The following is a 72,089-nucleotide window of genomic DNA, read 5'->3' as shown; positions in this document are numbered from 1 at the left end:
CTCAGATTCAGAAGGCCACATCACAAAAGAGCAGTCTTCCTAGAGGGTGGGGGTGGGACTGGAGGAGGGGTTGCCTGAGTGAGAGAGCAGAGCACTAGTCTCCAGTGCTGTGTTTTTCACATTTTGATATGCTCCTTAGAACTGGTTAATTTTTCTGTCCTTTTCATCACAAGATCGATCTGCAAGAGCACAATTAAGGAGAAAGACCAGCTAGTGGGAGGCTCTGTTAACCAGTGGTAGAAACAACTGTTTGAGTAAGTAGTTCTGAAACTTTGAAGTGAAAAAAAAAAAAAATCACCTGGAGGCCTATTAAAAAGGCAGAGTCTCACTTTCTCCCTCTAGAGAGTCTGACTGTGTAGGCACAGGGCCTGGGAATCTACATTCTCAATGAGATTGTCCAGGCAGTTCTAAATGCGTGTGGACCACACTTGATGAGTTCCTGGAACCACCACCACCTACTGGCAGTGTCCCTGAATTGCAGGCCAAGAGGCCCTTGCCCACGAAAATTTAAATGGCTTCCTCCAGGTTGAGGTAACGATCCCGTCCTACCAAGAGATAGTACTATTTCAGTAATACACTTTTGAGTGATTGAAGAGAGTATGTGTCCCTTCTGACCTCAGGATGCTACCAGCTATTTGCCAGAATGATTTAGGATTATTAGTTTTTTGCTTAGGTCATAAAAAGAAAAAAGAATCAAAGCACTTGAAGATAAATCGATTTCCTTTTGTTTCCCAGCCAAAAATACAGATCCAAATCAAAACCCTTCTCAATGTCTAGAAATGGCTTTGCTTAGTATGATGAGTACTAAGATGGGCTCCAGTGTTCTGGCTCCAGGTTTGCACTAACTAAAGAAATTTTCCAGTCTGCTGGAAAGCACTCTAACTCTTAACACAAGAGGAAAACTCTCCCAAGAAAGTCCAACACTGCAAGAAATTCTAAAAAATAGTCTCTGGTCCCAGATGACTGTCTCTCTCTCTCTCTTTTTTTCTTCTTGAAGTTTGCATTACGATAGAAGCCTTCTTGCTAGGGAGGATGAACACGCTGGTGGCCAGTTGACAGAGCTGATCATTTATTTAAATTCAATGTCTCAGTGAGAAGTATCACTGGCTTAGCAATGCAGTTCCTTGGCAAAGAGCTGGCCAGGAAGCACTGTCAGCAGTTTCTATTACTAATTTAGTCCTGTGTCCTGCATTGCATTTAAAGATCACCGCTGCTCAGCAAAGTCTCTGGTATCATCAGATGCTCAGATGGGAGAAGAACCACTCAGAGGGCTACCAGGACAGTGGGGGCCCTCAGTCGTATTGTATTACAAGGATAGGAGAATCAGCTCTAGCATTTGAAAGTAGGCTGTGACATTATTACATGCAATTAACTAAGGACTCCTTGGGCAGTAGCCCAGCTTGAGATTTTATCTGACAGGGTTGCAGAGAAGGGGAGAGGAGGCGGGAGAGGCCTTATTTTAGCCAGGTTAGGGGAAAAAAATGTCAAAGGTCAGTATGTTGATCGAAGAATGTCCTGTATACTGAGAAATGAAAAGCAGTTCCCATAATACAAAGTCTTCTCCTTCTGCCACCTGAACTATCTGAAGCAATCATTTTCCAACTATTTCCTACAGTAATGTTGGTGCACAGGGTATTTATTCCCTCCTTGTGTATTCTCAGAGAGCTAGAAAGAATGTTAAAGGAAAGGCAGAGTAGGAAGTGAGTTGAGGGCAGCTCTCACCGAAGTCAGATCGCATCTTTAAGGCAGGAAACGTACTCTTCTCTACAGAATAGAAAGAAACATGTTTGGACAACGACTTGGTAAAATCTTTGCATGATAAAACCAATTGCAAAACTCGGAAATAATTCTCAGACACAAATGTACTGGTTAATGTCTTTCCAGATCTTTTTCTTTCCTCTTCTTTGTTTAGGAGGAACATTAACTTTATAAAGAAACTAACACTTATATATGTTACATACAGTGATTTCAGATAAAATGCAGGAATTCATCTGAAATCTGGGATTTATTTTCTTATATGAGCTGCTTTGCATGACAATAGAAATGTAGTGTGTGGCTAGGGAAATGCATTTCTCAAAAAGACAGACCACGGATTGTCCTATAACTTTTGAGGATTTCAATGTTTGTGTACTGAATGTCTTCTATTAACTATGGTGGGATAATTTTAGAAAAAACAAATGGGTGCATGGGTGGCTTAGTTGGTTAGGCATCTGACTCTTGATTTCAACTCAGGTCATGATCTTAGGGTGGTGGGATCGAGCCCCAAATCAGTTCTGCGTTCAGTGGGGAGTCTGCTTGAGATTCTCTCTCTCTCCTTCTCCTTCTGTGCTGTACCTCTCCACCCCCAAGCTTGCATATGCGCTCGCTCTCTCTCTCTCCTCTCTCTCTCTCAAACATCTCTTCAAGGGAGGAATGAGGATGGAATTGTGAATGAAGAGTTATATAGGCATGAGAACAAAATTATGTGGCCTCTTTGGGAGCATAGGATGCCAGTTCCATGCAGTGGTTTAATGGTGCTCAATGAACAAACTTCTCAGAAGCAAGCCCTGAAGGAGACATTCCTATGAGAAACTCTGGGAGAAACTCAAAAGACACTATGTGATCTTTCTGAAAACCTAAACCATAAATAATTTTACTGTACCACATAAGACTTTAGCTATTATTCACTGCCATTTTATTCTATTAATTTTTATGTGCTTATTTGACAGAGAGAGTGAGAGAGCGAGCACAGTAGGCAGACACCGGGCTTGATCGCAGGAGCCTGGGATCATGATCAGAGCCAAAGGCAGATGCTTAACGGACTGAGCCACCCAGGCTCTCCTTGTCTGCATTTTATGTTTAACAGGTATAGGCCACCTCCATGCATTACTTGTCCGCTAGATGATGGTCTTTGGGTCAGGCTGATCCCAGGCACAAATTTCTATCTTTTCTATCTCTTTTTACCCTAAAGGACAGTGTTTTCTCTTTGCTGAATGGATCTGCAGGCTCCGGTCTTTGGCCCTGGTCCTGTGTGTCTTTCCTCCTGCTCCTACTGCTCTGAGCTGAAGCGGGACTCTGCACTCACTAAGGTGGCCAGCACCTTCATTCAGTAGGTCATAGTACCCCGTAGGGCTCAGCGCCCAGCCCATTCTCTGAAGCTGAGAAGGTATTAGGTATTTAGGTATTAGGGCTTCCATCTCTGTCCCTCTCTCTACCTTCCTTTCTTTTTTGAAGTAGGAAGGAGCTCTAATCGGTTTTCTTTTTAAAAAAATTTACATATTTTAGGTCAAATTGTGTTATGGCAACAGACTGGGTAGGGTAGGATTTTCTAGCCTAACAAAGACCCCCTTTTTCAGGAAATGTTATTTGTGTCAGATATTGCTTGAAATCTGTTCCAACACCAAGTTTTTGGTGAAATAAAAGAGAAATGTGTGGCAGAGGGCACAGGGGATGGGGATGGGGTTGGGGGGTAGGGGAGGGCAGGGAGGCACGAGACAGGGCTGTGCTTAGCTTTCCTGAGCAGAGCCATTCCCAGAGCTGGGACAGTCACTCTGTCCTCTGGCCTGACCTTTCCTACGGGGACATGAGAGCTCTAGATTTAGGAACTCTTCTTCCCCACTCTCTAGAGCCCATCATTCTCTGTATTTCACATGGATTTACCTGAATTCTGAATTTTTGAGCTCTCTACTTCCTTCCTTCCTTCCTTTCATGGTCTCTCCCTCCTTCCCATCCAACCTCTCCTTTCCTCCCTCTTCCTGCTTTCCCTTCTCTTCCTCATTTTACGCTGAGCACCTTCTGTACCTTTATTTTGCTTCTCTGTTTCTTAGGGTCCATTTTTTTTTTAAAGATTTTATTTATTTATTTGAGAGCGAGCAAGCACAAGCAGGGGAACAGCAGGCAGAGGGAGAAGCAGGCTGCCTGCTGAGCAGAGAGCCCAATGCGGGACTCGATTCCAGGACCCTGGGATCATGACCTGAGCTGAAGGCAGACGCTTAACTGACTGAGCCATCTAGATGCCCCTCTTAGGGTCCATTCTTCTACAGAGGGGAGATGGAGGATCAGAAGTGTTAAGTGATTTTTCTAGGGTTGCACAGTTAGTGGCTTGGTAAGAACCCCAGTGCATCTTTAGAATTGGGCCTCCCTTTCTGCTGTCTTGTATGTTGATAATTTCTCTCTTGCTTCATGCTGGTGATTCTTCTTAAAGGTAATATGAAGGCCTCTAAAACTAAAGATAAGTGCAGATGATCAGGTTGTACTTTTTTTTTTTTTTTTTAAGTAGACTCCATACCCAGCGTGGAGCCCAGTGTGAGGCTTGAACTCACAACCCTGAGATCAAGACCTGAAGAACTGAGCTGAGGTCAAGAGTCAGACGCTTAACCTACTGAGCCACCCAGGCGCTCCCAGATTGTACTTTTATTTCAGAACACAGGAAGGGGCAAGAGAGGGATGGGCAGTAAGAAATGTGCAGTGACTCTTCACCCCAGGAAGTGCGGATGAGTCAGGTTTGGGCAATAGAAATGTTTTCTCCCACAAGATACAGGAATGTGAGTGAGGTGTGTAGTTGCTAGAATTTGCTTAGGGAAGGCCCTGGAAAACGGTAACCACTGCTATCACCCAAACCTGCTTTCCGATCTCTGCTCCAAACACCTGCTGGGGTGACCTTGAACAAATGACCTCACCACCCTCTTAGGGCATGAGCTGCGTGTACAGTAGTGATCTGTTAAATATCAGTAATAGTGATGATGATGATGATGATGATGGTGAATCTTCCTCCAGGCAGGGAGACCGGATCTTTGCCGTCTCTCTGGATCCCATGTTCTCAGATTTGATTTGATAACTGAAAAGTAACCTTGGACAGACATTGTCGAAACTGAAAAAAGCCTTAGTTAGGGCACCACGTAACCCAAGGATTAACAAAACAGCTGGCCGGAACCAGGTTTTTCTCAGGTGCCTGGGTGGCTCAGTCAGTTGGCCGTCTGTCTGCCTTCGGCTCAGGTCATGATCCTTGGGTCCTGGGATGGAGTCCCACATAGGTCTCCTTGCTCAGCAGGGAATCTGCTTGTCACTCTTCCTCTGCCCCACCCCCCACTCATGTGCACTCTCTCTCTAAAAAAAAAAAAAAAAGAAAGAAAGAAAGAAAGAACGAACGAACCAGGTTTTCTTCATTCTAAGCTGAAAAATGATATGTATATCTGGTAAGTAGAAGGTAGTTTCTCCCCCTCTTTTTCTGGCTCTTTATAGCTTTGCATAGTATTTATCTTTAGAAGTGAATTAAAATAATTTTTTAAAAAGACTAAACCATTTTCGGGGTGCCTGGGTGGCTCAGTGAAGCATCTGCTGTCAGCTTAGGTCATGATCCCAGAGTCCTGGGATCAAGTCCTGCATCAGGCTCCCTGTTCGGCGGGGAGCCTGCTTCTCCCTCTGCTCCTATCCCTCCCCTGCTTGTGAGCTCGCTCTCTCTCTCTGGCAAATAAATAAATAAAATCTTTATAATTTTTTTTTTTAGGTTTTATTTATTTGACAGGGATCACAAGTAGGCAGAGAGGCAGGCAAAGAGAGAGAAGGAAGCAGGCTCCTTGCTGAGTGGAGAGCCCGATGCGGGGCTCGATCATGGGATCGATCCTGGGATCATGACCTGAACCGAAGGCAGAGGCTTTAACCCACTGAGCCACCCAGGCGCCCCTAAATAAAATTAAAAAAAAAAAAAAAAAGGTAAACATTTTCTTGGTTCTTGCCCACACCTCTATAGGCAGAGTTCCAGCAGCCCACAAATTCTCCCCGTTGATTGCTTGCGGGAGCCTTGGTTTCTCTATCCTTTGCTGCTCCATCTCCCTGAGGCCAGGCTCTCTCAGCTTGGGGCAACCTCTGTCTTCTGGCTTCCCTGTCTCCCAGTCCCTCTTGGGTAACTGTTGCTGGGTCATGAGATGCTGCAAAGCCCCGGCCCCTCGTGACCTGAGCCCACTGAAGGCAGAATCCCTTGTGGTATCCCACACTTCCGGAGACTCCTAAACAGTGTGGCCAGTGTCTCCACAATGAGACCGTGTGCTTCGTTTTTCCTTATTCGCTCTAATTCCCTAATAGGGTTCCAATTCTGAGTATTGAGAAAGGAGCCGGGGGGATGCTGCCCATGAGATGGCAAAGCTGGAAGAGAGACATCTTGATACATAGGCAAACCCTGCTCCCTGCTCTCTTCCATGTTGTACATACTCTGTTTTGTTTTTGCTTTTTGTTTGCTTTTGTTATTGTTGTTGTTGTTTTGTTTTATAAAACACAACCTCAGCAGGACTTTTGGTGCCAATTTTCCAATAGTACTTGCTCACCTAATGTCTCTGTGGCACCGTTTGGTAATAATTTCACTATTTCCAATGTTTTCGTTATGATTGTGTTGGTTACGGTCATCCGTGAATAGTAATCACGGCTCACCAGAAGCACAGACCATGGTTAGCGTGTTGTAGGCAACAGAGTATATTTCAAGGTAGGAACAGTGCCTAACAGTTGGACACCATGCTCTTACACACTTGCCTAGACAATAGTATGGTGGAAACATTGCTTTCACATGCATGAGGAAATAAAAAAATTCCTTTCACTTGCTTTATGGTGATAATCTCTTGATGGCAGTGCTCTGGGACAGAATCGCAATATCTCCAAGGTAGGCCTGTACTTGGGTCCCAGGGAGGCTTTGTACTTGGACCAAGCATCCATGTGTGTCTTGGATGACCAGCTCTCCTGGTCTCCTGGGCCTGCAGAGTTTCCCAACATGGGGACTTACAACGCTAAAACCAGGCCAGTCCCGGGCACATGGGAACACTTGGTCACCCTAACGGCTCTCCCAGTATCACCTCCCTAGGGGTTTCTCAGAGGCCCTGGTACATAGTTAGCTCTGCACCCCAGCAATGCATGTAGCTCTGACCTAGAATAGGACTGATGCTTTCTATTGATATTGATTTTAGCCTAGAATAAATAAAACTTGGATGTCTTCATTTTTCCATTTCTGGGGGATCCATTGGACTTGGTACACCAGCCATAAGAGGCAGTCCTCCCCACCTGGTGCATTGGTCAGAAGTCATGGCCAAGTGTGGGGAACTCAGCAATCTTAGGAAATATTTAATAAAGACTGTTAGGACCCTACACAGACCTCAGCCTCCTAAGGACAGATTTGAACCACCTTCTTCCTAACGGAGCAGAAATATTCTTCACCATTTCCATGTTTTCCTTCAAAGCACCCCCCAACCCCCTCCAAGGGGGATTTCACTTCTTTCGTCTTTAGATCAAAATGTGCAATATCATTTTAATTCATACCACCCAGATAGCTGAACCCAGCTGGTAGCTTACAGAGAACAATTGGTTTCTCAGCTTTGCCCTTTAAACCACGTGAAGGTAATTCAGCCTGCTGCTAATCACTGTCTATTTAATTATAACACGTGCGGATGTAAAAGCAAATACGGACACAGGTTTGCAATTCATGCATCATGTTGAAAAGCTGTGCTTGTGGGATTGGGGGATGGAGGAAGTCCCAGAGGTCTTTTAGCTCATTTTCCCATGGCAGGGACTTGGTGCCACGTATATACCACACTTTGTGTGTACCTCTTGTGATCACCCCGCTGTGCACAAAAAGGTAGAAGAGACTGACACTAATATTTATTCTTTATGCACCAGCTACCAGATGTGATCTGGGGAGATAACGTCGATGGTTTCCCTTAGTCTGCTCAGCGGCCCTACAAGGCATTTCCTTGACCCCTATGTGCAGGTGAGTTAACGATGCCAGGAAAAAGAGAGAAAGAAGACACCAAGATTCACAGCGTGGCTTGGCCAAGGCTCTGTTACAGAGCGTGAAGTCTGGAAAAGACACTGCAGGGCATGAATCGGCTGGCCCATCTGATGTCGGAAGAAATGGAAGTTCTGAGAAGCTAGGTTGAGCTTGCTGCCTGCTGACGTAGCCCATGAAGCCAGGCTCCCCCCACCCCAGTCCGTGGCTCTAGTGCAGGAACTCAGATAACTTTCCCTCTGCTTTCCCGCACTGCCTCCTTTGCAGAATCCATTTCGAGGTGACTCTGTGCCTGGAGCTTTGCTTCCCTCCACGGAAGGTAGGGGAGTAAGGGATGGAGAGTTAGGGTCTCCCTCTGCAAGAACCCTTCTGCCATTCCGGTGTTTAGGAATTAACTTCCAAAATCTGGGCGAAATTTGGTCCTTCCCTAGCCACGGTGCAGAGCCGGGATGACTTTGAAACCCGTGGACACACACACAGTCTAAGGAGGAACCCCAGACTGCGTGAGCAGAATTAGATGTCTTGCAAAATTGGACGTAATTCTGATTTTTTGAGAGTGGGGTTGGGCTTGTGAGTCATGCTTTGCTTGCTGGTACACCCCAGACTTCAGCTCGCAACAAGAACTGGAAGGGCCTGTGAATTCTCAGATGCCTAGGTCCAGGCCCCGGAGGTTCTATTCAGGAGGTTGGGGTGCGGCCGAGAATTCCCATTTCTCATTAACCCCTGGGAGGTGTGGGAGTGTAAGGTCCGATTGCCAGCCACAGCCCAGGAGTGCTGCATTAATGCACTTATGGAATGCATCTCGGCCTCCGCATGACATCCAGCTCGGGGGACCCAACGCACCTGAACATGTGAACATGACCATGCTTCTTTACAGTTTCTGTTTTCAGCCAAACATAATTTAAGAAAAATGAACCTAAGGATTTCTACCAGTGAGTCCTTTTGCCAATTTATTTTGCACTGTAGACAAATGTAGGTCCTGTAACTTATGCATACATTGGGTTATATGATGGGTGAAATACCGTCTTCTGAAATACGACAATCGCCAATCTAGTAAGACTACCCACTCACCCCACTCTTCTGTGCAGTCAGTGCCTCTGGTCTTTGGGTTTTTGTTTTAATCCCAACGTGAGTATCTATGGTGTTTCCATTGCGTTTTTCGTGGAATCCTGTGTCCTTCACACCAGGTTCATTTATAGACTTGACTCCTTACTAGTGGCCCTGGTCTTTCTGATCCCCTCCTTGCCTTCATTCCAAGAAGACCAAAAGTCCCAGGCACAATGATATTTACATGAATTCATTCTCTTTATCAGTGGCTGTTTACTGATTAGAAGGTTCTGGCAGCACAAGGGAGAAACACCCCCATTGAAGAATGACTAATCGATCAAAGGAACCAAAGGCTGAAGTGAGGAATCACTTTTTAAACTGCAACTTCTCGCTGACTTCATTTGCAAAAGACCTGCCAGACACTGACAGCACAGAAACCAGGGAGGGCGAGGAAACAGTATGTTGTTTCCCCTACACCTTTGGAGATAATAGTCCATGCTGATCTGTGATTTATTTCCTGTATCGAAAGCTCAGAGGGAGGGAATCCATTCAGTGAAAGAGAAAAAAGGAGAATCCAAAACACATCTTTTTAATTACTGTAATAAAATGTAGACTGCCAGAAAGGCCTCCTGACAACGTGTTGCCATTACATTTGATTAATGAGTTGGGGAATTGTAGGACATTGGCCTGCAAAGCTCACCATAAAAGAGCACACTTCTTTGAGAACTGGAAAGACCCGATTCTCAAGCAGAAAATCACATGATGCTCTGGGGTGAGAAGAGGTCCTCCCACAATGCAGTTACTTGTGTTTACGCCTTCAGCCTCCTGGGCCTGTGTACCCCCTGCCATCCCCTTTCTCTTGCTCCCTTGAGTTTTTCCACTCACTTCCTGCTGGAGTTTGTCTCATTCTGAAAGGGGTGGGGGTGGGGGTTGAGGAGGGGAAGAAATGGGACACAAATGCTTCTTTTATTGTCTGCTATTTTGGGAGGTATTTGAGGCTGTTTGTGACCCTTTTTCCATTTAAATTGTTTTTCCATGCAAATGTTTGTTCTCTACCTAATTTTGGTCAGTTCGTTGCAATGCCCTTTTACAGAACAAGACCAAAAATAGGTGCTAGTGTCACCGAGTGGAAGTTTGCTTCCCAAATGCCCTTAATTGTCCTTCATCCCATTCTCTCTCGTCAGAGAACTGTAGCTGCTGGTGCTGCTGGGAAGGAATCTTTTTCCTGCTTCTGACAGGTTCTTTCCTGAGTGCGTTGACCCCCACACCCTCTAATTATGGTTAAGTGTCCTGGAGTTATGACACCTGAACATAGATGGTCCTTTTACAGCTAGATTTTCTTCTGGCAGTTTAGTCTTTTGACTTGTTATCAACAATTATGTAAAAAGTCTTGTGAACTTTTAATGGCTATGACAAAGTCCATTTACACTACTTTTAACCATTCCTCCACGCTGAATATTTAAGCATTTTTCTTCACGTATGTAATATTTTACTTGTTTCTGCTTTATTTAAGCTGAACATATTCCCAAGTGTGTGTGAGATTATTGGGTATTAATATTTTTATAGCTCTTGAAACAGTTTGTCAAACATAATCCAGTGTGTGAGGGAGGTTCACTGCGATGTTGGTGGAATTTGGTGTTATTCTTCTTTTGTTCCACTCTCTTAGCAGATATGAAGTGGTACCTCTTAGTTTAAAATTTTCATTTCTTTCATAACTAGTAGGGTAGTTTTCTAATTTTCTAATATATCCATTTGTCATTTGCATCTATCATAAAATGGCACTTTATGTTGGTAAGTATTAGTTTGGCGAACACTGAGTTGATTGGACACATTCTAGTGTAGGGTAGGGTAGGGAAGGGAGGGGAGGGAGGGGGAGAAGAAGGGAGAGAGGAAGTAAGGAAGGAAGGAAGGGGTGAAAGCTTGTGTCCTAACAATAGGCATTAGAAGAGCTTAACCTTGTTCAGAGATGGGCCGATCTTACAAAACCTGTCCCAAATTAAAATTAGACTACTGTAGGGGGCAGTCCAAATATACAGGTGTTAGGAACCAAAGCCTTCTGTTTATCCTTTGCTTCTTCGTTATGAATGTGTTTAGTGTTACCATATGCTCTTCTCCCTTTGAGATGGGCATTTTGCCATGTGTATAATGCTTTGAGACTATTAATTACTCTGTATGAAATAAGTTATTATTACTGTGAATCTCTTCTCTGATGATTCCAGTTCTGCAGGAGGAGTAGGTCTTTGTTCTGTTGGTTTTAGAATAGGTTGCTTTTTATTTTGAGACTTAGGTTCAGAGACAGGACCTGCAGATATGGCGAGCTTTCATGATAACCCAGCTCTTGGGGGTCTGGATAATTTGGGGAAGACATTTGTCATTGGTGACACTCTTGGAAGACTTGGACATGTTACATGGCTTTTGCTCTGCTTAGAGACATTCAGTATTTCCAACATATATTTTATGGCTAATGCTAATGAGGACCTATAGATTCTGAGATGTGAACAGTCCTTTGCTCTAAGTAGGACAAGCAGCAGGTGGGTTTTCCCCCCCTATTCATTTGTTCAGTCATTCATTAGTTCATGTATGAATCCAGCTCATGTTTATTGAAGAACTACAGTGTCAGGCATCCTGCTAGGAATTCTGATTCAGAATTGTTTAGGGAGGGAAACACAGCCATGCTTTCTTTTGATCTCCTGCTGCTAATTCTCTGGTGTCTGTCAGGTAGTGGTTCAGAAGGTACCAAACTAACTTCGGCTAATCCAACATACAACCTCACCCCACCCCTCTAGACTGTGCAGGCTGTTAAGATCCTGGAACAAAGAAAGAGGTTGGAGAAAGATACATGACTTCAAGATCTGAACATGGAGAAAATGGGCACCTTATCAGAAATGGGATCCAGGCAGAGAAGAACGAGAAAGAATTATTGGTCAAAACTTGGTGCTTCATATTATTGTGAAAATTACAGAGGATGGCAAATATAAAGCACTTAATGACCTGATCTGTGCTTTCTGAGGGTCTGTGACTACTAGGTTGATTAGATTGCAAGAGAACAAGAGAGGCTGAGAGACTAAGCAGAGGCTATGGGAGTGTTCAGAGTGATGGTAAGAGGTTAGATTACACTGTGGAGATGCAGAGAGAGGTGGAAAAAGTACAGCTATATTTTAGAAGCTAAAGTGACTGTAGTTGATGAATGATTGATTGTGAAAAAGAGGACAAAGGGAAGAATCAAGGACGGCTTCTGGGTCCTGGCTTAAACACATGGGTGCTGTGGTTTATTACATCATGAAGGACAGGAATGGAGGGTATGTTGGGTGGGGGACAAGTTTGAGTCTGTTTGAATGTGGGGAAAGAGGAAATTCTGGGACCACCATTTGGAGAAATCTTGTCTATAGGTTTCTCTGGACATGGCGGAGAAAATAAATTGGTTACTTGAATATGGGTCATCTTCCACAAAACTGGTTGGGTAGATGGATTCAATTGGCAAAGATTGTTTCTGCCACTATCTCTAGGTGGCGCTGTTTCCCCTTTAACGCTACTCTGAGTAAGCACAGGCTATACTTTGCTTATGATAACCTCATTGTACAACGAGGTAAGGCTGAAGACTGCATGAACATCATCATTCCAAGGTAGGGGAATAACTAGGTGTCTGCGATGCATAGAGGCAATCCGCTCTGCTTCTTGTCCAATTGCCCCAGTTGGAAAAAGGGCTCCAGAACCCAAGAGTTGATGAACTGGAGAACAGATGGTAGAACATATCCCTCTGGGGAGAAGTAAGGAAGGTATGACTGGGTTGAAGGGAACCAGAGGGATCATGTTCAGTGTTTGGGGAGTGTGGGGAACTAAAAGCTATTAAAGAAAATTCATTATTTCATCCTGCAGAAAGATGTGCCCCTGAAGGTGTGGAAGATGGGAAGACCTTGGGATAGAGAAGAAAGCTTGTGTTTTGTTGAGACTCTGGCCACGCAGGGTAAGTAGATGTGAAGAACCAGGCATGACTTGTGGTTTTTGAGCCTTTCTTTAAATAGAGGAGGAGCTGGAACATGGGTCCATCCACTGTGGTAGAAGTGAATGTCCTTGGTCAGTGGGAGACTTTTTGAGGAAAGAGTCCCCAAGGGAGAGTTGTTAAAGGTTCATCTCAGGAATTAGGAAAACCCACGGAAGACTGCATTGACTAATGTGGTGATTTCAGTGAGAAGGAGAAAGAGGGCTGGGATTTTATCGCTGTACACATAAAGCCTTATTTTCTCTTCTTCAACTTGAACTACAAAGTGATACACAGTCTTTCCTTCAAGCTCTGCTTCTTGAGGTGTGTTTATACATGATATGAAGGAAATACTGGTAGGTATTTGGGGTTTTTTTTTGTTTCTATTTTTCAAGCAGGAAATGATTCTTTCTACTAAGAGGGACTTTGGGTAGACATCCTTCACTGAAGGATGCTTGTCTGTCTTTACTCATGTGGACGGCTCAGAGGAGAGAAGCAGGGAGCTGCAGGGTTCCTGGGCACAGTGTGCATCCTGCAGACAGTGCTGAATAAGTAACGCCTCCAGCAGAAATCGGAGAGTCAGTGACCATAAGCTGGGCAAAGAGAAGCAAAGACCAAGACTAAGTTTCAAAGTTCATGAAACAATAGGGATTTCTTTAGAAAAATTGCGCTTCTCAGAAGAGAGGCAGACAGAACAGCATAGACACTGTTCCCTTGGGTCGGGGGTGGGGGATCTGAACACAGCAGTGTGATTTACAACTGTATTCTTTTTCTTACAGAGACTTATATTATGGAAATTTTCAGTCATCCATAAATAGAGACACACTAGTATACTCATTATTCAATTTCAGCAATTACCAACTCATGGCCAATTTTTTTCATCTGTATCCTCCTTTTCCCCCCATATTATTTTTGAAGCATAGCCCAGACATTGTATTATTTTATCTATAAAGATTTTTAAAAAGATTTTATTTAATTATTTGAGAGAGAGAGGGAGAGAGAGTTCATGCAGGAGGAGTGGCAGGCAGAGGGAAGGAGAGGGAGAAGCAGGCTCCCCACCGAGCAAGGAGCCCAGGACCCTGGGGTCATGACCTGAGCCAAAGGCAGACACTTCACCTACCAAGCCCCCCAAGTGCCCCTTTATTTGTACATATTTGAATGCAGGTGTATCAAATAGCTCATCAGCATTCAAACTTCTAATTGTTAGTAAATGTCATAATTTTTTTTAAGCATATATCTAAAAAAGATATATCCACTATGATTGGTTTATTGTCCTTTGGTCTTTTAAAGACTATTGGTTCCTTCCACTTTCATTTTTATTTATTCCTTGCAACAAGTATGTGGAAGACAGCTATATTCTTTAAGTTGTTAGGATGTGAGCATCTCTGTGGCAGACACTGGTCACCAACCAAGTTTCCTTTTCCTTTTCCTTTCAGGCACGCAGCTAAACCAAATTTCCCAGCATTCTTGCAGTTACATAGGATCTAGTGACTGAGTTGGGGCCAGTAGAGTGTTGGGGGAGCAGATGGGTGCTGCTCATGCCTGCGCAGTTAAGACCTCCCATGTGCTGTCACCAAGCTCTTTCTCTTTCCATGCATTAAAGACGGTGGAACGACAAGATACAAGGAGCTTACATATCTGAACCAGTACTTGGAGGATAACACCTGCCTGCCCAGCAGGTGTTTTGCTGAGTTTGCTTGTAACATCAGCTAACATTTCCTCAACAAATAAAATTTTATATGAGTCTCACTGTAGAGTGGGTCTTGAGTATATATTATTACAAACATTGTGGGAGCTTTCAAAAAAGCTTTGCCCCAGGACAATTAAATCTAAATCACAGAGAAGGGTTCAGGATATTTAAATAGGATACTTAAACAGAGCACAATGTGTAGTTCTAACATACTTCTGGGGTTGAGAATTACTGTTAGTGATTGTGGGTTCTGTTATACTTAGGGACTCTTTTTCTCATTTTCCTAAATGAGGGATGAATGAGCTGAAAAACCCCTCTAGATCTTGTTCACTTTAACTCACTGAGACACCCAGGCACCCCTAGATCTTGTTCTCTTTGTTACATATAGTTACTAGGCAGGATACACACTGCCTGGTTATAGTCAAGGTTCTGGAATGTCATGTGGCAAAATCAGGCATACAGCTTCTCACCCCCACTTGTCTACCATTTTAATGGCATTTGTTTTTTCTGGGACACACTGGTATAACCAGTCTTGAAGCTCTCCATTGTGATCCTATGTTTGCATGTACATTTCTGCTGGGAGATAAGAACCTCCTGTAGAAGAAGAGCTCTGTGTCCTATCCCTGTGTCTGTTGACAAAAATAGTGGCAATCATATGATAGGATTTTACTACATCCCATTGATGGATGAATGAGTTAATCACAAAGAGATTATGGAAGCAAGTCCAGAGAGGAGTCATTCTTTGAGAAAGGAGAAATAGGTATGACAAGAAATGAGAAAATAGTTGACTCAAAGCAAGTAGAGCAAGAAGGCTTCTGGTAAATTAGGTTTGAAGAAGCATACACAGAAGAGAAGGAGAGAGATCCACAGCATCCTTAGAATCATGAGTTATGCATAGAAGCAGATAAAAAGGCAAATGTCCACAGCATAAAATGGTGGACTTGGAAGGGACCACAACATTGATCTAGTCCAGTGAGTCCCAGATGTGTGGACCTCTGGGGGTCCCTGAGACCTTCAGGGAGTCTTCAAAGTCAAACTTACCATAATACAACATATCATTTGCCTTTTTCATCACATTGACTTTGCATCAAAGGTACAAAAACAATGGTGGGTAAAACCACAGCTGCTTTAACACAGATCAGGGCAGTGGCACTAACCCGTACCTGTAGTCCTTGCATTTTTCACCATCGCACACCCACCATAAAAAATAATTAAAAAAAATACAGTTTAAAGAATGTTCTTGATGATACAGTGAAAATTATTTTATTAAAATTTGGCCCTCGAGTAAGTGGCTTTCTACTATTCTCTCTGACCAAACAGGAAGTAGTCAAGAAAACATTCCTGCTGCATGCTGAAGTATGAAGTTTGCCTCTAGGAAAAGTACTTGTGTGGTTGTTTGAGTTGCAAGCTGAACTAGCCACTTTTTTTTTTTTTTTCCATCCCTTACCATTTTTATTTGAAAGAATGGTAGGCAAATTATGGTTATACAGGCTTGGGAGGCTGGTAGACATTTTCTTGAAGATAAAAGAAGTAAGCCTACTAGCTGAAGAAAAACTCCTGAAAGTATTTGTGTCCAGTGATAGAACGTTAGCTGTCAATCAAAAATTAGAATTTAGGATAACAAGTGTTTACCACTATGTTTAATAGCATCCTATAATATAAGGATTTCCTGGCGATGATACTAATGGACATGATTTTTTTGATGTTATACAAAGTAATGTGTCCACACTTGTAGAATCTGAAAAAAGCCAGTGAACTAATATTTCCAAGTGACCAATGAGTGCTTTTATAAAGTCATATGCGATTCAAAGTGACATCCAGAGAGCAAGATGGCCCACGGATGTCCATGTAACAGGATGCAAAAATTTTGTTGTAGGGTTTCTGGGTTACACCTTCAAGGAACTACAACCTATGAAGTTTGGTAGAGCATCATGGATGACTCTTGGCAATTCTCTGCAAAGGCTATTAATGTATCCCTCCTTTTTCCAACTACAGATTTCTGTGAGGCTGAATCTTCTTCATATACTCCAATCTAAACAACATATCACAATAGATCGAATACAAAAACAGATGTGAGACTCTTGTCTCCCATCAGGCCAGACATTAAAGAGATTTGTAAAATTAAAGGCATTTCTCACTAATTTTTAAATTTGTTTTAGAAGATGGTTATTTTCCAAAAAAATATTTTATAGGTTAACATGTCATAGGATCTACTCGACCTAATTTAAAAAATTCCCTGCTTTTAATCCTAGTATGTTAAATATTGATGGATGTAGTCTACTTACACAAAGATTTTGGGCTCCCCCATAATTCTTAGGAGTTTAAAGGGGCCCTGAGATGATAAAGGGCTGGGAGTTCCGGTAGTCCATCACTTTGTCATTCTGATGGGGGAAAGGAGGTGAGAACCACAGAGAAAGATGGAACATTAGTAATTGCTGGGATAAGTTGCCAAGATATAAAAGATAGTGTGGAAGAAAGTGCTTTCAGACAAGAAAACAACCAAACAAACAATTCTTTGTTGGGAGTGCTTCTCTTGAATGTTTTTATGACCTGGAAATGCAGTTGTCATCAGGGGAAATTCTCAGCTTGAATAATATATGGCGTGATGCAACTTACCAGAAACAAGTGCTTTACTTTGTTATTCTCAACTTAAAAAACTTTCCATATGCATCTCCATCACTTGTCTTTTTGGGAACACACAGAAGAAAACAAGAGCAACAACAAAAAAAGAGTCATAGCCATAGGCAAATATGTGACTTATAGTAATTAGAGCTGGTTAACTGTGGGGCAGAAGTCCAGTGTCCTGGTTCTCAGCCCAGGTGACTTTAGGAAACAAGAGAGACAGGAGACCCTCAGTAGCAATGTTCTGCTGAGACAGATGTGATGGAGAAGCGCAGGATGCTTTAAAAAACGTGTCCTGCAGACCATGTTACTGTCAGACTCTAGAAGGCTCAGCCAATCAGAACTTTCTAAGGACCAGTGACGTTGAACTTCAAGTTGTGTACCATTGTTAGAGACGCTTGGGAAGAGAAGCAGAAGGGGTCCACATCCGGGGAAGTGGCAGAGAAGAGGGTGATGTGGATCTGGGGTAGAGAGTGCGGTTGTACAGTACACTATTCACCCGGAGTCACCGCGCATTTTATAGATGTTATTTTTAAGCAGTCTGTACACCCAGTATGGGGCTTGAACTTACAACCCCAGGATCAAGAGTCAAATGCTCTACTGAGTGAGCCACCTGGTGCCCCATCACTAAACATTTTAAATGAGAGAGATCAAGGTCTCAGAACCTGGACTTGGGCTAGAGAGGCCCCAGAACTGGACTCCCCTAGCCACATACCTCCCCACAGGACAAAGCATCTGCAGGGCCAAGGGGGCATTCTCTCACTTAGCCCATGCTGCTTGCTTGTAGGCCATACTCTGGGTTCTAAGTTCCTGGCATTTTCTACACAAATAGCCCCCATCCTGTATCCTGGCTGGGCCTGTCCTGAGAGGGTGATGCTCTGTCGGAGGGATGGCGATTTGAAGGGAGGGTGGGGGAGTTGGACATTTGGTCTGCAGTGCCTCCACTCCAGCACTTGAGGTCCCTTGTGATATGGATGGAACCAAGAGCCATGGATGTTTATCCTCATCTGACATTATTCCTGCACAAAACTCTGAGGAGTCTAAGACTTGTAAGTCAAATTGACCTTCTCTAGTTCATCACCTTGTCGTTGTCAAGGTAGGGAGACAACATACTTTGTTAATGATGAGATTCAATTTGGACCCTTGTCTGGGGCCCCACGGGTGTTAGGGGCAGGTCTGTCCAAAACCATGTTTGCAGACCTACTAGCTGACCTTTAGTCTTGGTGAGTCATGGTCTCTGTCTCCAATCATTTCGTATCCAGAAACTCAAACTGCAGGATTACGACCTTTGCTCACATGGTGAATTCTTAGCAAAATAATCATGTTTGTATCTGGGCATTATTTCAGAATTTGGGTATTCATTAGAGTTATCAAGGGGTCAAAGAACTTGTCCCTGAGGAGGAATCAACTAGGCCAGTGGGCCATTTCCAAGCTAGTGGGTGTAGAGTAGATGTCCTCTCAGGAGTATCCAGCATGCTTTCCTTCATTGTTGCTGAAATCTTCCCCATACATCAGGCCAGACAGATGGCTGCCCCAGAGCAGGGCCACTGACTTATCTGTAGCTCGCCCCCGTGAGCGAGGCCTGCTGACTCAGAGACTATCAGACCCAGTGGAGTGGCGCATGGAACCAGAGATCCTCAATCATGACACCGTCTGGGTGCCCGCCATACCTTGGAGACATGCCTGTTGACTCACCCTCCCAACAGCAGATGGCTCAATTAACAATCAGAGCTGTGGCTACCTCGGGGAGTTAAAGATAGGACGTTCTAAATTTTTGCGAGTCGCTCGTAAAGGTAGCTGCCATTATAGAGTGTCACCTATGTGCCACTAGGTACTTCATGGTCACTCCTGTCTTAACTTAAATTCACAGAGCGCTGTTCTAAGCATTTCCAAATGTTCATTCATACAGTCCTGGTAACGAGCTTGCGTGGTAGGCATGGTGCTGAATTCCATTTTATAATCGATGAAACGGAGGCATAGAGTGGGTAGGTATCATGTCCAGGGTAATAAACTAGTCGGTGGGAAACTGGGGGCACAAACTGCTGGCAGCCTGCTTCTAGGGACTAACATACCAAATCCACCCCGGGAGCCCTTCAGGGCAGACACCATTATCCTTGCATTTCAGGAGGTGGGGACACGAAGCCAAACCCTTTAGGCTCCCCAGCTTCCCTGGGCGAGTGAGTTGGCTACGGCTGTGCAGCAGGTAAAAGGTACCAGGCTTGAATCCTGCCCACTGAAGCGGCTGGACTGTGAGTGCCCCCTTCCCCTTTCCTGAGCGTTCTGGATGAGCAGGAGTTGGCCGCCTATTGGAAGATTTTGACCCTTGTCCAGGTCAGGCCTGTGTGCCATTTCCATTTTGGGCTAAGGGCCTACAGATGGACTGGGAGAGGCCCCGTGATCACTTCTGAAACGACTGAGATCCGGGAGGGGGAGAGACAGGCATTGCAGGGATTTCACTCAGCCTCGCTGCCTCATGGCTTGGAGACTTTGGTTCCTGAGCATGCCACTGATGTATGTCTCCGCCGTAACCAGGATGGTTGAAATGCAATGCTTCACCGTCCAGTGGAGAGAGCACTGGTGTTTGGACACCGGCAGGACTCGGGTTTCCTTGACCTCCCGGGGACTCCTGGTTTCCACCTGTGCAAAATGGGGATGATGCTGTCCCTGCTGGGTTGAAGTGAGGACAGGCACAGAGCAGGCAGCCCGTACAAACGCTGGTGTCCTCTCTCTTCTTTCAGAGCCTCGCATGAGCTCTGCAAGGACCTGTAGCCAACTCCCTGTGAAGGGGATCTGGCAAGTGAGAGGAGTATCATGCCAATTTCTCTATCCCCTGGACTCCGGAAAGCAAAGCGAAGATCTCCCTGGCCAGCATTGCGGCCTGCTGAGTTCACTGACGTAATGGCTCAGGCAAGAAGGCCCGGCTCTGCCTGGCCCTGAGCCTGGGCTGTTGAGCCAAAATGGAGGAGCCAGGAGGTCTGGCCCGGGGAGGTCTGGCCAGCCTTTCTCTTCAGGCCAGGGACTGCCCCTCCATTTTCCCAGGGTGGCTGGGGGGCTTTTGCAGAAGTGGAATGGGGAAATTGGTGCCAAATTTCTCTCATTCTATCCCGTGGGCTGTGTTTTGTGTTGTCGGATGAAGACAGATGAGTGGTGAAGCCATTCCTGAGGAGCAAATCAGAATTGACAGTTTGCCCCTGGGCCAGGACCACAAAGGGTCAGGCAGCCAGAATGTAGCTGTTTTTTGGTATTCTTTAGGGGACAGTAAGGAGCCCAGGTCTAGAAGTACTTCTGAAGCATTTCCTTAGCTCTCTAGCCTGGCTGGGAGGTAAGAGAGGGAGCCGGAGCATATGCTCCATATTGATTTGCATTTGCACACTTTCCTGCATCCATTATCGCACCTCATTAGGGCTTGGAAGGGGAAGCAGAGCCAGTGTGGTGGCAGCATGAGCTTTCCTGAGCCCCGTGGAGAATTGTCCTAAACAGTAAATGAAAGTTGCGAGGGCTGGCCAGGAGCCGGCAGGTGGCTGGGCGCCTCCGGGCCCAGGCCCAGCTTCCAGGGGTCCAGCTGCGCCTGTGTTATGTGGCCCAGTGAGGGCGCCCCCCTGGGCCTGGTGGCCCTGTGATGGATGATCCCGCTGCAGCTTGCAGAGTCTCCCCGAAGACCCGAGGATCCCTACACATCTGCACTCCCGGTTTGGTATTTCTTGAGCTGTAAAGCCAATGGTTAGAAATAAAGCCACTCCTTCCCTCTTCTGTGGAAGGGAAAGGCTGAAATTGACCACCTTTTTAAAAGGGGTTGGGGGACAGAAAACTATTGTTTGGTTCTTAATGAAACGGACCTAAGGAAAATCCCAAGGTGAGGGTTGATTAAGAAGTGGGAGTGTGGGGGCGCCTGGGTGGCTCAGTGGGTTAAAGCCTCTGCCTTTGGCTCAGGTCATGATCCCAGGGTCCTGGGATCGAGCCCCGCATCCGGCTCTCTGCTTGGCAGGGAGCCTGCTTCCCTTCCTCCCTCTCTGGCTGCCTCTCTGCCTACTTGTGATCTCTGTCTGTCAAATAAATGAATAGAATCTTTAAAAAAAAAAAAAAGAAGTGGGAGTGCAGTGATGGGCTAGGCGGTAGGGGGAGACTTACCTGCATCACTTTCACACACACCCCAAATTTATAACCAAATGAACCCAGTTGTATTCTGCATCCGTGTGTCAAAAATATACATATGTGTATGTATGTATGTACAAGTATATAATCAACCCCATCATTAAAGTGTAGGTATAGAAGTGGCCCAGGCCTTGCTAGACTTCCAAACTTCCCTGCCCAGAACTGTACTCAAAAGCCTAAATGAATGTTGCTTTCCATTCCTGCCCCCCACCACCTTTTTTAAACAGGGAGAGAGAGAGTGTAAACTGGGGTGGGGGGAGCCAAATGGAGAGGGAGAGAGAGAATCCCAAGCAGCCTCCAAACTCAGCATGGAGCCAGTGTGGGCCTCAATCTCACAACCCTGAGATCATAACCCAAGCTGAAATCAAGAATCAGAAGCTCAAGCGACTGAGCCACCCAGGCACCCTGCTTTTCATTCTTTGATGCCTGTCTTAGAGTTTACTTCCAAGACGTTTCTCCATCCTTAAGTGGGGACCTGGTTTCTAGACCTGGCTCTGTCACTCGTCAGCTGTGTGAGCCTGAGCAACCCAAATGGACCCCATCGAGCCTCAAATATTTCCTCATCTCTTAAGTAGACAGCGCCATATTGATTGACCTAGTTTCGGTGTGGACGTCGGTGAAAATAAAATGACCCAACAGTATTTCCAACATTCTTTCATGGCAAGGCGCTCTGTAAAAGTCAAGCGGTATCATTTGGGAATGAATAGAGCCATTTTTCTCCCTTGCCTGTGAAAAATTGTCTTTATTGATCATCTATTGAATCTTTTCCTTAAGGTAATCTGTACTAGCTCTGGGTCTGTCATCAAGAAAGCATTGCAGACCAAAAGTTTGCCTTTGGAAATAAAAGGACTCCTTTATAATCTTCCTCTGAGGGGAGGAATCAAGGAAATTCAGGGCTTGTTGTGGAAGGCTGTGGAACTGAGGTATTTCGTGACTGTTCTTGCTTTCATCCAGAATGGGAAGTGGGCAACGGAGCAGCCACTGACCTGCACAGTGGTCCGGAGGAGAGAAGGGTCCAGGCTGGGGGAACATCAGGAAGATCATAGAGGCCGGTGACAAGAGGTAAGGTCTCAGCCAGCCCTGGGATGTTGGCACAACCCAGGCACAGGATGAGAACATCATTTCATAGATTCTAATTTCCACTAAAGAAACCCAGCTGCTGTCAGGACTGCTTTTCACCCTGTGTCCTCTGAGAAAGGTTTCTCACGGGCTCTTGTTTTATCAGCTCTAAATTAAGTGGTTCACAGCGCCATTTGCTCTAAGGTAACTTGAAGAGAAATCACGAGGCCCTAGAACGCACAGTACAGAAAAGTGAGGTGGACTAAGAAGTAAAATCAGGCATCGGGATGACAACAGTTTACCCTCATGGAAAGGAATATTTCGCCAACTGTTCCCATATACTTCTCTTTCTAACATCCCCTCATTACCATTTTAAAACATGTGCTTACTCAGCTGCTCTCCAATTCTGCAGTTTGGCAAAGTAAAGTTGGTAGTATTAGGCCTTCTGTTATAACTCAGGTGTGAGGCAAGTGGGTCCTTGGCAAAGCCAGGCATGGGAGGGGCCTGGAAGGAGATGGGGATCCAGTTATAGAGCCCCTGCCTTGGGCAGCCCCAGATACACAATGGGGAATGGGATACCGGAGGGGATTCTTGGGGTAGTTGCAGACCAGGGCATCAGGCAGCCTGTGGCTTCTGTTCCCAGACAGCAGGAGCACTCTGCCTTCAGCTTGGAGGGTGGCAACCCATCCAAAGAAAAGCCTCTAGAAGACCCCACAGAGGCACAATATCCAGACCAGCCATATGGACTATGACCCAGTTTGGGCTTGGGCTCTAGATAGGGCAGCAGTGTACTCAAAGGAGGCGGCAGTGCCTGTGGCCTGCCAGGATCAGGGGCTGAGCAGAGCTTGGCCAAGGGGTTCAGAGGAAGGTTTGGGCTTGACCCTGCTGTGCCTAGGCTGGGGGGGGGTCCACTTGGCAGGCCGAACAAAAGCCCAGCTATCTTGATGGGACTTCTAGTAACAGATCAAACGCCTTTTGGGTGGCCTTGAGTATTTGGTGTTGGACCCAGGATTGGGGCTCCCTGAATCTGAAGGATAGATCTTATAGGAGATGCCCTACAAGGATTTGGAGAAGATAGAGGCTGAGCTTTGGTGATAATATGGCTCTCTCAAATATTATTTGCTGCCATCCAGTGACAGAATTACAAAGCAGAGGACGTTTCCTCTTGAAAAAGAGTGTCTTTATACTTTTAACACTACCTTGGATGAAGATGGGGCACAGAATGGCTCTGAGGGTACTTTACCCTTTCTACCTATCCCACCCACAATCATGTGTTTGGTAGGCTGGTGGCTGAAGTTGAGAGTAGTCAAGTAGCATGGCAGGGGAAAAACACATGGGTTCAAATGAGAGTTTTGACCTTGGCCTCATTAACCCCAGGCTTTATTTTTTAAATTTAATTTTTAAAATTATGTTAGTCACCATACAGTACATTATTAGTTTTTGATACAGTGTTTCACGATTCAATGTTTGCATATAACACCCAGTGCTCCATGTGCCCTCCTTAATACCCATCACCGGGCCAACCCATCCTCTCAGCCCCCTCCCCTCTGAAACCCTCAGTTTGTTTCCAGGAGTCCATAGTTTCCCATGGTTTGTCCTCCCCTCCACTTTCCCCCCGTCATTTTTCCCTTCCTTCTCCTAATGTCCTCCATGCTATCCCAGGCTTTAATCAGTTGAGTCAAACTCTCCATTGGATGGGAGGTAGTTTTGATAACTGCCACTGTTTCGAGGAGGCAGAAAGTGCAGAGAAGTTCTATCATAACTGGGGAAGGCACTGGCAGGGCTCATGAAGGTGGTCGGGCTCTGTTGGCCGGGAGGCGGGGCAGTGGGGAGGTTTGGACCAAGGGTCAGTGTTGTTTAAAGAGGAGGACTTCCCTTGGAGTTAACAGAATCTGAAGCCACAGGAACTTGACTCTTGGATCTCCAAAGTGGGGGAGGTCTAGCCTTGTTTGAAAAAGGTCTTAGGTTCTGAACAACATCCTGTTCTCGAGAATGACAAACGTACCTGGCTCGGCTGAATTCATTAGGTGTTTTTCTCAAGTCCCATGATTCTTTGGCCAGTATTAGCTGAGTAAGGACAGCGTGGGTGCCTGAATAGTGTGTATGTCCTGTGAAACTCCCTGAAGCACTTAACACGACCTATAAATAATGCATAAGGGTGACCAGGGTGATGACGAGGTACATTTTCTGGGCATAAACTCATATGTCATTATCCTGCTGAAGAAACGGCTTCCTATTGGATTGCTAAATTATTCTTTTTATTTTATTTAAGGCACAATGTTGAGTGATTTACTCATCTTTGTGATTAGGCCAGGTGATTAGAGAACCTTGCAGTGGCTCTGTTCTTTCCCTTGTAGAACACGCTCTCGGGGAGTCTGAAGGCGATGCGCTGCTTACCAAGCTGAGAAACACTTAGGGTTCGCTCTTAATATTTTTGCAAAGTGAAAAGAAAATGAAATATTCTCCAGAGAGTGCCATCAATAATGTTTGTGTAAAAAGGTAACAAAATTCCAGTGGCTGGTCTACCTGCATGGAAAGATGTTCTACACTGAAAATAACAGTTCTTCAAAATATAGTTATGAAGAGTTAGGTCGGACATCTCAAATTTCTGAAGGCTTGCTCTAATACGAGCTTGTAAGAGGGCGAGTCTGATGCTGAAGTGGTCTCCTCTTGGCCCACCAATGCAGACTTCATTGTCAGAAGGGTTATCTATTTTTCATCTCTGCTGTTCTGAGTCACCCATAGCATTCCCTGCAGAGGTGGAACTGCTCTTGGAGGTTTCTCCACGGCAAAGGGACATCCAGAATGCAGTGGTTTGAGCACAGTCAAAGCCTTCATTGAAACTTTTAGGAGCAGCCTCTGTCTGTAGCCTTTTTCCCTGTGGGCAGTCTGGGGAGAGGGAAAGGCAGGCAATAACTAGTGTCTTCAGTTGTGATCCGGTTATCTCCAGGATCATGCCATTTTATCTCGTGTGTGTGTTTAGCATGCATATCCTGGTCCATGTGTTTGGGGGAGGATAATGGCCAGGAAGATGGCAGAGCAGAGGGGTACCCTGCGATAGAGGGGTTGGCTCCCATTCCCAGCTCCCAGTGTGGTGAGACAGGAACAAAGATGCAGCCAGTTAAATTTTATTCACACATTAATTTTTGATTTTTCAGTGCCAGAGCTTTTTAAAATGTTTTCTCTATGAACCCTTGCTTTGAAATCCTTCATCTGCCAGGCTGATCTATGGAAGACGGCTCTCATCGTATCTTGACAAGTATCATTGTTCTCTTGTTGGCTTGATGTTCTAGGCAATAACAATAGCAACAGAAAGAAAAAAGAAACTTGGATTGGTTGGTGTATTTTCACGATGGTTTTATGTATAATTTCCATTGGTATTTTTGAAATACTAAGAATAATTTGATGAGCTTATTTGATTTCCTTCGTAATTTGTACAAGTCTAGGCAGGTGATACAGTAAACCACTCTCTGATTTAATATGGCTGTTTCAGATCTCTTGTTCACAGACTGCTTCCATAGGGCCATGGAAGGCTTCCAGCCTATATGGGGTTCACAGAGCAGCATCTGCCCTAAACAGATGCTCAAGTCTTAGATCTTTAAGTGTTGGTTAGCTCTGGTTTGTTTGTTGGTTTTGTTTTTAATATCAATTGGCTTTCTGTGAACTATCGCATTCTTAACTCAGTAATATGACTCTCCACGTCCCCATCATCATCCTTTAGCCAAGAATATTGTGGCCCTGATGCCAGATCCCAATTCATGTACAGCGGGGTTTTAGTTAGATATGGTGTTTTATTGATTGATTAATTGATTGATTGATGCAAAATGGTGGTTTATTCAAGCACAGGGACAGGACCCATGGGAAGAAAAAGGTGCTGCATCTGGGGTTGTGAGATAGGGTTGTTTTAAAATATTTCTTGAAATTCACTATGTGGTATGATATACCTGCAAGATACTTAGCAGACATTGGCCTTGGGGAAGTCTCTATTCTTAGTGGTGATACTTGGCAACTTTGAGAACCTGGTGATTTCAGTCTTAAAGATGCATGTTTGTGTTATTGGGCTAGTTCTGCTCCGAGGATTAGCAGAGAGCACTTTATTGTGCATTGATGGAAATGCATGAATTAGTGGACCTGAGGGCTCTTGAGCAGGTTTAATGGCAATAATGGAACAAACATTGGCCCCATGTTTGTTCACCAGTAGAGTGAACCAAAATGACATGATAGTTCCCACTGTAATGTTCCCAGAGACATAGCTCCAATAATTTCTCATTTATGCTATTCACACATCTGACCTTCCCCTGGTGTAACTCCAGCATTCTAGGAAAAAAATCATTTACGTTAAAGGTGACACTACTTTCTCTTTTGGAACACGTACTTGGCAAGGAATTCATTAGCCAGACAGGTGTTTATGTCACTGTCAAATTGTAATTGCTTTGTTTGTTTGTTTCTGCCTATGGGAATAGCACAAGCTATTAGATGTTAATAAGCAGCAACTAACTTCCTGTGACCTTTTCCGACTTTAGGCATCTGAAAGAAACTGCAGCCGTTATTTCAAGGTTGCTTCTCATTCTTGGTTTCTTTCTACAAATTTAAAATGGTGGGAGCCTGGAGGTAACCTCAGATGAGTATGCTTAGGGGGCTGGTTGAAAACTATCAAGAGTATAAAATCAATGCAGGAGGCAATTGGGAGCCTCTCATTAGAACGAAAGACATCCAACAGCACATGAAAGAGTTGATTGCTGCTGTGTAATTATATATTGAGGATCAGGAAGGAAGAAAAGCAGGAGGGCTAGATTCACAAGAAGGTTGGAGAAGTTGATGCACAAGTAAAAATGATACGGAAGTTGAAACAAAGGGGGCAGAGGGATACACTTAAGTCTTATCATTTGGGAGAACTTGGCCTTGTTAGGCTAGTTACATAGGTAAAAAGAAAAAAAAAATCAAAGATGTCCCCATGGTTAAAGACATGAGGGAACAAACTGGAAAGGCCAGCCACTGGGACATGATGAGGAGAGGGCTAGAGAGGGAACACACAGCTGTGTACTTTTAACGGCAGTGAAGCATGGGAGTGGAGAATCTGGAAGGTTAGAGCTGAAGGAATCTTAGAAGTCACTCAGACTGTTCATCCCAGAGGTAAGACTGTAGCTCACCAACATTCAGTGAGTTGGCTAGTTAGTGACACATTTGGGAATACTGCCCATGTTTCGTGGTTTGTGTTTTCTATCAAGGTGCCTTGTCAAGGTCTCATGGAAAATGAACGTGGGAGAATATAATTGTATTTGGGGCATCCATGGAGCAGGTCAAACCAGAGGTCAGGATTGTGTTTATTAGGGTGGCCACCAAAGGTTTGAGTATGAAGCAGAGTTCAAGAACAGCTCCTTTCAAAGCAGACGTAGAAGACGGAAGATGTATTGGAAAAGACATTCGGCTTAGAACATTCAGCCTCAAACTCCAACAGTAGGACTGTGTGCCTGCGGGTTTCCTAAGTGGGTGTGGGTTCCCGGGGAGCCCAAACCTGAGTGGAACCAGGGTTGGGTGGGGGACACAGGTTCTAGGGCTCCTATTGAGGGGACTCCACTTAGCTATAACATCTCTAAGAATTTTTAAGTGATCCTGTAGGAGGCCCCCCAAGGCTGGCCAATATGTTACAGTGCTAGGTCACATGTATCAGTTGCCTTGGTTACTCTGACTAGAGATTTAAAAATTAGCATGGCAAACCTGGGGACTCCCACTGAACTGTCAGATAATCCGGGAGAAGACTCTGGAGACATCGTTAATTCAGTAAGCTGGTCAGAAGCCAAGACTGGCTATTTTGAGAGCTTGAGGGCTCCTCAGGGGGAAGTAGGGATGGAGACTGCAGTTAATAGGCAGTGACTCCGAGGGTTGACCTTGACTTCAGGGGACTTTGCTGGGCAATCTGTGTCTAATGTGAGGGGCAAAGCAGCTCGTGAAGCCCCAGTTGAATCTTTCCCTGGGAGCTATTTCTGAGGGGAGTTTCCAGCTCTGCTTAGTAGTCCTTGAAGAGCTTGTTGGGGCTGGGCCATGATATTTCATCTGCTGGACTCTTTGCCTGGGTGGGGGTGGCAGTGGTAGAGCATCTGAGCATGGCCCAGTTATGTGTAAGAAGCTCAGGGAACATAGTAGGGCTGGTTTCAGAGGGTTTGTTATTGTAGTGATTTCAGTGGCAATATAGCCTAGTGATGAAGAGTGTTCAGATTTAACTTTGGTACGTTAGTTCTGTAATCTTGGGCACATTGTTTAACCTCTCTGAAACTTAGATTCTTCATCTGTAGAATGGACATAATAACTATACCTATGGCATTGGGATTTAAGGATAATTAAATGAGACAGTGGGGTGCTTAACCCTTTGCCGAGCTCATAGGAAGCCTTCCTTAAAATGCCAGGTATTGTTTTTATTGTGCCTTCTGGTGAGTGAGAGTCTGGACTCTAGTTTAAAGAGACCTTTGGAATTCTCAGCCCTGGAGTGCTGAGCAGCAGTCTCATCTCTCAGAATATAGTAGGAAAAGTTCTCCCGGGCTTAAAGGAAACCCATGGACTTAAGCCTCAATGAAGTCAGAAGGAAGAAAGAACAGGACATAACAGATGATCTCAGCACCATCTCCCTCTACCCCCTTGAAAAATGGGGTTTGTGTGTACTTTTTCATGATTCTGAACCCTGGTCCCCAACATGGAGTTTCCATGAGCCCCAAAGATGGGGCTCTCTGGCTTTGGGTACCAATAGGAGCACCAGTATTTGAACATTTAGGGGAGGCAGAGATTAAGAAGATAGCTTACCTTCAGTGGGCCAGGAGCAAGAGGCAGAGACCACATGGTGTGTTTGTGGCACTTGAAATAGAGGTTTTCAGAAATGGCTGGGAGGCAGAAGGCTTCACTTCTGGGGAGATCCCAGGGTGAGGGTCCTGACATCAGAAGATATCACTAGGACTGAATTCTTGCTACTTCTGGGCAGTGTGTCTCTAGAGAGTCAGGACCCTGGGGGATGAAGCATATGCCAGTAGGGCAGGCATGCCCACAGAGGGGGCAGAATCCAGGGACTCCTGAACAAAGAGTTCCTATTGTCTGTGGAGGTATAAAGAGTCACCACCACTGCCTTCCACTCACTGGCTCTTTATAAAGTGCTTTGTGTTGAGAAGTAAAGAAATATGGCCATTTCACTGAAGGGCACCAGTTTCTTTTACAAAATAAGTTGTATTTATGTATTCAGTACTTTGCTAAGGGCTTGGGAAGGGAAGACAAGACCCCAAGGCATGAGTCTGAAAGAGACAACAAAGAACTGAACGATTTTGTATCAAGGGACATAAACTTTTGGATGGTAGGAGAGAAGAAAGTTGAGATGGGACCAGGGAGAGAGACCAAAATATGGATTGGAAACATGTTGCAGGAACGTCATGAGTGTCTTGGTAAATGGGGCCCAAGGAAGACCAGAAACTGTGATATCTCATATTTTACTTTGAGCTGTTTCTCTTACTAGATTCTCATTCCCTCCTCTTCTCGAAGCTTTCAGTAATGTCAGCATCTCCCCTGCAGGTGTTAGTGAGCTTGTCCAAGAATGTATGCAAGCCAAGGGATGTGATCTCGATCACTGGCTGGGTAGATGCCATGAGAATCACCCATTGGCCAGCTCTGTGGACTGTGTACTTGAGAATTAGGAGGAGAAAAAAAAAAAAAAAGCAGGAGCTCGGGGTGGTCCCAGTTTCTTAGATGTTTCATTTGCTCCTAAGGCAATGTGGAGAAAGAGACATTTTAAGCACTGACATGAAAATAATCCCTTCGACAAAAGTCTTTACAATTGCCAGTTTTCTTAGGCACGTAAGAATTCCTTCCTTTTATGAGACAGAAACTCAGTTGAGGGAAATGTTCAGCAATTACTGTCAATAAATAGATGGGACAGGGGACATACTCTGTTACTGCTCTCGAGATGGACCCTGCTTCTGGTGACATTTTCTGAATCACCATGTCTGGTGGGATCTTAGAGCCCCATTAGCATCTTCTTCCCATAGATCACAATTTCCCCCAATCTGTTATCAGTCCAAAGGCAAGAGTTTTGCATCTTAGATTTCTCAGAGATCTTTATACAAAGTGATACCAGGTTCAGTAGAATGGTTCCAGATCTTTCTAGTTTTTTTTTTTTTTTTCCAGAGGGATGGAGGTTCATGGCACTCCACACTAGTCATTTGTTTGTATCTTCCAGTGCCTACTGACTTAACCATCCTTGGGTTTCAAGCGCCATGTCCAAATGTCAGCTTTCCAAATCTCTGTCTCGTCAAACAGGGCTTTCTCTTCTCCCCATTTTTAGTTCATAGATGAGCCATCCCTGGTCTCCACCTCCAAGAGATTTCTATTAGTTTACAGCTGTTATGAAAAATAATGAGAATTTCCACATTTGCACCTGCATCCTAATGGATATATTTCCTAGTAAAAGAGCTTTTATGCTAACCTACAAATGAAAATACCTTTAAAGAAATTAAAAATAGAGCTTCCCTATGACCCTGCCATTGCACTACTGGGTATTTACCCCAAAGATACAGATGTAGTGAAAAGAAGGGCCATCTGTACCCCAATGTTTATAGCAGCAATGGCCACGGTCACCAAACTGTGGAAAGAACCAAGATGCCCTTTAGTGGACGAATGGATAAGGAAGATGTGGTCCATATACACTATGGAACATTATGCCTCCATCAGAAAGGATGAATACCCAACTTTTGTATCAACATGGATGGGACTGGAAGAGATTATGCTGAGTGAAATAAGTCAAGCAGAGAGAGTCAATTATCATATGGTTTCACTTATTTGTGGAGCATAACAAATAGCCTGGAGGACAAGGGGAGTTAGATAGGAGAAGGGAGTTGGGGGAAATTGGAAGGGGAAGTGAACCATGAGAGACTATGGACTGTGAAAAACAATCTGAGGGTTTTGAAGGGGCGGGGGGTGGGAGGTTGGGGGGAACCAGGTGGGTATTAGAGAGGGCATGGATTGCATGGAGCACTGGGTGTGGTGCAAAAACAATGAATACTGTTATGCTGAAAATAAAAAAAATATAAACTATATATAGTTTTAATATATAAGTTCCCTTTTGGGGTTCCTGGGTGGTTTAATCTGTTGGGTGGTCAACTCTTGATCTCAGCCTCAGCTCAGGTCTTGGTTTCGGAGTAGTGGGTTCGGGCTCTGCACAGGGCATGAAGCTTACTTAAAAAAAAAAATGTATCTAAATCCCCTTTTAAACTCCTTTCATTTCCAGCTATAGTACATATTTACTATTTACTATTTACTCTTCCATTTCTTAAACATCAAATTCTACATAAAAAGCTTAAAAAGCAATATGCCCTAAATTATCAACTTCCTCTTTTATCAATCCCTTGGTTCTAATTTTCTTTCCATTTGAATCCTATCTGACAATTTCTAGTGGTGTCAGAATGTTACGCCTTTACTATGAATGATCTTTGAACACAAGAGGCATGCCAAGTAACTCCCACAGATAAGTTTAAAGAGTTTAAATTTCTTTAAAAATGTTTTGAAATTTGCTTCTTTTTATGTAATATATTTATAACATTTTGAAAAAGACATTAATATCTTATAAGTACACAGTATTGACTTTTCTAGCTTAAGCCTAATATATTTTGGTAAACAGAGTATGTGGGAGAATAGCAATACAGAAATCACTGTTGTTTTCTGTCATGTCTTCAGAGGACAAGATGGCTGAGTTGTTGTTGTTGCTTTAAATAAAATAGCTCCTAGGAAATTCCTTTTTTTTTTTTTATTTATTTGGCAGATAGAAATCTCAAGTAGGCAGAGAGGCAGGCAGAGAGAGAGGGGGAAGCAGGCTCCCTGCTGAGCAGACAACCTGACACGGGGCTCGATCCCAGGACCCCAAGATCATGATCTGAGCCAAAGGCAGAGACTTAACCCACTGAGCCACCCAGGCACCCCAACTCCTAGGATATTCTTAAACAAAAAAAAGTGTTGGATCCTAAGGCTCTGGGTGGACACATCCCTTTGACTGCAACTCTAGTGAGTTTGTTGGGCAAGACCACAGAAGGGGCAGAGCAAGTTTCTCTAAGCAAGGGGCCCAACGCAAGCATCCCACTCATCTAGAGTTTAAAGGCTATATGGTATCAGAGGTGGAGGATGGATGCGAGATCCAATAAGAAATGGGAATGAGTCTGTCAACTGTATCAACACCATCAACTTGGCTAGGTTTTAATCTATCAGGATCACTGGTCCAGAAGAATATCAGGTTCCTCTTTCCTGCTAAATCCTTCCACTCCCAAATAATTAACTATAACCAGTAATAATATAGGGTCATACCATCCATCCATGTTTTGGGATGACTTCCAAGAGAAAACCCTCAAAGAGAAATCCTATTTAAAAATTTTTATTTATTCTTGCAAAGTATTATATGATCCTGGTCCAAAACTAAAAGGATACAAAAGAAAATTCAGTGAAAAAATAAGTCTTTCCTTTATGTCTACCTGAACCACCCAGTTCTCCTTTCCAAAGATAGACATGATTACCAGTTTTGTGTGTATCTTTATAGGGGTAGTTCTATGCATTTGTTACTTTAAAAAATACATAGATACTGTTATGTACCTTGATTTTTTTTGTCTTAATATAACCTAGGAATTCCATACCATCTCAGTACACTTAGAGTTGCCACAGAAAATGGTAATTGTTGCCTCTATCCTTAGGTTTTTCTGTTAGTTGAATAACTGTGCTGTAGTTAAAGATGTAAGAAACAGGATTCTATAATCTGAAAATCAATAAGACTTTTATATTGTATTTTTCACATTTCTTCTTCAAGCACGGCCTTCTGATGATTTAATATAAAAACTGAGACTTAAAAATATAAAACTATCTTATCCAGAACCATATTTAGATTCAACTTCTAATTCAATCATAGTTTTCAGTAAGTAGATGAAACACACAGACAAGATAAAAAAAACAAGTAGATCATCCCATTGAGACTTGTGAAATAGGAAGATATGTCATCAAAATTGCCATAATATCCCTGATAAGACACCTCTGGGGCACTTGGTAAACTAACAGTTTCCCAAGCTTCTCCCTGCCTAGGAGAGCTCATTCAGTGGGTCCGAGCGGGGGATGGTTTATAGCCATTAAAAGTATACTTCAAGTTACAGTATTAGTTATCAATTATTACCTCAAATTACCTCAAAATTTCATGGCTTAACATAATCATCATTAAGTATTATCTCTCTCTCTCTCTTTTTTTAAAAAAGATTTCATTTATTTATTTGACAGAGAGAGAGTGAGATCACAAGTAGGCAGAGAGGCAGGCAGAGGTAGAGGGAGAAGCAGGCTCTTCACTGAGCAGAGAGCCTGATGTGGGACTCGATCCCAGGACCCTGGGATCATGACCTCGACTGAAGGCAGACGCTTCAATGACTGAGCCACCCAGGTGTCCCTAAGTATTATCTCTTATGATTTTTGTGGTTCAGTTGTTCCCTCAGAGTATAGTGCCCAGGGCTAGTCACTTCTTGATGCCTGGGGCCTCAATGAGAAGACTCAGGTTGGGGCAGGAAGCACCTGAGGGCTGTTCACTCCGTGTCTGGTAAGTGATGCACATTGTCTGCTGAGGGTCTGGATGGCACCCATATAGGATAGGACCTCTGTATGTGGCCTGGGTTTTCTTACAATAGGGTGGCTATGTCTCGAGGGCAGTTATTCTCAGAGAGGGGTATGGGACAGTACTAGGCAGAAGTTGTATCTATGTCCTGGCCTCAGAAATGTAATAGCATCACTTTGACCAGACCTCCTAGTCCATTGGTTGGGGCAGTCAACCTCTCCCTGCACCAGGTCAAAGGAAGAAAACCTAGATCTCATGTCCTGGGAGGAGAAATACTCATCATATTATAAGAAGAGCCTGTGGGATGGGATAAATATACAGGTGTGGCCATTTTTGAAGAATACTCTGTCTCTGGCCACTCTATGGCCACAACAATTCATATTCTCTTGTGTATAGAACACACCCATTCCCTCCCCTGGGACTTCCAAGTCTCACCCAATTACAGGATCGGGCTTAGGATTCAAGGTTAGAGGGTAGACTGTGTTGGCCAGACTCTAAAATTGCCTGTCCCTAGGAGCCATATCTCCCCTGTGACTCATGGCTTTGTGTAGTCTCCTGCATTGGATGAGGCTGACCCATGTGGCCAAAAGAATACAAGCATGTCTGAGGTGAGTGACTTCTAAGGGCAGGCTGTAAAAGGCATTGTGGCTTCTGCTTGGTCTGTCCTGCTCTCTCTCTGGGAAGTTGGCCTCATGGCTGTGTGGATGCCCAACAGCCATGAGATGAGGAACTCAGTCTTTCTAACAAAGCCACTAACTCATCAGGCATGTGAATGAGCCAACTTTGAAGTTGATATTCAAAGTCCCTGGTCTCGCCTTCCAATGACTGCAGCCCCTGTGAGTGTCTCGCTATAAGCTCTTGAAAGAGTCCCAGCAAGAACTGCCAGCCATGCCTCTTCAGAATTCTTGTCCTGCTAAGTTTTGAGGTGACATGTTTCATAGCATTAGATAATATAGCTCCCCAGGTAAATCTCATTGTCACCAAAAATTGAGACCCCTGGCTTAAGACTGTACTGGTTATGCAGATGGAGTTCCGACCAGAGACATGGAGGAACACTTCATCACCATAAACAACCTTGTTAGTGATCAGTTGTAGCCACTTGAAGGGGAAAGTGATGATTCTGCCTCTAACTACTGAGATACAGCATGGAACAGGGTGGGGGCGTTACCCCCAGAAAGAAGCAGGGTGTTTAGCTACATTTTCAAGTATTTTGGGGAAAGCACATCTGGACCACAGGTCAGTCAGGAAGAAGAGTCCACATTGGACAATTTCATGCAGATTTTGATTTGAGTTTGTCTTGGCAGATATTAGCCTTAATTCCTTCAGGAATAGAACTACAGAACATTGTGTTTAAATCTTCCTTCTGAGATGAGGTCCCCATGCAAACAGTAGTTTCCAACCTAGTTGTTTTTCCTGCAGGCCGCATGTCACTAAGTAATTATCCTCCCAGGGAAAGTCTACTAGATCAATTCTGCTCCTCACATCCCTATAGTCTGCCAGGAAGTGGGGCTGTAAGTGTTTTTGAAGGTGTGTAAACAGTCTCCCAGGGAAAGAGTTTATGGTGATACCAGCCACCGACTAAATTTTCAGTATTGTAGGTTAACAGGGTCTGAAAATATCAAACAGTCCTTAAATATTCCGTGACTTTTTCCTTTGGAAAGGGAGAACTGAAATGTCGGACCTGATGTTTTGTTTTATGGTAGGAATAATATAAAAAGTTTTAAAAGGTATTATGGAGGGCACATATTGCATAGAGCACTGGGTGTGGTGTGTAAACAATGAATTCTGGAACACTGAAAAGAAATTAAAAGAATAAATAAAAATTAAAAAAAATAAAATAAAAGGTAGAATTAATTAAAAATTGGAAGGTAGAATAAATTAAAAAAAATTTTCCCAGAGGGAGTGGGAAGTGGGTTTATACACCCAAGAATAAACTTAATATAATAGTTGCATCAACCATTGGCTGTTGTCTTTTTTATCTGCAGCCTTTATGCCCTGCACTATTGCCCAAGATTTACCCAGTTAGTGATAATTACATTATATCCAGCCTAGGTCTGGGTGATAATGGAGGACCATGGCTCTTAAGGACATATTCTCTGCCATCAAGTAGCTGAGGATTGTGTAGAAGAAAGAGACACATAGATGTCTATGATATAAGATCCAGGTGACATTGAGTGATAAATGAGTGCTTGGATATCCTAAAAGGAGATTGTTTGAGAGCTGGTTCTTAAATAATAGCTAAGAGTTTTCCAAGTTGTACATAAATAATATGTATTCATAATATGTATGTATTTATTACAGAAAGTCAAGCCGATACAAATAATTAAGAACAACTGTTATTCAGCCCCATAGAAACAATGCTATTGGGAGTTTAGTGATATTCTTTTTATTCTGTCTTTCTGTTTAGTTACCTAGATAATATCAATCTATGTACTACATTTGAAAAATAATACTGGTATTACATTATATCCCTTCTGTTATTTTTTGATATATAGAGAGTGTATTTCTATATTGACAAATATCTCTCTATGTTTTAAAAATGACTGCATATTTTGTTATTAAATACCCTATTATTGATACATTTATGTTGTTTCCAGTTTTTCCCATTACAAATGGTGATGATGTAAACATACTTTTAGCCAAGTTTTTTCTTCATATCCCTAATTTCTGTAGGATAAAAATCCCAAATGTGAAATTTTTGGATTAAAGTGTGAGTGAAATTGTAAAGCCTATTGACAGTTGCTCTCCTGATAACTTGTACTGGTCACACTTCCATTCGGGATATGCATAATTTTTATAGCAGCAGTGGAGAGGGAAGACATTCCAGGCAGAGAGAGTGGTATAAGAAATAGGATTGACGGAAAGTGTCTAGAAAGTTTGGCTGAAGCACAGGTTCTGTGCAGGATAGTGGCAATAAATGAAGGATATATGAGACATTTGGAATGTGAGAAATAAGGTAGGCAATAAATGAAGGATATATGAGACACTTGGAATGTGAGAAATAAGGTAATGTCAGAGGTAACTATAAGGTTTGGTGTCCCCTTGAAATGTTACTAAATTTCACAGGTGACTATAGGGTTAGGGTTTACTTGAAGTGATACCAATATTGAATGAACTGGGGGAGCCATTGGGTTATGAAGGTTAGAAATAAGAATGCTAGAGGAGGAAGATAGTAAACTTCTGCTTTGGATATATTGTATTTAAAGTGTTGGTGGTTAATCCAGGTAGAGTCTAGTGGAAAATAGGAGACTTCAATTTGAAAGAGAGATCAGTCCTGGAGAAATGAAAGGGTTGGGTGTAATTTTAGAGATTTTTTGGTTTTGGGGGCTCTCAGATTGATGAGATATGAGGAAGAGAAGATAATAGAGTATTCAGCTGAGTAGTGATCATTGAAATTGATCATTGCATGCAGGTGCCAACAGAGGTTGGTTTAAAAAAAAACCACCAAACACCCAAAAGTATTAGAGATATCATTGCCTAGTGCCTGCATAGAGATGGGTATAGTGATTGTTCCCAGCACCCAGGCCTGAAAACCTCATAATTCAAGTTGCCCTAGGTAAAATAAATAGATGGGTCTTGCCTCACTGTAGGGAATGATTTGCCCTGGAGTTAGCACTGTTCTGGTTCTGATTAATAGATCTTAAAAGAAAAACCTGAAAGGAACAAACTGTTCCTGAAGCCCAACTTCTTTGTGGAATGAATCTCAAGCACATTTATAAGAATACAAAAAAATTGAACATCTAACAAGGTACTATTTACAATGGTTAGAATTCATGAAAAAAAAATTATTAGGCATGCAAAGAAGCAAGAAAATACAACCTCTAATGAGGAACTAAACCAGTCTGTTGAAATTGCCTCCAAACTGATACAGATACTAGAATTAACAGATAAGGTCATTAAAATAATTAGGGTTCAAGACAATAGGTAGAGATGTGGAACATATGAAAAAGGCCCAAATTGAATTTCTAAAGATGAAAACTACAGTGTAAGATAAAAATTGTTTGTTTGTGATTAATTGCAGATTAGAAATTTCAGAAGAAAATGTTAGTTAACACAGAGGGCACAGAAAAAGAGACTATTCAAAGTGGAACACAGAGGGAGAAAAAACCAAAATGAAGAGAACATTAGTGAATTGTGGAGTATTGACTGAAAGCTGCCTAACATATGTATAATTGGAGTCCTCAAAGTAAAGATGAAAGAGGTGGGGATATGAAAAATGTTTGAAGAAATAATGGCCACAGTGTTTCCAAATTTGATGATAATTGTACATTCACCGGAGCTCAATAAAACTCAAGCACAATAAACATGATGAAAAACACACCAACATATACAAATTGCTCAAAACCAGTGATTATGAGATCATCTTCATGGTAGCCAGAAGAAAAGGACATGTTGTATAATGGGGGACAAAGATAAGATTATAGCAGATTTCTCATAAGGAGCAATAGAATCAAAAAGACAATGGAGCAGCTGGGGAAAAAAGCTGTCAACCAAGAATTCAATGTCCAGTGAAAATACCTCTCAAAAATAAAGGCAAAATTAAGATTTTTAAAGATACAAAAAACTGATAAATTTTATTCAGCAGCTCTTCACTTTAAGAAATGTTAGAGCTAGTCTTCAGGTAAAGGAAAATAATACCTTTTGGAAATATGAAACTACAGAAAGGAATAAGAGCATCAGAAATGGTGAAAACACGCTAAATATGTAAGAACATTTTCTTATTACTTAAACTTTTTAAAATGATAATTGATTGTTTACAAGACTTTCTTCTTATTATTCTTTTAAAATAACCAATAACCAGTCACCGTTTAAACAAAATAATGCCAATGCAGTGTGGATTTGGCAAAAATGTGAAAGAAATGTGTAACAAAAATGTGAAAGAAAATGTGTAACAAGAATAACACAGAAGAGGATGTCCGGTTGGCTTAGTGGGTTAAGCATCTGACTTATGCTCAGGTAATGATCTCAGGGTCCAAGAATTGAGCTCTTCCTCAAGCTCTGTACCCAGGGGGGAGTCTGCTTGTCCCTCTCTATCCTCTCCTGCTCCTACCCCAACTTTTGCTCTCTCTCTGTATCTCGAATAAAATCATTAAAAAATAGCACAAAAGTTGTGAGAGGAGTATTAGAAGCCTATGGTTAGAAGGTTCATTTCCTATACATGAAGTGGTACAAGATCACTTCAAGATGTCTTCTACACCCAAAAGCAACCACCAAAATTAGCCAAGAAAGGAGCTATTAAGAACTGTAAAATAGTTCAAAAGAAGCAGAAAAAAAGGAAAAAGAAACAAAGCACAGGTGAGACAAGTTAAAAACAAATAGCAAGATGATAGATTTAAACTTCACAATTAAACTTAGACTTAATGATCCCATTAAGTGTGAATGGCCTAAATGCTCTGATGAAAACACAAATAGCACCAGATTGGATTAAAAAAAACAAGACCCAACCATATTCTGCCTACAAGAAACACACTTGAAATATAAGGACACAGATAGGTTACAAGGAGAGGATGGGAAAAGATTTCTTTGCTGACACTAATTAATATCAGGCCATATTAATATCAAACAAAGTAGATATTAGAGGAAAGAATATTACCAGGATAAAAGAAGGTCGTTTCTTAAACAGAAAGGCCTTGACGCATCAAGGGGAGATGATAACTCTAACTTACCCAGTCTGAACAATGAGGACACATTATCACGCATGACAGAAAATGCAGAGTTATCTGCTTCCAGGGGCATCTAGTTCAGTAGCTTAATGACAACATCAAGGACTCGGTTATTTCCCTATTTCTGCTCTGCCATTCCAAGGATGTCAGCTTGGTCCTCAGACTGTCTTCCCTAATAAATGCAAGATGGCCACCATCATTCTAGGGAAAACATCCAGTAGGAAAAAAGGAGCCTCTTTTTTTCTGATTGCCCCAAAACAGACTTCTCCTCAAATGTCATTAATCCACACTGGGTGCCCTGCCTACCTATAAACTAAAGCAGCAGCAGGTGGAATGGTATCACTATGACTGGCTTACATCAGTGGTCAGGAAACTTCATCCGGAAGGGATCAGATGTCAAATATTATGGTTTTGCAGGCCGTATGGTTTCTGTTGCAACTACTCAGTTGTGCTATTCTATCATAAAAACATTCATAGACAGTGTGTAAATGAGTGATGTAGTTGTAGTGTATTCTTATTTACAGAAGCAGCCAGTGGGCTGGATTTGACTTGTGAGCCATAATTTGCAGACTTCCGACTTAGACTAATGACTTGGAGAGGGAAAAGGGCTACCTTCCTTGAGGGCTGGATACTTAAATAAAGTTGGTTCTCTAAGCAAGGAAATTGCAAGGAATGGGTAAGTGATTAACAAATCTGTCACATGCTGTATCCCCATTGCTCTGAAATACAGCTGTCAGATGCTCAAGACTGGTTGAATGGATGGCGTGGTGACCGATTCACAAACTGATATGGTAAATGAGCACCTCTGTAGACAGCCTCGGTTTTAATCCTTTGAGGCTAAGGGAATTGTTTTCAACAGTTGCCTCTCCTTGTGCTAGGTTTCTTGCAGACCCTTGAGGTAAGGTTCTTCTCCTTTACAATTCTCGCATGGTACAATTGGGGTAAGCTCGAAAGAAACCAGGTGAGGGAAAGAGAGATCATGGTGCTGAAGTCACATCCTTACTTACTTCCCCAAGATGATATCCTTGCTTCTCTCAAGTCCCTTAACATCAAAGTTTCTCAGCGGCAGCAGCAGCAGCAGCGGCACAAATAATAAATTAAAAGGGAAAAGATCAAGCATGGCAGCACATGGCTGAAAGGCTGAATTATGATGTTATGAAGAAAGAGGAAGGGATCCTCTCCTCCACCCCTGCTTTTAAACCTAGGGTTATATTTCTTCACTTGGTTAGTGAACACCATTCTGTTTTCTCTGCAAATGCATTCTTTCTGAACTGTGAAAATTTGTGGGTGCCTGCTGGGATGATTCATTTCCCAGAAACATCCAGCAATGAGGGAGTCATGTCACCCCTTCTAACTCTAGGGTTGGGGCACCCCTTCCTGCCACTAGCCAGGAGTTATCATACTCATGAGCCATTTGTTGTTCATCCAGCCACTATCCTAAGGAATTCTGAGCCAGGAAGGCACTTCGCTCAAGAAATGATAGCTCAGTAGTTGGTTTTTAAATGATTTTATTGCTGGAATGAATTCTAGGAAATGAAATCTCAGGGTCAATTATAAAAGTTGTCTACAGAAGTAAGAGCTTTCAGGAATGTTGCCTTTAAATTAATAGAAACAGAATATCTCAAACATGCTGAAGTTGCTGATTCCAGTTCTATGCCCCTTACCTTCAGTGCAAGGACACTGCGGTATGATCCAGTTAAGACATAAGGAACACAGTGACATCTGGGCCCAGGCTTCTGGGTTCAAATCTCAACTCTGTTATTGACCTGCCTTACAACTTCAGTCAAGTTGATCAAACTCTCCAAGCCTCTATTTACTTTGCTAGAGGTCAGATGAAGAGACTCCAGCTTTGTTGAATGCAAAGGAAGGGATAGTGGTGGAACAATAGATATAGAGACCATATTACTGCAATTTAACAGCATGGAGAATGGAAGTCATTAAGAGCTGGAAATGGTGCTCTGGTGGTTATCCCTTCCCGTTCTTGTTTTGAAAAGAGAAAAAACAAAGGGTATTTCCTGGGCTCTCTGGCTCAGGAAGCAAAAGTATGAGCAGTTTGCCTCCATTGGGCCCACCCATTTGACTGGGTTTCCGGGGAAGCCAAAGTGGGATCCCATCTCTGGCCGTCTCTGCTGAGACCTCTGTGCCTTCTCAGGATTTGGTTTGTTTTTCCATTCTCTCTTCTCAAAGTGGAGCCTTGAAAAAGCAAATTCTTGACAGTTTAACAATAACCCACAACCTTCGGACCAACTTCTCAGCTTCTTGAATCAGTCTTGTTTTGGTTCACAATGGCCAAGGTACGTAGAGTCACTGTCTCCAAAATTGTTGAGATATTGTTGTTCTCTGTCTTTTCCAAAAAGAATATTAACTAAGGAGTTTAGGGTGGTTCCTGGGACCAGGAGGCCTTCTCTGTAACATGGTCCAGGAGTTACCCTTAGTCTCTTCTTTTACGTTTACCGACTGGAGAGTGAAGTACATTTTTTTCACATGTGAATTTCTATCATTTTAAGCGGGGCTTAAATCAGAGGCCTGAACATGCAGGACTCATGACAGAGAAAAGACTGAGTTGTTAACGTAGAATGACAAGGCCAAATGCCGTTTTCTGTTGATGGCCTTGAGAAAGTCGCTTTCTTTCAGTTTTGTCTGTAAAATGAGAACAATTGAAACACTCATATTGTGGATTAATGAAGTATCAAGTTCAAACCTTTATGCGAAACTGCTCTTTGGTATTTGTCTAGGTGTGTAGGGCTCAGTTTCTTAGGGATCTTTGCTAGCGATGTCTATTGTGACCCAGAGCACCCATTGATTGATTCAATACCTCCTTGGGACAGTAAGAAAAACATTTTTCTCCCCCCAGTGTTTGTTTTCTGGCCCCAAAGCTGTGGCTTCTCATGCCTCTGTCTCTGCTCAGGTACCCTTTAAACTGTAGGAATTCGACTAAGATTCTGTCTCTCTATTCTTTCTTTCTTTCTTTCTCTTTTCTTTCTTTCTCTTTTTCTTTCTTTCTTTTTTTCTTTCTTTTTTAAAGATTTTATTTATTTTAGAGAGAGAGAGAGGGAGAAAGAATGCGTGAGTGCACTAATGGGGGGAGGGGCAGAGGGAAAAGCAGACTCCCTGCTAAGCAGAGATCCTGATACTTTATTTGATCCCAGGACCCTGGGATCATGACCTGAACTGAAGGCAGATCTTAACCAACTGAGCCACCCAGGCGCCCCTACTCTCTTTTCTTTCCCTTGATTTTATAATTATGATCTTTTTTCCTTTTTGCTTTTCTATAGCAACTTCTGCACGGCTTTTGCAATATCATTAAATATCAGACTTAAAATAATAATCCTCCTTTATCGTGGAGACTCTTTCTTGAGGAAGTCTTTAGATAGAGGGTGATCAAATCCAGGGTAAAGCTTTATTTTTATCTATTTCCATCTCACTTTGTTCCTGATGTAACAGTGACATCTTGTTCAATCTGCATAAGCGGCTGTGTAGAAGAGGAAATTGCAAAAGGAACACGAACCTCTATCATGCCTTTCACTAATTTATGCATGTGGGGTTCATTTCCTCCAGCAGAGCCCAGGATTAGAAGTGATGGATGCCTCCCCAGGGCCCCGATCCATCATGAGTTGAATGTTCTGCCACATCCTTAAGGAATAGCCTGGTTCTTTGAGATGCTGCTTTCCTTTCCCTCTTTATTTTCTTTATTGTCTCCTGCTTATAGGCATTCTCTTTCTTCAGTAACCTGGGCTTTCCCATGGCCCTGAATAACAGAATTGCTCGTTCTTGAATGTATTTATCCTTTCTTTAATGTACTCTGTAAAAATGCACAGAGGGTCTACTCTGTGCTGGACCTTCTGGTAAACACAGAAAATAAGAATGTGAAAGTAAATCTGTTCCAGCCCTCAGCCTTTCCAGGCTTGGAGAGGCAGGGGATGGATGAGCCAGGTGATGCTTCTCATGTTTCCATGCTGGAAGAGCTTGTCTCAGTACTATTGTTAGTGGAGAATGGTCATAGCTGAAATTTCATTGTTTTCACTGTGTGCCAGGCACTGTTCTTAGTTCTTGGTATGCATTCACTCATTTCATCCGCACAACAACATTAGGAGGCAGATACCATTTTAACTACTCCTTTTGCTGGAAAACTAGGCACAGAGTATTGAAGGAACTTGACCAGGGTCACAGAGCTAATGAGTATTTTTTTTCCCCCCAAAGGAAAGGGGAGCTGAAAGCAATGAGTCCGGAGTACTGGTGTTGGATGGTGTGTTAGTTAGTGATAGATAATGCTCTTGTGGTTTGGGTTCAAGGGCTGCCTTTAAAAGGTATAGATATTGGATTTCTACCTTGGTGCTCTTGTGGGGAGGAGTCAGGGCCCAGGAAAAGAGGCAGAACTCAGATCCAGAGGAGGGATTATTCCTGCCTTTCTGTGGGCCTTGCTCTTTTGGGTTTGGACTCATGCAGGCCCAGATACTATTATTCAGGGTTCTGCATGGCGGAGCTGCTGATTGCCTTACCTTAGGAAGTCAGCTCTGAGGGGAGCCTGGGACTGGGGATGAGGGCTTGTGAGTTCCCAGAAGAAATCTTCTAAAGAAGAATTATAACAAGCCACAATTGGGTCAATAACGATGGCCATCATTTATGAACATGATAGCTACTATTTATTGAGTACTTCTCCAGCAGACAGGAGAATGTTCAATGCTTTGAATATATTAGCACCAACCGTTTAAGGGTGCAGTGAGATAGCTATTATTTGCATTTTGCAGGTGAGAATACTGAGGAGTAGAGAGGTTAAATCATCTGCATAGTATTACACTAGTGAGCAAAGAAGTTGCCCCAAGGAATTGAGAAGAAGGCTTGCAGTCATGCTTCGTCCAGAAGTATTAGGGGAAGGCAGGGCTTAGTGCTAAACTGGCACTGGTAGCCAGGGCCCAGGGGGGTAGTGGTGATCAGAACCAGTGTGAACATCAGCTCAGGAGGGGTCTTGAGTGCAGGAAAAGTGAGGTGGGCAGTGGCAGCATAGTCGGTGGCCCCCTTTGTGATGATGAAGGAGGAGCTGGAGCACAGCAGGGGAGAGACAACAGCTGTGTTAAGGGCATCCTCATAGCAGATACCAACTGGGGCTGCCTGAGGTAGGAGAGCAAGTGTGAGGGCCAGAAAGAAGGCAGGAGGGGGCTACAGGCTCGTAAAAACTACATACACATGAATGTAATCAATGTACTCTCATCTCCCAGATATTTACTGAGTACCTATTTTAAGCTTGGTATTGTTCTAGACACTGGGGATAGAGTAGTAGAATAGAGCACACAATGATTTCTGTCTTCACAGAGCTTTATTCAAATAAGGGAGAAATCCAATAAAGAAGAGAAATAAGTAAAGGCTGTACATGGCATGGTAAGAAGTGATATGTGCCATAGACAAAGAAAGAAAGATAAAGCGGGAATAGAGGATAGGAGATGAGTGTGTGTGTGTGTGTGTGTGTGTGTGTGTGTGTGTGTGTGTGTGCAGGGCTTTAATTTTAGATTAGAAGTCCAGAGAAGACCTCACTAAAAATGTGACATTTGCTACAAGTCTAAGGTGAAGAAGGTGAGAGATGAACCACACATCTGGGGAAGAGAATGGTAGGCGGAGAAGGCGCAAGTGCAAAGCCCTTAGACAAGATAATTCTTGGCTGGTTTGAGGAATGGCCAGGAGGCCATGATGGTGGCTGAAGCAAGAAAGCAAGGGAGGAGGTCTGAGAAGGAGGGGCGGGAACAGAGATGATAAGGTCATATACATTACTGTAAGACTCTGTGCTTTTGTTCTATGTGATCTAGGAAGTTAATTCAGGGCTCTGAGGGAATGTCATCAGACCTACATTTTGAACAAAAACACTCTGGATGCTGCATTGGGAATGTGGAGGTCAGGGAATAAGTAGGCAGATTACTTGGGTGATGCAATAATCCACTGAGAGAAGATGGCGGCTTGGGCCAAGGAGGTGGCATGGTGAGTGGTAAGTAGTGGTCAGATTCTGTGTATAATTTGAAGATAGATACAAAAGTTTTTCTGCTAGATTGGATGTAGGGTATGAAATGAAGAGAAAAATATAAGATGCTCCCTGTGATTTTGGCCCGAGAATTTCAAAGAGTAGAATTGCCATATTCTGTGATGGGGAAGTTTGGGAAGGGCATGTTGGAGAGTATGTAGAATGAGGGTCTCCTACTTGAATGTGTCAACTTGGGAGGCCCATTACACATCCAAGTGCTGGTGTGTGCTCATGTGTGCCCAAGATTGCTGAGAGAGAGGATACCTTGATTTGAATCAAAGCAAAGGAAGTAAAAAATGTGTTGACAGTTCTTAGATGGAACAGACAATGCAAAGTCTTGTGATGTCATGTCGCTGATATTGCTTACAAGTTCTGGTTAGATAAATTTATGCTGGGGAAAGCCTTGAGCAGGGTAAGTTCCTCAGCAGAGTGGCAAGCATGGTGTACCCTCAGAAACTTGCTTTTTTAAACAAAAAAACCCCACAAATATTTTATTTATTTATTTGACAGAGAGAGAAATCACAAGTAGGCAGAGAGGCAGGCAGAGAAAGAGGGGGAGGCAGGCTCCCCGCTGAGCAGAGAGTCTGATGCGGGGCTCGATCCCAGGACCCTGGGATCATGACCTGAGCCGAAGGCAGAGGCTTTAACCCACTGAGCCACCCAGGTGCCTCCAGAAACATGCTTTTAAGAAGCAATGTCTTGGACTCACAGCTCTAAGAAGGAAATGTCAATGTTATATATGTAGATGGTCTTTCCTTTCCTTTCTCTATGGTACCAGTAATTCTTCTAGAGCTTGCGACCAGTTACTAAGCTTTTGAGAACCCCCTGCATTTTCACCATTTGAAAGTCCAAGTTCAGACATGACCTAGTATTCATCTTGAACAGGTTGAGAAGGTCTCTGGGTCAAGACTTTTGATAGATCTGGCTTTACTGCTTACTTTTCTTTCCACCTTTACATGCGTTGTCAACAACTTCTCAAAAGGTGAAATGGGTGATTTGATGCTATGCTTTTTCCAACATTTCAAGGCCCCTGAGTCTAACTACATTAATGGTAAAGGGGTGCAGGATAGAGTATGGCAAAGATTTGGAAATGCCTTACCTGAAACAAGGATTATGTCTCTGACTTGGATCAGTTATATTTGACTACAACTTGGAAGCCCGGAAGAATTCAGTCTCCTTCACTATTTACTCTGAAGCAGAGAGGGATTTATTATGTGGACTCTTGAGTCAGTTAATTTTGATTTATTACTGATAATGCTGTAGCTACAGGCAGAGGAACTCTCTTTATATATGACTGAAGAGTTCTAAAATGTTTTCAAGTTGAAAAATATCTTCTAGGGTCATCTGGGTGGCTCAGTCAGTTAAATGTCAGCCTTCAGCTCAGGTCATGATCCCAGGGTCCCAGGATGGAGCCCTGCATCATTGGGCTTCCTGCTCAGTGGGGAGTCTGCCTCGCCTTCCCCCTCTGTCCCTCCCTCTGCTCATTGTCTCTCATATGAATGAATGAATGGATAAATAAAATCTTTAAAAAAAAAATATCTTCTAGACCTGCTAGGAGGCCTGCAATTTTAATCATAAAATGAGTTAAGGCATTTTTTCTGTAAGGTCATAGAACTTCAGTGCATGCTGATTTTATTAAATTCATATCTTGGGCATGCTACTTTATGAGATTACTTTATCTAGCAAGGTTCTTCATTACTCACTGCAGCTGCAAGAGGTAAGTTTTGAGAATAAGAGATTGGTGAGGGCTTCCAAATAGTGAGCCACTCATTTAAAGTAGAGTGTTGTGTCTGGGCTGTTGTTTCTCCCAGTGAGATTCTGAGCAGCAGAAAGTGACTAGGAACTTCAGAGACCAACCTTTAATGGGACTGGGGGCGACAGCAGAGGAGATGAGTATAATGGAAGATGAACTTCATTTGTTTAATACCTGCTTTAAACCAGCATTGTTCAGCACACATGGTTTGCTTGAGAGTAAAATCAAATCATATCTTGTCTAGTCTTCTTAGATTATGGCTCCCACTGAAAACCTAGCGAGTAGAGGAGGTTGGGGCATTCAAGAGAAAAGCATGGTTCCTGGACTTTGCCATGAATTCCAAAGGGACCCTGGACATCCAGTGTTGTGCTGGCTAGCAAAGGGTTGAGTTCCAGACATGCCTGGCCACCTTGAAATGAAGGCTGAAGGTGTGGAAGCCATTTATAAAAAAGCCACCACCAGAGCACTTGTGACTGTTAAGAGATCAAGGGGAAATTTTCCTGGTAGAAATTCCAGGGAAGATATGTCTCTGTTGCCTATTACCATTCTGTACCTTGTGTATACGATTTACCACTCTTTTAAAAGGTGCAAACAAAAGGTGAATGATAATGCTTGTGGATTAGTCTTGATGGCAAGCCTGAGCATGTCCTTGGTTTCTTACAAGGAAGGAGAGCACAGGTGAAGAGAAGTTAAGTGTCCCAGGGCAATCAGCTAGTGTAGGGGTCAGGGAGAGAATGAGAACTCCCTTGGGTTGGAGTAGACACATTCTGGAAGGGGTGAGACCATCCCATGATTTAGCTAAATCTTACTGTTGGAGCAAATTGATCTTGGATCTCTACAATCCTGGCCTACTTGTGTAGTCCTAAACTGAATGGATATGAATCTTAGGGAAACATTTTCAGGTTGCTAGCAGGGCAGAAAGTTCAGTATTGATTTGTCTGGCAATAATTTTTGCTACAGAAATATGGCAAATATTTTAAGAAGAATCTGGATCTGCTCTGTCCACTTTGGTAGCCACTAGACTCAAGTGTCTATGAATGCTAAATTAAATTAAAATAAATTCAGGTTCTCGGTACACTAGTCAAATTTCAGGTGATCAATAGTCACGTGAGGCTAATGGTTATTTCGTTGGACAGCACAGATATGGAATGTTGCTGTCCTCACAGAAAGTTCTCTTGGTCTGGCAATCTGGATCATGAAAAGCCACAGCATTTCTGTCTCCTTTAAGGAAAGGACAGACACAGGTGAAAATTATACACCTGATGCAGGTTAGGTACTTAAACATACTTCCTGGCTTGGCTGGGGGAGGATCTTAGAGTCTGAGCTGCATAACCAAATAAGTACAAACAGCCTTTTTCTTCCATCTCCATCTCTGAAAACCTAAGCTAAGAGTAACTTTTGTTCCTTTGAGTGGTGGTTCTGCACGGATTTGTAGCATTTTGTATACATCCTAGAACAGAGATTGTCATGCCATGCATCATGACCCATTAGGTTGTAAAATAAACCTGGTAGGTTATACTAGCATTAAGAACAACAAAAAAAATAGATTATATAAGCACACATTATGTGTAGTGGCAGTAAATATTTTGCAAAATTTTGATTCAGATATGTATATATGGGGGTATACTGCTTTACTGGGTAAAAGTGTGTATTTTATGAAGTCATGTTTAAAACCTGTTTGAGAGAAATCTCTGAAATTGATGAACTATGAAATGACCTGAGGCCCTAAAGCAAATGCAAGCAGCAAGTAAATGCTAAGAAGCTCATTTATTTATACCGAAGACTACTTATTAGGTATTACTTGAAAGGCATTGGTAGAAGCAAAAGCCTCCAGGGCGTTTTGATCCTTTGGGAGATCTTTAAGGCAATTCTGTAGTGGTCTCTGGGGTCTGAATAGGTGCGGTGGGATAATGCCTGTTCTCGAATGTCCTTTAATAGCTAATAGCAAGTGCATTTTGGAAGGAGGTATCTCACAGATGTGAAATAGGTATGTAGTATTCAATCACATTCCAGTACTCCATTCCCTTTTTGTTTGAAACAGTTTTAGCTTCAGTTACTTGTCTCGTTTTCATGGATTTTGCTGGGTCAGGTGGTCTGTACGTGTAATTTGTATATATAATTTCACTTTATTAATTTTTCCTTGTGTGTCATTAAGCATTGAGTAAGAGAGGCAGGGAGAGTTCTGTTCTCTGATACAAAAGCCTTATGGTTTTCCCTCCTGGTTCTAAGAAGTGTAGCACAGTGCTTCCCAGGATTGTAAACAGAAGGAATGTTCTTCTTTGTTCTCTGACTTCTGGATTTTCTGGCCAGGGATGTTGTTGTTGTGTTGTTGTTGTTGTTGCTTAGTTTGAGAAGAGAATGGCTAACATGTATAGTTCAATTTGTCTTGCTGGCTCCAACGCTCTAATGGCCAGAGGAAAAGGACACTGCTGAAGAACAGATACCAGCACACTGTATTTGGAAATACCATTCCCAACCCTAGAGAATTTCTGTGAGGATGTAACACTTGGCAGTGCTAGAGAATTCTGCTCATTTGCTTATTTGCTTGTTGTCTGATGTCTGTTGATGAGACTATAAGCTCTATGAGAGCAGGGACCTTGGTAGTCTTGTTGACTGCTGTCTTCACGCACCTGGGATGTACTGGGACCAAACAAGCACCGAGTGTAATCATTTTGTGCAGTGATTCTTCAAGTGTGGTCCCCAAATTGGACACATTGGCCTCACTGGGGACGTGCTAGGCCATTTTTGGGCCCCAATCTGACCTACTGCATTGGAAACACTAGAGGTGGGGGCCCTCTTTATTTTCACAGGTGACTCTGATGAAAACTGATTTTGACAATCTTCGGTTTAACGAGTCCTTAAAATGAAAGTTGAAGCAAAGGCATTATGGGGGAGTTTTGTATGCTCTTTTCACACGTAGGTGTTCTTAGGTTTCCAGCTAAGGTCTTACAGAGTGGGTTAAAAAAGAAGAGACTCAAACTGTAGTTCAGAGTAAGCTAGAAAGTTACTCTATTCTAACTAACCCAACTTTAGCGAGTGAGCTCATGTCTTGAAACCTTTGTCTGTCAGTTTTTGAATTCTTGATTTGAAATGATCTGCCCCTATTATGACTGGAAAAGAATGAGTACCAAGGGTGCCTGGCTAATGTTGATCATGGAAACCAACTCTGATAATAATTTTAAATTTTTTAAAAAAATTTAAAACAATTTTTAATTTAAATCAAAATTAATTTAAATTTTACATTAAATTTTTAAAATTTGAACTAGAAATTCTCCTTATCAAAACTGATCATGTGTAAATAGTGAGAAACACCATTACTGCTGGTAAAGTATTTGTCTGAAATATTTTGTTATTATAATGTCTAAATGTCCAACTATAGAAGAAATAAGTAAACAGAATTATGTAAGCTTGGGATTGTTATGTAACCAATCAAATATTCTTCAAGAATTTTAAGTGACCTGAAATGCTTAATTTCTAAAGGTAAACTAACAAAACATACCACAAAACATCACGTTTTATGGTAAGTATATATTTGTAAATAGTATAGAAAAAAAGAACAAAATAAAGTCATAATATGGATAACTTTCTGGAATGTGTAAGACTGTTGATTTCCTTAACCTTTTTCCCAATTTTTGATTTGTTTACAATGAATATATTTTAAAATTAAAAAAAAATGTATATTATTCTTACAAAACACTAAATTAAGAGAAACTTAGTCATTCTTCTACTGTGCTAGTCTACAGCTATGTTCATATGTTCGTATTTTGTTCTAATTTTAGTCCATATGTGTGTATTTTTTTATGACTGTATTGATTAATCAGATTTTCTCATTTTATAAAGGTCCTTAAATATGGGAACTTGAAATTTGTTATTTCTTAGTGTATTCCTTCTCAAACTGATATTTTAGGATTGCAAATTTCTTGATGCAGTCTGAACAGTTTCAGAACAGTTAGTGCCTGAAATGTATTTGAAAAAGGAACACATTGCATAGAACACTGTCAGATGAGGATGTGTTTCTCGGGGGTATTTCCGGAGTAAAAGAAAAGAGATCTGAATCAGTGAGGCCAACTTTTCCCAAGAAAGATAAGATGAGGATGGTACGTGGGAAATAAGAATGGAAAGGTAGAAGGATGGACAGAGGTTTAGAGAAGATCCCGAAGCATGACCCACCCTTCCATGAGGGTGGGATTGGGGTTCACACCCACAAACACGCAAGACCAGTTCTGTTCCTAAAGCCAAGTCATGGCCTCTACTTTTAGGAAACTTACTTGATTATTTTTCTTTCTTTCCTTCTTTTTTTAAAGAGTTTATTTTTAAGTAATCTGTATACCCAATGTGGGCTTGAACCCACAACCCTGAGTTCAAGAGTTGCATTCTCTACTGACTGAGCCAGCCAGGGACTCCCACCACCCCCACGAATGAACTATAACTCAGGAGGAAAAAGAATGGAAGTAACATTCGAAGCCAGAGTCTAAGGGATGGAAAAGGAGATTTAGACCATTTCAAATTAACCAGGAGACATGTCTGGGATGGCACTCCTTTAGAGTTCCTTTGGAATAAGGAGGAGGTTTTCCTTTGGAATAGCCAGTGTCTGAGAACTTGGCCTCCAACTTGAAAAGTACATACAATTCTGGCCACCACACAACATAATGGGTCTAATACTTTGTAGTTTTACTATTTAAAAATACTTCTAAATCTTCAGTCCATTTGGAAGTTTCACTAATCTAGGAAGTCACCTAGTCTTCCCCCTGCTCCCAGATTGGTGGGTAGCCCTAATATCATTCATTGATTTGGAATGCCAAATTTATTACATACAGAGTCTCCTATGTATTTAGGTTATTTATTTATTTATTTATTTATTGGATGTAATGGCATTTATTTCTTTTTTTTTGATGTAGTGTTCCATGATTCATTGTTTGCATATAATACCCAGTGCTCCATGCAATACATGCCCTCCTTAATACCCATCACTAGGCTCACCCATCCCCCCACCTTCCTCCCTTCTAAAACTCTGTTTCTCAGAGTCCATAGTCTCTATGGTTCATCTCCCATTCTGATTTCTCCCCCCTTCATTTTTCCCTTCTAATGTCCTCCGTAAGGAATACCTTATGTTCTACAAATAAGTGAAACCATATGATAATTGACTTTCTCTATGTGGCTTATTTCACTCAGCATAATCTCCTCCAGTCCCATCCAAGTTTGTGCAAACGTTGGGTATTCATCCTTTCTGATGGCTGAATAATAGTACATCATGTATATGGACCACATCTTTTTCTTTAAAGATTTTATTTATTTATTTGAAAGGCAGAAATCACATGTAGGCAGAGCAGCAGGCAGAGAGAGGAGGAAGCAGGCTCCCTGCTGAGCAGAGAGCTGAGCGGGGCTCGATCCCAGGACCCTGAGATCATGACCTGAGCCGAAGGCAGAGGCTTGAACCCACTGAGCCACCCAGGCGCCCCTGGACCACATCTTCTTTATCCATTTGTTGAAGGACATCTTGGCTCTTTCCACATTTTGAATATTGTGGACATTGCTGCTATGAACATTAGGGTATGTATGGTCCTTCTTTTCAGTACATCTGTATCTTTGGGGTAAATACACAATAGTGTAATTGTTGGGTCATAGGGTAACTATTTTTAACTTTTCAAAGAAAACACTGTTTTCCAATGTGCCTATACCAGTTTGCATTCCCACCAACAGTGTAAGAGGGTTCCCCTTTCTCCACATCCTCTCCAACATTTGTTGTTTCTGGCCTTTCTAATTTTGGCCATTCTAACTGGTATAAGGTGGCATCTCAATGTGGTTTTGATTTGAATTGCCCTGATGGCTAACGATGATGAACACTTTTTCACGTGTCTGTTAGCCCTTTGTATGTCTTCTTTGGAGACATGCTCATGTCTTCTGTCCATTTTTTGACTAGATTGTTTTTTAGGTGTTGAGTTTGAGGAGTTCTTTATAGATCTTGTATATCAGCCCTTTGTCTGTAATGTCATTTGTCGATAATCTCCCATTCTGTGGGTTACCTATTTGTTTTGTTGACTGTTTTCTTTGCTGTGCAGAAGCTTTTTATCTTGATGAAGTCCTAAAAGTTCATTTTCGCTTTTGTTTCCCTTGCCTTTGGAGATGTGTCTTGAAAGAAGTTGCTGTGGTTGATGTCAAAGAGGTTACTGCGTATGTTCTCCTCTAGGAGTTTGATGGAGTCCTATCTCACATTGAGGGCTTTCATCCATTTGGAGATTATCTTTGTGTATGGTGTAAGAGAATGGTCCAGTTTCATTCTTCTGTATATAGCTGTCCAATTTTCCCAGCATATTTATTGAAAAGACTTTCTTCCATTGGATATTTTTTCCAGCTTTGTCAAAGATTATTTGACCATAGAGTTGAGGGTCCATATCTGGGCTCTCTTTTCTGTTCCACTGATCTAGGAGTCTGTTTTTGTGCTAGTACTGTGCTCTCTTGGTGATCACAGCTTTGTAACACACCTGAAATCAGGCAATGTGATGCCCCAGTTTTGTTTTTCTTTTTCAACATTTCCTTGACGATTCAGGGTCTTTTCTGGTTACATTAAAATTTTAGGATTGTTTGTTCCTGCATTTTGAAAAATGCCGTGGGTATTTTGATTGGAATGGCATTGAAAGTATAGATTGCTCTGGGCAGCATAGTCATTTTAATGATGTTTATTCTTCTGATCTATGAGCATGGACTATTTTTCCTTTTTTTGTGTCTTTGATTTCTTTCATGAGTGTTTTGTAGTTCCTAGAGTACAGTTTCTTTACCTCTTTGGTTAGGTTTTTGGTGCTATTGTAAATGGAATTGACTCTCTAATTTCTCTTTATACAGTTTCATTGTAGTGTATAAGAAAACAGGTTATTGTGCATTGATTTTTGTAACCTGCCACATTACTCAATTGCTGTATGAGTTCTAGTAATTTGGGGGTCGAACCTTATGGGTTTTCCACATAGAGTATCATATCATCTGTGAAGAGAGAGAGTTTAACTTCTTCTTTGCCCATTTGAATACTTTTTATTTCTTATTGTTGTCTGGTTGCTGTTGCTAGGACTTCTAGTACTATGTTGAACAATAGTGGTGAGACTGGGCATCCTTGTGGTGTTCCTGATCTTAAGGGAAAGTTTCTCAGCTTTTCCCCATTGAGAATGATATTTGCTGTGGGTTTTTCCGAGATGGATTTTTTGAAGTGGAGGAATGTTCCCTCTATCCTTATACTCTGAAGAGTTTTATTCAGGAAAAGATGCTGTATTTTGTCAAGGTATCTTATGGTTCTTGGTGCTATTGTAAATGGAATCGATCCTCTAATTTTTTAGAGATTTTTCTGCATCAGTTGAGAGGACCATGTGGTTCTTGTCTCTTCTCTTGTTTATGTGTTCTGTCACCTTGATTGATTTGTGAATGTTGAACCACCCTTACATACCAGGGATAAATCCCACCTGGTCCTGTTGCATATAATCCTTTTAATGTACTGTTGGATCCTATTAGCTAGGATCTTTTTGAAAATTTTGGCATCTGCATTCATGAGGGATATTGTTCTGAAATTCTTCTTTTTGTTGAGGTCTTTGCCTGGTTTGGGGATCAGGGTAATACTGGCCTCATAGAAAGAGTCTGGAAGTTTTCCTTCTGTTTCTATTTTTTTGAAACAGCTTTAGGAGAATAGGTATTATTTCTTCTTTGAATGGTTGGTAGAATTCTCCAGGGAATCCGGGGCTCTTGTTTTTTGGGAGGTTTTTGATCACTGCTTCAATCTTATTACTATATATTGGCCTATTCAAGTTGTCAATTTCCTCCTGTTTCAGTCTTGGAAGTTTATAGGTTTCCAGGAATCCATCCATTTCTTCTAGATTGCTTAACTTATTGGCAACAGCTGTTGATAATAATTTCTGATGATTGTTTTTATTTCTTTGGTGTTAGTCATGATCTCCCCCCTTTCATTCATAATTTTATTAATTTGGGACCTTTCTCTTTTCTTTTGGATAAGTCTGGCCAGTGGTTTATTGATCTTATTAATTCTTTCAAAGAACCAGATTCTAGTTTCATTAATGTGTTCTACTGTATTTCTGATTTCTAATTCATTGATCTCTGCTCTAATCTTAATTATTTCCCTTCTCATACATGGGTTAGGTTTAATTTGTTGTTGATTCTCCAGATCTTTAGGGTATAAAGATAGTTTGTGTATTTGAGATTTTCTTATTTTTCTGAATGAGGCTTGGCTATGTATTTTGAGTGAGGATGGCTATGTATTTCCCCCTTATGATCACTTGTGCCATCTCCCATAGGTTTTGGATTGATGTGTCTTCATTCTCATTGGTTTCCATGAAATGGCTAAGTTCTTCTTTGATTTTTGATTGACCCAAACATTATTGATAGGCTTCTTTTTTTTTTTAAGATTTTATTTATTTATTTGACAGACAGAGATCACAAGTAGGAAGAGAGGCAGGCAGAGAGAAAGGGAGAGGAGGAAGCAGGGTCCCTGCTGAGCAGAGAGCCCAATGTGGGGCTTGATCCCAGGACCCTGGGATCATGACCCAAGCCAAAGGCAGAGGCTTTAACCCATTGAGCCACCCAGGTGCCCCTAATAGGCTTATTTCTAAACTCTGTTGTACTAGTCTCTTTAGGTAGGCACCCCTGTATCAACCTTCCCATTTGTAATCTGTTTGTAATGTTTTTACATTGGTGAGGTTAATTCCCTGTTAGAATCTTCTTGTTCTATTTTTAATAACAAATTTTGGTTATTTTATATATGATTTCAAGAGTCAACCTGTCCTGGGGTGCTTGGGTGGATCAGTTGGTTGGGCATCTGTCTTTGGCTTGGGTCATGGTCCCAGGGTCATGGGATCAAGTCCCATGTCAGGCTCCCTGCTCAGTGGGGAGTTTGCTTCTCTCTCTCTCTGCCTCTCCCCACCATTTGTGCACTCTTGCCCTCTCTCAAATAAATAAATCTTTTAAAAGGGAAAAAAAAGGCCAACCTGTCCAACTTCAAAACTAGTGAGAACATTGCTATCTGTATACTTCTGTATCTTCTCAAAGAATGAAGTGTATCTTTCTATTTATCCCTATCCTCTGTATTTTCCTTTAGCACTACAAAGTTTTCTTTATCTATAATGGGGATATCTCTTGTAAATTTCACATCCACATATTTTATCCTGTTATGTGTATTATAATTTTTTGTTATATTTTGTAATTGGTCATTTTTTAAATAAAATAGACCCATTGATAATGATACATTAATATAATAACCAGATACATTACTACATCCTATTACCATTTCCATTAGTCTTTGCTTGATTTTCTTGGTGTTTACAGGTATCAAGTCCTATATTCTAAAATGGTGTTTGGCTGCCCCCCAATTTTTGTCTTTTATTTAAATAGTTAACATGCAATGCTGTAGGAATTCTACATGTACTGCATAGTGATCTGATAGTTCTGTACCTGGCTCTGTGCTCACCATGGTAGGTATAGTCATTTGTCACCATACAACATCATTACTATATTATTGGCTATATTCCCTATGCTGTACTTTTCATCTCTGACTTAATCATTCTATAACTGGAAGTTTGTACCTCCTTTTTTTTTTTTTAAAGATTTTATTTATTTATTTGACAGAGATCACAAGTAGGAAGAGAAGCAGGCAGAGAGAGAGAGGAGGAAGCAAGCTCCCCGCTGAGCAGAGAGCCCGATGCGGGGCTCGATCCCAGAACCCTGGGATCATGACCTGAGCCGAAGGCAGAGGCTTTAACCCACTGAGCCACCCAGGTACCTCTTAATGCCCTTCACGTGCTTCATCCACCCCCCCTCCTACCACCTCTCTGGTCACCACTAGGTTATTTTCTGTATTTAGTCTGGCATTTTTCTTTTCTTTCTTTCTTTCTTTTTTTTTTTTTTTTTTTTTTTTTAGATTCTACTTATAAGTGAAATCCTGTGATACTTCTTTCTCTGTCTGACTTACTTTACTTATCATACTACCCTCCAGGTCTATCCATGTTGTCACAAATAGGATCTCATTCTTTTTGTTTTTTTTATGGCTGAGTAATAGTCCTGTGTGTGTGTGAGTGCATGCATGCGTGTGTGTGTGTGTGAATGAATACTATATCTTCTTTTCCACCCATCTATGGATGGACACTTGGGTTGCTTCCATATCTCAGTTCTTGTAAGTAGTGCTACAATAAACATAGGGGTGTGCATATCTTTTTGAATTAATGTCTTTTTTTTAAAGTAAATACTCAGTAGTGACATTATTGGATTATATGGTATTTGTATTTTTACTTTTTAGTGAAACCTCCCCCCTGTTTTCCATAGTGATGCACCAATTTACATCCCTACCAGCAGTGCATGAGGGCTCTCTTTTCTCCACATCCTCACCAACACTGTGATTTCTTGATTTTTACATCTTTTACTTGTCTTGACTAATTTAATCGAGTACATCCACAAGTGTTAAATGCTTGTTTCTTTTCATAAGTAATAGATGCAATGGAAATGTTTATAATTGTTAGGATGATAGCAAAATGAACATGTGTGTGATACTATGTTCCCCAAAACTCTAAGTTTTTTAATATACATTAACTTAACATTCAGAATGGCTAGTATTTGACTTAAGATTATGTATTTTATCATGCAGTTGAGTTTCCACATACTTATATTTTGTTTAAAATTATTATTCTTCATCTGTTCTGGATTTTAAAAATGCAGTGCCATTTTAGCATCTGTATAGCTTATAATACAGCATGCTTTTCTCTTTTGACATGTTGATAGAGTGAATTATATTAATACATCTTAATAGCAAATCATTTTGGCATGGTTTGTAATACATCATTCTTTCAGTGTGTGATTCTGGCTTCTTTTGCCTCTATCTTTATATAAGATTTTTTGGCATTAATATTCATGAATCAGATTAGACTAAAGTTTTGTTGTTGGTTTTTTTCCCCCTATATTAGATTTCTGTATCCATATCATGCAGGCTTTTGAGAAAACTTGACAGTTCATGTTCTCTTCATCTGTGCTGGAAAATTTTTAACAGCTGAGTTTGTTCCTTGAAGGTTTTAGAACTCACCTGTGAGAAGACCTGCATATTGTTTACTGTGAAGTGTTTTTTTGTTTTGTTTTGTTTTGTTTTTGGATAACAATTTTTTTCCCTACTGCTTTCATTTCTAGTGTCAGTTTTAGTAATGTATATTTTCTTACCGATTTCTTTTTGGTTTTCATTTTTATTTGCATAGCAGAGGCTTTGAGAAAGCATTCTCATCATTTTTCTCCACTCTTTACCTCCCCACGACCCCACAGTTCTAAATAAAGTTGTTTAGGGGATTGTTTATTCTATTTAGCTTCTCTCTTTCCAAACCAATCTTACCCTTACCTTTACCTAAGGATACCCTTACCCTTACCTAAGGATACCCTTAGAGGTATCCTTGAGAAACATTACAGCTTTTTGCTAGCACACTTTTTAAAAAAGTCTTTGGAAAACATTGACTTGGTTCTTGTTAAGAATTAGGGACCTCTAAAATCAGTTTGGTTTTAGATGAAAAAGATAATAGAAAAATGAGATAAGATGATCAGCCTCACTGATTGCAGGGGAGAGTTTAGAAGGCATGAGAGCACTTAGCAGGGAAAATGGATTTAGCCTTAATGACTTACTACTTTTCTCGGGAGCAGAAGCTTTTAGGGTGGAGGGGTGAGTAGATCCCTCCCAGCCAGCGGGCTTCACAGACCTGAAGGAACACATAGTATTCTTGATTCCATGTTGATCTTGACTGATTTTTCACATTGATTTTCCCCTTTACCTCTTTACCCCATTGAAATCAATAGGATTTGATGGAGGGCAGGGGAAGGAAGAGGAATAGTGGGATTCTCACTTACTTCTGGGCTGGGCAACTGGATGGATGCAAGAGTCACTATTAAGCAGGATCAGAAAATAGGAGAAGGAATAGATGGAGTTGGAAAGACAAGGAATCTTGTTCCAGATATATAGTGCTTGCAAATCCTCTGAGACATCAAGGGTGAGATACTGAATTGGTATTTTGATACCTGATGACTTAAGGCAGAAATCTGCATGGAAATACTTGAGACTTATTTCAGATTTTTTAAATTTCACACATAATTACAGTAATAGCTCTGGTCTTCCTTGCTTGTAGTCTTGATGGTCTATGATAATATTGAGCTTAAGATCCTTCAAAGTCCTTAGCAGTGATATCTGGCAGGGTTCTCGATACTTTGCTCTCCTGGCTTTCTCCTTAGGCACTTACTTCCACGACATGATCCCAGGGCTGGGTCAAACTGAACTATTTTATTCTCTGAGCACTTTATCTCATGACTCAAATGAACTGCACACATTTGCTCTCGTAAATTGCCCCCCTGCTTGGAAGACAACATCCCCAAAACTTGCACAATCCTACTTAACATTTCTTCCAGTCTGACCTAAATGCGGCCTCCTCTGTGAAATGCTCCATACCTCCCCCTGCAGGGTTTACAGTTCCTTTCTCTGTTGGCTCACAGTGTGTTCACTAATGACCCCCAATAGTCTGTTTTTCTTTTCCAACAAACTTATTAAAGAACAGACTCTTGACACCATAGATTCATTTCTGTGCCCTTAGTACCTGGTTGGTTCTGGCATGAAGTGAGTACTCTGGCTTGTTGGTTAAACGAGTGGGTGACCTTTTAATCAGAATGACAGTCACAATTTTAGGTTCAATGATCAGTGTAGGTGAACATTGAAACAAGTGGCTGAATTGATTTGGGCCATAATGGATATATCCAGTGCTGTCACCTCGAAAACAGCCAAATCCACCCATCTGCTGGGATAAGGTAAACCTTAAACTACAGCAGCCCCTCTGAATCCACCTTCTCCCTTGTCCTTGCACTCTGTGCTCCAGTACTCTCTTCATTGAATTTAAACTCTTTCACCATATCTGAGATCATAATCCCACCTCTACCCCCCGGGGGGTTTGAAGTTGCTCTTAATCCCAGTTAATTGGAATCTTTTCATTTCCTGACTGGTCTTGCAGTATCTTATAATATTTATTCTCAACTCCACTTCCTTTGTCTGAGGCAGGAACTCCTGCTGCTCCCAAACCTTAAGAACCCACCTGCTGGATGAGTAACAAGTTACCTGGTGAAGCCAGGTCTGATCTACTGTGAAGGGGAAATTGACATAAACAACCCTTGAAATGATTGTGTTTTAGCTCAATTGCCAGTTGTATCATAATTAGCCTGAGATAATACGCAGAGCTAAAATATGGATAGTGATTTTAAGGTTTTGAGGGAATAATCCACTGATTTGGACTATCTCAAAGACGAATGCTTATTTTCTGTGAGAAGGCAAATGATGACCTATCATTTACAGCTGGTGTAGTTCCAGAAGGTTCTGACATCATGGCAATTACCCAGGTGCCATCAGCCACTGTTGGTCCTGTTGTGAACTCTTTGGAGAGTGTCCTGAGGGTAAGTCTTGGAAACAAATTCAAGACCTGTTGCTATGTAATGAGTCCCAAGGGGCTCTTGGCTTCCCTAGTATTTAACAGCATATGAGTAATATTAATGGCCATAATTACTAATGGCTCAACAAGGAAAATCAGAAGCCCCCGTAAAGAGCAAGGGAATGACTGTACTTTGCACAGTGAATGTCCTATGAGAGGATGGGAGGCCCAATTATGGCTGAAAGCTCTGTGTGAAGTGTTAAATAGTTTTTCAAATGGTTTTGTTGGGTCTTATTTCATGGGCATAAATGTCTTTCCTCTTTTTTTTTCTCTGTGCTTTGATTTTGCCATTAAGTATAAAGGAAAATCACTGAGTGGGAGTAAGCTAACATTTACTGCACATTTATGCTATGAAGACACCATATGGATTAACTTAATGATGTCTGAAGGTTATTTGTGACATTATTATCTCCATTTCATAGAAAAATACACTGAGGCACAGAGACGATTAATGGCTTGTGTATATAATGCATTCAGTAGGTAACAGAGCCCCAAACTCTAGAATATGAGCTTGGTGCTATTCTCACACTGGAGCTTGAATCCATGTTCACTGCTGGGCTGCCAGGTCCCAAAGGAGAGGTGACCAGAAATAAGCTCTTGGGCTGAACTTCGCTCAGAAAAACAAATCATTGTGACAGAGAGGTGGGTGATAGAGATCTATGTCTTTGGCTATTGGGGGAAGAATGAAGAGAGACCTGGGGGGAGGCAGGAGGCTAACATGGACTGATACGCTGCAGAACTGATCCTGAAGTGAACATCTCACCAGTGGCTTTTATCAAGGAACACAATAAGATGAGCTGTGACCGTAGATTGTTTCGGTGATGGGAAAGGAGTAAGAAACCCAGGCCAGCTGGAAGGCAAGGAACAGCAATGAGAGAGGGGTAAAGAACCCATTGCTCAGCAGAATGGTAAAGAAAGGAGTCAAGGCTATGGCTTCCTGGTACCGTTTTGATTGAATCCAAGAAGACTGAAAGAAATCCCAGCAGGTGAACCTGGCAGGAGCCCCCTGTGATGACCTTAGAGCAACACGGTTGACCTGACTCTGCAGATGGGAGGGAGATACCAAGAAAGAAGAACTTAGAAGAGATTTCTACATATTTAGTTACAAAATTTCTATCTCTTTGGCTTCTAAAGTCTTCTAGCAAAACAGTCAATCTTGCAAAACATTTTTTTGAAGTAAAATCGTAGTTCTGTACTTCTTTCTCTATAAGAACTTTTCAGTATTCCTTACTTTGGGGGCTCTAATTTCTTCTGATGTCAAGATCCTGGGGTTTTACAACTAAAGATTGGCACTAGATACGTGGGGACTTATCTAGGTCATGTTTCAAGATTAATGTATTCTACCCTCAGGACATTAATAGCTTCTTTTCACTTAGAACCAGATTTTTTTTTTTTAACTTTTAATGACCTTTTAACCTATTTTCATATAAAGTAAGACTTCTCCTCTGGGAATGGCCATTCCTTAATAGACTTAGGCATTAAAACTCTTTATAGAGAAAAATATTTTTTTTGTGGGGGCTTGGGGAGAACATCTCACACGAAGTTTCTGCATGTTTGGAAAAATGTGTAGTTTGGCCCATTTTCAAGTAATGAGAACTCTAAATAGAACCGTACTGTTAAAAAAAAAAAACTTTGTGGTTAAAAAAATTAGAAAGCTTGCTCAGATTAAAAAAAAGTAAATGGAAATAAAAATAGGAACGCAAATGAGTCCCAGATTTAGCAAAGTTGACAGCCCTCTAATGCCGCCACCCTAAGCCACCCTTTGCAAACTCTTTTCTGTTATATGTTTTTAATGGAAAGCAGCTGCCTTGGAAGGCATTGTTTACAATGGATCTCTGTCATAGCTCTTCATTGTAGCTATAAATAATGTCAACATGTTCTCCTATCCAGCCGCCTGGATGCTGATGCCACTCATCCATACCAGATGAGATTATATTATTCTTCCCAAAACATATTCATTATCCTCTTGTGCTGTCCCCATCCCTGAGGATAATGATGACCCTTTGTAACACCATTCATCACCGCCTATAATTGTCTGCAGCTGAGGCTGTTGGCCCTTTGGTCCTTTCCCACCTAACTTCTCTGGTGTTCAGTGATACCATGTCATGTCTGCTCTGCCTTCTTTTTGATCTCTTTCTTTGAAATGTCTTCATCTTTTTTGGTATGGACCTGTGGTTGTAAAAACAAAGCAAATGCAAGGTACGTTTATATTAGCATCTAACAGTCATGTAGTTGGGCAGTTTGACTAGCAAGGGATGAGGTGCCAATGGAGGGGCTACAAAGGATCTTAAAGGTGAGTAGAAAGTCAGCAGTAGAAGCCTGTGATATGGAGACTTCAAATATGTCTTCTGGGAGAAGCTAGAGTGAGTGGAGGCCAGTCACTCAAGTGACATTACTTTGTGTCCATTCCCCCCAGTAGGCAGGGGAGAGTTGGAGGAGAGGGAGTCCTGGAGCCTCCATGGATATGTGTTTTTTTCTGGGTAAGAGGGGACTTCATTTTGTTGGATTCCTGGGTTATGAATCACATAAGTAAAACATAAAGGATAAGTACATAGCAACATATTAAAAAAAAAGAGGAGTTATCAGTGCAACTGAATTTGAAGAATACTTGAACAAAAGAAGGCAGGTAGGCTTGAACTGGTGGGGAAACTAAGCTTAGATGGCTCTAAGAGAAGATGGTCAGTGTCTATAAAAGCAGATTTATAATTTCTTTAAAATTAGCTTTGGGGTATCTGGTACAGAATTTGGTCCTTAGAGAATGAGTTTTGGGATCAGCAGGTGATCTAGTCTCCCTCTGCAGCCTTGGAGGGCCCTCTCACCCAGAGGAATAGTCACTTGTACAGGACACATCTTCTTCCCCACAACTAGAGAAAGGCTGTGATTAAAACATGAGTGATGTCCACAAACAGCGAATGGGGATTCAAACCCAAAGAAAAGCCAGCAACCCAGATCTCCAGATGTTTGAAAAACACATATCACCAATTCAACAGAAGACCCAATTTCTGAGGTTATGATGGATTTTTAAAACAGTACATTTCTTGTCTTCTATGAGATAAGAGGGTCTCATATTTACAAACGAAGAATAGTTCTATGTTACACTAAAATCCTTCGAGACTTTGGGACTCAGAAATAAGATAACATTGAAAATCTAAAGCTGTATTAACCTGAATCACACACAGACACAAAGAACAATGTGTGCACCAAGATAAGGACTAAAAACTTAGAGAAGGTTTTCCCAGAACCAGGGCAAAAAGGGTACAGAAGCAAAAAGTATGGAAAAGGGTGAAACCAAAAGACCTGTATGCTCTAGAATTTATCAGATAGGCACTCATAAAAAGAAAAATGGCAGAAGGCAGTTCCTTAAAAGAATAGAAGGTAATTTACACAACTTAGTGGGGGAGACCCTGAGTTTGAATGAATACACAGAGGCCTGGTAGAATGGAAAAGATAGAAAACCTCCCTGGACACAGCAGGGAGAACTTAGAAAGCACCACACATAAATGGACATTTCCAAAGAGAGAACAATCTCTCCCACCACTTGTGTTTATATATATTATATAACCTATAGCATATGTTCTGGGCAACATGAAAAAGAATTGGATTAACAATGTAGCTCTCAGTGGCAATATTTGATGCAGGAAGGCCACATTTGAACCCAGACTTAGGTGTGTAATGAAAGTCTAATTCATGTGTGAGGGCAAACTATCTTTTTTTTAGATAAAAGACAATTTCACCACCCACAGAACTAGTGAGAGAAGAACCAACAAGTATTCCAAAAAAAAAAAGAGAAATATGCCTAAGAAGAAGGCTGTGAATTATAAGAAATCAAAGTGAAGAAGAAGAGATATTATAGATCCAGTTATACATAAATAATTGTTCATTAATAGAGAAAGAATCTACATTATTTTTATGTGAAATTAGAAGAGAATGAAAGGATGTATGAGCTAACGTTTTTGCTCAATAAGATAATGTGATGTTAACTAATTGACATGATAGGAAAATAGTGAATATTGGTATACAAATATATGTGTAAATTCCAGACCATTAGAATAGGGGGGGAGGAACCCTAACTAGATGACTTTAAATACAAAGGAGGAAGAAAAACAAGAAAACCTAGTAATTAGAAAAATAAGGTGGCTAGTGTAAGTCCAAACATATCAGTTATCTTGTTAAATGTGAACAGATTAAATTCTGTTCTGAGAACAGAAATTGAGATTGGATTTAAAAAATCAAGCTCAGAATATTTTAGGAAATTTCTAAAACAAAATGAAACCAGAAGGTTGGAAATCAAGTCATGAAAAGAGACACCCAACTTATGGCTTTAAGTGGAGATGGTGTAGAGGAAAATAACAAGCAAAAGTGGAATTCAGGGGAAGCACTACAAGGGACATGATAATCCAATAAATCAGCCTGAAAACTTGAATGGCAAATCTTTATAAACCTAGTAGCATGGATTTGTGATGTGTATGACAGAACATTAAAAAGTGAGTAGGGAGAGATGGACAAAATCATAATCAGAGTGGCAGACTTCTTAAAAAAAAAAAAACTCAATGAAAACCTCACTCAGAAATCGAAAGATTGAGTAGATAAAATGAGTTACAACACACAAGGATGTAATCTATAAATTTCACCGAGTGATCATATATACACATTTGTAACCTACAGAGTTTTCTCACATACACCTTACGTTCACAGAAAAACGGAAAAAAAAAAAATCAAAGCTGAAATGAGAAGCTATTAATGACCTAGAATGAGAGAATTCTGATGACAAATAGAAAAAGTCTTAAAAAAAAAACCCAAAAGGAACTATAAAGAACTATAAAGACATAAACATAAATTAGTAAAAAAAAAAATGGACTGTATTAGAGTATAAGACTTTTCCCCTTTAATTGGACTATAGAAAATTTCTGAACTAACTTGACTGGGAATATGACAACCAAATTTTTTTTCAAGAATGAAAAAGGAAGTAGAATTTATAGATTTTAGGCGACTTAAAAGAACAAGTATAACATTTTAAAATAAACTTGAGAATCTAGAAGAAATGAACTAAACGAATACTGAATCAAAAAGCAATATATCTTAAAAAGCAGGAAGTTTTAATAAAGCAGAAAGTCCCTCCAAAGATGATATTTGTGCTATGAAAGCAAAAAAAATGAGGTAAGTCTAATAATCAATGGTAATTATAAGTGGATTTGTCTTATGAAAGGAGAAGAAAAATATTCATTTTTCCTGTATTTTTGCTAGGAATTCTTGAGAAAAAGTGAAATGGGCTTTTTTTTAAAAAAAGTCCTTTCCAGAAAGCTCTTGAAGTTCTTACAGAATTTGACAGTGAAGTTGTTTCTCACTGAACAACTCCAAAATGCAACTAAATCATCACAAAACAATCAAGAGAAGAAAACACCCTTTCTTCTGTAATACTTGAATCTGAAAGGAAAGAAGCAAATATTAAATTAGTGGAAATCATATGAAAAAGATACCCTGTTATCTGATCTCACACAAAAATGGAAATGAAGTGTTTCTAATTTTCTTTTTCATGTACATCACAGAATGGAGAACATATGATACCATCTAATGAATTAATTAATTTTTTACTGAGTTTAGTTGATGAAAACAACATTGGAACACTAAGAAATGCTGGTGTTAGAAGATGGTCCTCCAAGAATAAGTGATGAAGTGTCAGCTAGAAGTTACATTAAGTGGCACACATCATTAAACAGTGTCTGATAGGAGCAGATGTTCAATTTTTCACACTGAGAAGGTAGTTCAGGAGATTCTATTGTACAGTAATGTGAGGTAGTGGCGTAATTTTCCATGAAAGTAAAATAAGCTATCCATCCTCAATGTGGCAGTGGGTATCTTTTTGTCAAGTCTACAGGTAATTTCAATGTTCCTGTCTTCATTGGAAAGTAAAGATAATTCTGAAAGTCCTAAATACCCCTTGGATATATTTGTTAATGATCTTACACTGATACAGTGCTGGGGGTGGGTAGCACCTTTGAATATCTAATAATGTTATAAGTAGTATTCCTTAGGTTAATTTTTTCAAGTTTACCATTATATCCTTTTATATCCCCTCATTCTGCCTCCTTTCTATGTCCTGGAAGTCATGGGAGAGTCACCATATGAATGTGGTCAATTCCATTGAGGCACAGCTCCCTGAAAGCTCTCTTCTTTACACTTATTTTCAGTTCATAGGCTGGGTCTTCTAGTCAGCCTTTTTGGATAATGATGTTCATCGTGCTATCAGTTCCTCGATTTTGTGTCACTATCTTAAAAAATAGCAAAAACCAGGGTGGATATGTAAATTTAATTCTACCAACTTCTAAAGGAAAAAAAAAAGTGACAGAGAACAAGAAGAACTAAACCACACAAACTCTATTCCCTCAGTATAGTTAGAAGTCAGGGACTGTGTGAACCATGAATTAGTTGGAAGTGGAAAAATAAATGCAGAATCCCAGCATGTCTCCCATGCTCCCCATGGCAAGACTTTGGGAACTGCATGGGCATTTCAGCTAAAAATCGCATGGAGAACCTAAAATGAGGAGGTGGCAGTGAAGAAAACAACCAACAAAAAGCAAAACATTGTGAAAACACACAGAAAATTCTAGTGGTAGGCCAGAGCACTGACTACAGGAGAAAGAACCTCAAAGGACAAGAAACATGAGTAGACAGTCTTTCAGAGGTGTTATACCCAAGCAAAGAAGAGGCTTAAAGCAATGGAGAGTCATACTTAGATAATGTCTAGTGCAGGGGGGGGGAAAGTAGGAAAGTTTTAGACAGGAGAAAATAAAAATATCAAAGGACGCACACCCTCTCTGCTGTCTCCCATTTCCCTTTCAAAAAACTCAAATACTTTGTAAAGAACTTACCTCTTACTGTGCTGGTAGAAGAGGATGTCCTTGAACTAGAAATCTCACAATCCAAACTGGTGGCTCTGTTCATAGAAAGGCAGAAGCATAGTTTCCATTTGTTTCTTTTTAACAAGGAGGCTGTAAAATAAAATTAGAATCCAAATATTCAACTGGCAGAAATTCATCCTCCCCCAAATCAACAGCAATACAGAAGGAAGCAGAAGTGCAACCCATAAGACTAAATTAAATAGCCTCAAACAGGCATTTGGGCTTATTGGAAAATACTTTGGATCAAAAGTTCAGGAACTATGAACATTAATGGACAAAAAACTTGAGAAAATGAAACAACTTGATTGAACTCAGGGAAGAAATGTAAGAAAAGCTAAAATTGTATCAGAAATGTAGACCTACTTATTAGTTGCCCAAGTAAATATAGATGGAAACATAATAAAGAATACTGGAATAAACTAATAAACAAGAGAATGAAAGTGAAATAAAAGAAGAAATAAAAAAGAGCCAAAGATAAGATGACTGATTCAGAAGATAGCCAAAGAAGGAATAACATATATATAATTGGAGTCCCAAAGAACAAAAGCAGAACAGAATAAATATTTGTAACTGTTAACAAATTTTCTGCATGTGAACGACTTGAATATATGTATTGAAAGAACACAAGGGCACTGTTTCAAATTTACCCTTAAACATCAATTCAAGGTCATTGTTTCATAAAGTTACTAAATGAAGATAAAGAATCTTAAGGACCATGAGGAGAAAAGAAAATAACTTATAAGGAAGTATAGGTAGACTGGCATGTGATCTCTCAAAAACAAAAGAATGGGGGTGCCTGGGTGGCTCAGTGGGTTAAAACCTCTCTGCCTTCAGCTCAGGTCATGATCCCAGGGTCCTGGGATTGAGCCCCACATCAGGCTCTCTGCTTAGCAGGGAGCCTGCTTCCTCCTCTCTCTCTCTCTCTCTCTCTCTCTGTCTGCCTCTCTGCTTACTTGTGATCTCTGTCTGTCATATAAATAAATAAAATCTTTAAAAAAAAAGAATGCAAAGTGACACGGAGGAGGCTTTTTCAGAAACTCCAAATAAAGTGTAATCCCAAAATTTCCCTCCAGCCAAGATGCCCTTTAAGTATAGGGAGGGAGAGAAAAATAAAATAAGATGAAAGCAGAGAGGGAGACAAACCATAAGAGACTCTTAACTTTAGGAAACAAACAGCATTGCTGGAGGGGAGATGGGTGGAGGGATGAGGTAATTGGGTAACGGACATTAAGGAGGGCATGTGATGTAATGAGCACTGGGTGTTACATGCAAATGATGGATCACTGAACTCTACCTCTGAAACTTAATGATACACTATAAGTTAATTAACTTAATTTAATAAAAATTTTAAAATAGTATCCTGTCTATAGTGAAACAATTTTAAACACATAAGTGCTCAGAGATTTCTATATCCATATGCCCTTTCTGAAGAATCTACTGGAAAAGTGAACTCCATTCAACCAAGAGATGACCAGGAAACCTTTAGCAGAAGGAGTATGGACAATATTTAGTAATTGTAGGTGGACGACAGGAGCAAAGAGGAGAACACATGATACTATATTTAGAAAACCTGAATACTCAATCAAAAATACTGTTTAGACTAACAGATGAGTTCAGTAAAGTTGCAGAATGGAAAATCAACATACAAATATATTGTAATTTCTTTATACTAATAACAAACTAGCAGAAAGAACAGTTAAGAAAACAATGCCATCAAAAATAATAAAATACCTAGGGATAAATTTAACCAAGAAGGAGAACTACTTGTATAATGAAAACAAGACATTAATGAAAGAAGTTGAAGACAAAAATAAGTGGAAGGTATTCTTCGCTAATGAATTGGAAAAATTAATATTTTTTTAGCTTTTTTATTTTACTTTATTTTATTTTTAAATTTTATTTTTATAAACATATAATATATTTTTATCCCTAGGGGTACAGGTCTGTGAATCGCCAGGTTTACACACTTCACAGCACTCACCATAACACATACCCTCCCCAATGTCCATAACCCCACCCCCCTCTCCCAACCCCCCTCCCCCCATCAACCCTCAGTTTGTTTTGTGAGATTGAGTCACTTATGGTTTGTCTCCCTCCCAATCCCATCTTGTTTCATTTACTCTTCTCCTACCCCCTTAACCCCCCATGTTGCATCTCCTCTCCCTCATATCACGGAGATCATATGATAGTTGTCTTTCTCTGATTGACTTATTTCGCTAAGCATGATACCCTCTAGTTCCATCCACGTCGTCGCAAATGGCAAGATTTCATTTCTTTTGATGGCTGCATAGTATTCCATTGTGTATATATACCACATCTTCTTTATCCATTCGTCTGTCGATGGACATCTAGGTTCTTTCCATAGTTTGGCTATTGTAGACATTGCTGCTATAAACATTCGGGTGCACGTGACCCTACGGATCACTATGTTTGTATCTTTAGGGTAAATACCAGCAGTGCAATTGCTGGGTCATAGGGTAGTTCTATTTTCAACATTTTGAGGAACCTCCATGCTGTTTTCCAGAGTGGTTGCACCAGCTTGCATTCCCACCAACAGTGTAGGAGGGTTCCCCTTTCTCCACATCCTCGCCAGCATCTGTCATTTCCTGACTTGTTAATTTTAACCATTCTGACTGGTGTGAGGTGATAATCTCATTGTGGTCTTGATTTGTATTTCCCTGATGCCGAGTGATATGGAGCACTTTTTCATGTGTCTGTTGGCCATCTGGTTGTCTTCTTTGCAGAAATGTCTGTTCATGTCTTCTGCCCATTTCTTGATTGGATTATTTGTTCTTTGGGTGTTGAGTTTGCTAAGTTCTTTATAGATTTTGGACACTAGCCCTTTATCTGATATGTCATTTGCAAATATCTTCTCCCATTCTGTCAGTTGTCTTTTGGTTTTGTGAACTGTTTCCTTTGCTGTGCAAAAGCTTTTGATCTTGATAAAATTCCAATAGTTCATTTTTGCCCTTGCTTCCCTTGCCTTTGGCGATGTTCCTAGGAAGATGTTGCTGCAGCTGAGGTCAAAGAGGTTGCTGCCTATGTTCTCCTCAAGGATTTTGATGGATTCCTTTCTCACATTGAGGTCCTTCATCCATTTTGAGTCTATTTTTGTGTGTGGTGTAAGGAAATGATCCAATTTCATTTTTCTGCATGTGGCTGTCCAATATTCCCAACACCATTTATTGAAGAGGCTGTCTTTTTTCCATTGGACATTCTTTCCTGCTTTGTTGAAGATTAGATGACCATAGAGTTGAGGGTCTATTTCTGGGCTCTCTATTCTGTTCCATTGATCTATGTGTCTGTTTTTGTGCCAGTACCATGCTGTCTTGATGATGACAGCTTTGTAATAGAGCTTGAAGTCTGGAATTGTGATGTCACCAACTTTGGCTTTCTTTTTCAATATTCCTTTGGCTATTCGAGGTCTTTTCTGGTTCCATATAAATTTTAGCATTATTTGTTCCATTTCTTTGAAAAAAATGGATAGTACTTTGATAGGAATTGCATTAAATGTGTAGATTGCTTTAGGTAGCATAGACATTTTCACAATATTTATTCTTCCAATCCAGGAGCATGGAACATTTTTCCATTCCTTTGTGTCTTTCATGAGTACTTTATAGTTTTCTGAGTATAGATTCTTAGCCTCTTTGGTTAGGTTTATTCCTAGATATCTTATAGTTTTGGGAGCAATTGTAAATGGGATTGACTCCTTAATTTCTCTTTCTTCTGTCTTGTTGTTGGTGTAGAGAAATGCAACTGATTTCTATGCATTGATTTTATATCCTGACACTTTACTGAATTCCTGTACCAGTTCTAGCAGTTTTGGAGTGGAGTCTTTTGGGTTTTCCACATATAGTATCATATCATCTGCGAAGAGTGATATTTTGACTTCTTCTTTGCCGATATGGATGCCTTTAATTTCCTTTTGTTGTCTGATTGCTGAGGCTAGGACTTCTAGTACTATGTTGAATAGCAGTGGTGATAACGGGCATCCCTGCCGTGTTCCTGACCTTAGCAGAAAAGCTTTCGGTTTTTCTCCATTGAGAATGATATTTGCAGTGTGTTTTTCATAGATGGCTTTGATAATATTGAGGTATGTGCCCTCTATCCCTACACTTTGATGAGTTTTGATCAGAAAGGGATGCTGTACTTTGTCAAATGCTTTTTCAGCATCTATTGAGAGTATCATATGGTTCTTGTTCTTTCTTTTATTAATGTGTTGTATCACATTGATTGATTTGCGGATGTTGAACCAACCTCGCAGTCCAGGAATAAATCCCACTTGGTCGTGGTGAATAATCCTTTAATGTACTGTTGAATCCTATTGGCTAGTATTTTGGTGAGAATTTTTGCATCTGTGTTCATCAAGGATATTGGTCTGTAGTTCTCTTTTT

The sequence above is a fragment of the Lontra canadensis genome, unplaced genomic scaffold (assembly GCF_010015895.1).
Source record: "Lontra canadensis isolate GAN:19392208 unplaced genomic scaffold, GSC_riverotter_1.0 scaffold126, whole genome shotgun sequence".
Taxonomy (NCBI): domain Eukaryota; kingdom Metazoa; phylum Chordata; class Mammalia; order Carnivora; family Mustelidae; genus Lontra; species Lontra canadensis.
This window is presented reverse-complemented; position numbering follows the sequence as displayed.